Source organism: Pan paniscus, chromosome 14, assembly GCF_029289425.2.
Source record: "Pan paniscus chromosome 14, NHGRI_mPanPan1-v2.0_pri, whole genome shotgun sequence".
Taxonomy (NCBI): Eukaryota; Metazoa; Chordata; class Mammalia; order Primates; family Hominidae; genus Pan; species Pan paniscus.
In genome coordinates, this window is record NC_073263.2 from 75,136,046 (window position 1) to 75,208,134 (window position 72,089).

The window sequence follows — 72,089 nt, forward strand, 5'->3', positions numbered from 1 at the left end:
GGAAACTTAAATATAGTGAGATAAATTAGATTCAAATGTTTTAAACTAAGAAGTAAAATTCTCTGTTTGTTCATGTAAATGTAGGTATGTTTAGCAGTTGCTACCTAGGGGCCAATGTTTCCTTTCTCTGCATGGAATTAGACTCTCCTGGCATGTTTATTATTCAGCGGCCTTGAAGAGTGATTTTTTGTTTGAGGTTCTCTTCCCCATCCCCGGGAAAGTTGGAGCCATTTCAGTGAGAACTTGATGTTTACCTTATCCTGGAAGAGAAAAAAAAATATTGTGGTATGCAACCTATACAGAAAGATTGCTGTCTATTTAAGGCTAAATAAGGCAGATTTGGGAAAGTATATTAAAGTTTTTAGTGCCATATATGGGTGAGGCCATAGGACCAGACCACATCTCTGAAGATGGAAGTTGTGGTTTCCTCTGAAAGTAGAGTAATCCACTGCCCATCACCCTGGGAAGAGGTGAATCTTGGGACTGCAAGTAAAAACTCGGGATTGTGGGGTTTTGACGGTTAGGTCTGGGGGAGAGTGTGGGGAGTCTTTTCTCCTCTCTCTGAAGCCTCATGGAAACCAAATAAAGCAGATGTGCTAGAGGGCACACCTGTTGAAGAGCGGTTGCCATCCTCTTCCAGATACCAGGCTGGGAGAAAGACAGAGAAGTATCATTTAGGGACTCTGAAGAATGTTGTCCTGAACTTGGGGCTGGGAGGACTCTCCAGAGTAACTTGAGAGAACATCCACTGTAGCTTCTAATGTATTCTGCATGTGGATAGTCCCTTTTGTTTTCTATTAACTTTCAGCAAAGCCTGATTAGAACTTACCACTTGGTCTCTTCTTTGCTTGAGGGAAAGAACAGTGTCCCCTCTTAGAGGCCACGGGGCTAGTGGCATTGGTGTTCATCAGGAGAGGATAGCTGTGTCTGGTCCAGAAGACACATGATGGGGGTTCTCAGTATAAAGGCAGCAAAGTGCAGTGTGATGAGCAAATGCATGAGCAAGACTGAACAAATGTGTGAGCACCACTATTTCCTCCCAGAAAATAGCTCAAAGATGCTTGGAAGTTCCCTAATTCATGGAAAACCAGTAGGTGGGACTTGAGCTATTATTGTGGGAGCTTTACAAGGAAATATAACCTTATTTTATATTCATATATAGCTGGTGCTTGAACATTTAATTATATGCATTTGTGTAATAGGTACCAGAGACTGTTCCCTTCTGTTTTACTGAACATAGTAAATCATCATATAACAGATCATTTTCCAGAATCTCTTGAAGTTTTACATTAAATAAGGATACGGTGACTACTGGGCAGTCTTTACCAAGGGCAAGAGTATAATGGGAATCTTTTGTGACCTGACCAAAGCTAGCTCCTCACCATACCTCTTAATCAGCATAGCTGGTCACCAGAGAGGAGTCTGATAAACTCTGGACTTTCTGACTAAAGTCTGAAATTATGGACTTTTGTTCACCTCTTCAGATGGCCTGGCACAGGTAGACCAAAGTGGGCAAAAAGGATATCAATAGCTTCAAAAAGAAACATAGAAAAAAGAATGGGCTATGTGGGGTGGTGGCCCTTGGTCTATGACAGAGGAAGGCTGTTTTGGAAAACAAAAATGTGGCTGAGATTGAAAATTGCCTTAGGATCCAGCTATCCTGGCATATTGTTGTGGTTCGGGAACAAAGCTGAGCATTTGAACATGGGACACTCTTTGGTTTAGGTATGAGGGTGTCCTTGCAGGATGGACATGCTTTTGTGGCATGGTGCAAAGGTAGTTTTAACAATGATTTCCAGTGAGTGCAAAAAACAGAGCTATAGTAAAGGATTAAACTCATTTCCCTAGGGGATTGAGTAAGCCTTGAGATTCTTAAACTGAAATTAAACTGTAACAAGGGTCTGTATGTGTGTGGGAGTGGAATGCTTTCCAGGGCAGGTTTCAAAAGTGAGATACTAGACTTCCCACTAATATGTCATGTGGGTGCTCACTGGAAATATAAAGGAATATGACTGCTCTGTACCCTTGCATTAATGAATCAGTATGTGCCTATTGTGTTTGTAAAATTATAGAGAAATTACAATGTTACATTGTTTAGGGTAATCCCAAATCATAATACATACTGTGATTTTTTTTCTTTATGTTTATTAATTTAAATGAGAGGTCCAGGGAACATATCCTAAAAACCACAAAGAAGATTTGTTCTCTTCTGGGAGGTCTATGACAGTAAGTCACAGCACACAAATTTTCTTGCATAGCTGACTGCAGGCTAATTCTGAAATATCCCTTTTAAGTGATGTCAGTGGAAGTCTGAAAGCATATAATATAAACGCTGGGTAGTCTATCAACCTGTGGCTTCTCATTATATATGTTATTCACTATGTTAACTTGGTGCATTACATAACTTCGCAGTTTACAAAGCACTTTCACATATGTTATTTGTGCCTCACAATAACACCGATCAGTATGTAGAGCTATGATTATTAACCACATTTAATACTTGAGGACACTGGGCCCAAAGGTAATAAATTATATAACTATAAATAAGTACAAGAGGGTTTAAATTTAAAGAATAGATACTAATTGAAAAAAGGAAAGGAGTAACTTTGCAGTGATCAAAGTTAACAGCACCAATAAGGACACATATCAACATCATGTACCTCCTGATCTTATGCTCTAAGAAGACTACAACATCACTTCCATATGATTCTTGCCAGAAATACATAACCTGAATCATAAGAAAACATTAAACCAACCCAAATTGTGAGGCATTCTATCAAATAATTGGCCAGTACTGTCTAGGTCCATTTTGTGCTGCTATAACAGAATACTTGAGATTGGGTAATTTATAATGAACAGAAATTTATTTCTCATGATTCTGGAGGCTGGGAAGTCCAAGATTGAAGGGACAGCATCTGGTGAGGGCCTTCTTGCTACATTACCCTGTGGCAGAAGGCAGAAGGGAAAGAGAGCTCCTCAGTGAGAGAGCAAGAGGGGGCCAAATTTGCTTTTATAATTGATCCACTCCCAGAATAAAAACACTAATCCATTCATGAGGGCAGAGTCCTTGTGATCTAATCACCTCTTATTAGTCTCCCACCTCCCAACACTGTTGCATTAGGGATTAAGTTTCCACACAGGAACTTTGGAGGACACATTCAAATCATAGCAAGTACTATTAAAAAACATCAAAGCCATAAGAGACAAAGAAAGAATGAAGAACAGTTGCTGATTGTAGGAGACAAGGAACCATGATCACTAAATGCAATTTGGGAATTTGGATCCTGGACCTGAAAAAGAACATTAGTGGCACAACTGGTAAAATTTGAATAAGAATTATAAATTAGTTACTAATATTATTGTCAAGGTTAATTTCATGATTTTGTTAATTGTGCTATGGCTATGTAAGATGTTAAAACTTGAGAAAGTTATGAGAACGGTATACAGGAATTCTCTGTACTGTTTATACAACTTTTTTGTAAGTCTGAAATTATTTCAAAACAAAAGTTAAAATAAATTATAAATAAACAGGCTTTCTAGTATAGCCAGGCCAATTTTTATCTCCAATGACAATGTACATAAGCTTCAAAACTCAATGTTAATCAAAATAAATAGTCCATTAATCTAAAAACTGGACTCATGAATGTCCCTATGGGGCTCTTCTATGTTTTACCATGGAATACTATGGAATTCTGGGGAGGAATAGAACACAGTGGTAAAAACTTTAGGCCTCGGATTTGGATAGATCGGTTTTAAATACCAGTCCTGCCGTTTTGTACCTATGTGAACCTCAATTTCTCTATGTGAAAAATTGGAATGCATAGCAATATCATAAGATTGTTGAGGGATTAAAGGTGTCAATGTATGCTAAGGCCTGAACACAATGCTAGGTACAGGTCCCAGCTTTTGAACTATAATTGAATTTAAATAAAAGGGTGAGAAGAGAGTGGTAACCATGGGCCAGTTACCACTTTTTGTCAGAATGGCTACTTGGTTTGATATTTCACCAGCTTAAATGGGCACGTTTACTAAAAAGCTGCTTATGCATGCTTACTACTGATAATACAGAAGGGAAACAATGTCATTTAGACACATTTTCCAGGGATATTTTGAAAATAACTGAATTGCAGCTAAAAGCTTGCCATGGAAAAGATCTCAGCTGTCACCACTGCTGCATCTGGAGTCACTTGGGTACTGTCACCAGGAGAAAGTGGAAAAAAGGATCTCTGCTCAAAGCTTCAGTGCCCATGACAGAGAGCTAGGAAGAAACCATGATTGCTCCCAGAGTACAACAAAGCCTGCTTTGAGTGGGTGGACAAGGCTTTATAAAACTTGGAAAGGCTCTTCAAAGAACAATTAAAAACAATCTCCTGTAGTGGGAGGTGAATCTGGCTGGGAAGCTCCTGCTTTCTTTCCCCAGGGTAGAATTCCCAGGCTTCTGGATCCTGGTGGAGTGCCCTTGGCAGTGGACAGCAAAGCATGTTCTCTTTTCACTTTCCTGGGGTTCAGAGTGGTGGTTTTGAGTACACGGAGTGAAGAACATCTGGCTCTCCTGAAGCTGAAAGAGATCTGAAGTCAGCAGGTGGGGGTTGGAGGTTTATGAAAATAGTAGGGTGAAGTTCATTTTGTGGACAACTCTTGGCCCCGGCTGTTATTTATTTCAAATTTTATACTGCTGAGCTCCTGTGGGCTTATTACAGATCAATTCATAAACAAGCACACACTAAGTTGTGTCCTGGGGATAAATGATGAGTTTATGTGACTTTGGGGTTGCGTGTTAGAGGTGAGAGGGGAGCCACAGCTGAGGACTCAGTGTAATAAACTGGAATTCCAGGCTACACCCCTATGTGGGCAAAAGACATGAAGAAGAAATGTCCATGAACTATGCACAAGTTTTAAGGCACTGAACTCATATCTTTCACATTTCTAAAAGGAATTACTGTGAATTAAAGGCAAAAACGCATCCCATGGAGCAGCCAGCTCTCTTTAAGAGTACATGAATAGGTGTGATAAATATTTTTGGAGAACTGATCTGATCTATAAAATCACTTTAATATGTATTTAATATTTCTAGTAATAACAATCCAAAATCATTTATGCAATCATCTCACAAATACCTATGTGTCAGAATGACATATAAGCCAAGATTTTAAATAATTTATGCTAAATATATTTTGATGATTTTATAGTTTTTCCTTCATAAGAAAATTCTTATGATGTAATGAGCACCAAGAGACGTCTCCCTTTCCCAACTCAAAACAGATCCCTTTATGGCAGTACTCTGTGCACATAGACTGTTAATCTTTGTGCATTTGAAGTGGTGGAAACTCAGTAAATGAAAGGATGAGTAATCACGACGGTTATGTGTGGCAGCCCTGTCTGAGCAGAGCAGTAACAAGGGAGGCTTCACAGTTCCAAATTACACATGAAACAAAAGGATGTTCATTTCTCACGATGAAGTCAATTTCCATGAGATCCTGGGAAGAAAAGTCCTCATCCAAGAGAAAGAATCTTAGCAATTCCAAGAGATCATTTAGCCTAGAAGTCCAGAGTCTTTTTGCAACACAAAATGTCACAGGTAGGCAAAGATAAAATTGAAAGAGAAGAATGAGGGGAAAATGAAGGAACAATTTTATCAGAGAGGGAGAGACTCATACAGAAGAAAACAGAGATTAAAATTGAGAGAATTCCCACGGAAGGACACAGAGCTCCCCCCGCCTCAGCCTTTCTCTGAATGTGACTCAGTAGTGTTCACAGCATAAGCCGTCCTCCTTGCTTCATGCCACCCTCATCCTCAACACAGGTTCTTGCACAGGCAGAATGGCTGGAAGCTCTGGATAGAGCACAATTCCAAGATGTCCCTATCCTAAAGTCAGGGAAAGACCACTCTGTGAAACAGACTCTAAAAGAACAGCAATTGGATGCCTTTGTTGTTTGTAAAGTAACCCATGGGCAATGGATTATAACTGAGTTGCTGATGGGATCATCCTGTTTCTCAGTCCAGTCAATAGAACTCTTCATTGTATTGTGATCTACTCACTATAGGATAGTTGTGATTTTGGTAACTAATAAAAACAGTAATTGGATAGTTCAGAATGTGTTTGTGTAATTGGCTAGCATTTATTCAGCCTAGTCCATGTGAAAAGGGGCACTGTATCTGAAAAAAACACAGTATTTCAATCATTACAAGGGTGAATTTGGTACTTAGGACAAAGACTCTCTCTCACTCTCTCTCTCTCTCTATCTCTCCATCCATCCATCCATCCATCCATCCATCCATCCATCCATGCATCCATCATCTTCACATCCTATATATTAATTGTGTTCAATTTCCTCTTGCCACTACAAATTTTGGGCTCCAACATAAACTCAGTGATGCCTGGTAATCTTTTTCTTCCCCTTTCTTGTTCATCACAAATTATTACTCTCACCACCTTTGCTCTTATGCCAATCATCCTTTCTGTTTAAGAACACTTCTGGGTAGACATAGTGGCTCATGCCCGTAATCCCAGCACTTTGGGAGGCTGAGGTGGGAGGGTAGCTTGAGACTGGGAATTTAAGACCAGCCCATGCAACATAGTGAGACCTCATCTCTCAAAAAAAAAAAAAAAATTAGCAGGACATGGTTGGTTGCATGCACCTCTGGTCCCAGCTACTTGGGAGGCTGAGGGAGGGAGGACCCTAAGCCCAGGAGCCCAGGAGTTCAAGGCAGCAGTAAGCCGTGATGATGCCACTGCACTCCAGCCTGGATAACAGAGCAAGACCCTGTCTCAGAAAAAAAACAAAAACAAAAAAACAAGACAAAACAAAAAACACTAACACTCCCTCTAATTCCTTAGCTCAGAATATGAGGCCTCAGTCTTTAGTATCCATTTTGCTTGACTTCTCTGGGGTGTTTAATACTACTGTTTTTGAAACTCTCTCATTATTTGGTTTCTAGAATACCACTCTCTTTTGCTCCCTTTACCTCTCTGACTTTCCAGCTTCCTGTAGTGGGCTTCATTTCCCTACCTTCCTCTTCGGTGCTATTGTGCTAGAGTTCTGTCCTGGCCCTCTTTCCTCAGCACACACCAAGAAATCTCATTTCTTCCCCCATTTCACCCACTTGCATGCTCAGCCCTCTCAAATGCATACCACCAGATCAGTTTCTTCTCCATCACTGCAGACCAAAGTAAGTGAAATTCAACATGCCTAAAAACAAATCCTTAGTTTTCCTCCCAGACATGCTTCTACCGCCTTTCTTAGCTTGGTTAATAACATGTCAATCCACAAAGTAACCCAGTGCCAAATTCATCTTTCTTACTCATCCCTTCTTTCATCTTCCATGTTCAAAGCTTTACCTCCTTAACATTTCCCAAACCTATCTTCTCAATTCTGTCCTCATTTCTGTGTTTTAGTTCAGAACTTATTCATCTTTTTATTTTGGAGAATCTTAGTAGTTTTCTCAATGGTTTTCCTGCCTCTATTCTTGCATACCACTAACTGATTATCCACACTTCAGCCAGAGTGATTGTTTTAAAATTCAAATCTAACTAAACTACTTCTCTTCTTAAAACTCATTAGTGACTTCTCATTGCTTCATGGCCCTTGGATGCTCTTGGTGTCTAAGGCCTGATGGAACCGGCCTCTGCCTGCCATGTTCTGCCTACCACCGCAGTCTATGGTCAGCCATAGCTCAGCATAAGAGTAGTGAATGAAGAGCTTGAATCAAGATCCCCACAGGCTTTTCTCATGTCTAAAAAGATAGTCTCAAATGGTTTTAGCCTTGATATTTCCCTTGCTTCATCAGCATACACTCTGATTGTGTTGAATTTTGTGATTATTGGATGTTCCCTTGATAGCCTTCTATCTTGTGTCTACCGGCTGTTGAGGGCTCATGTGTTGATCTCACATCATATCTGATGTTTGCTCCCATTGAGTAAAGAAGCCTGCTTCATGTTCTAACAAAAAAATGGAAAGATTTAACATCACATTGCCAGAATCTGAGGATCTCTAGCAATAGCATATGTCATTAATTTCAGCGTTTGATAATTTAAAAAATATGGAAAATTCCCACTCCCTACTTTTTTGCAGGATTCACAACTCTGCCAAGTTTGTAGCTCATCAGGATGTTGACAAGCTAAATTTTGAGCTGTGAGGGAAAAAAAAATCTTCACATCTTTAGTTAGAAGCTTTATAAAGAGCAGAGCATTCAAATAAGCCAGTGTGGCGAGACGGGCAAAACACCAGATTCCATTTCCAGCTTTTCCAGGAACAAGCGGTATGATTAGGGGCAAATTCCTCAACCTTTTTGGGACTCAGTTTCCTCATTTGTTAATCAAAAGCCTTGGCTGATGACTAAAATTATTCCCAGCACTAAAACGAAACACAACAAACAAAAACTTTCACAATTTTATTTCAAATTCCTACCCAAATTGGTGACTATAGAATATTTCCTTCATGGGGAGGGGAAATAAAAATAGGCATTTACATTTTTCAAAACTAAGTGATTTTTCTTTAGAGCCATTAGCCCTTCATTTCCTACAAATCAAGTTATGACCATTTTAAAGTAGTTACTGAAAAATTACAGGAACTTTTTTTCTTCTTACCAACTGACGCTACAGGTAACACAATTTCACTAATGCTGACCGTACGATGTACAGCCTGGGAGAAAGTCTTCAGCTTGCTTAAAAAGGAAAAACATCTTTCCATTGGAGTAAGAAATATTCTAGAGCATTTACTACTCTGAAGTTAGTGTACAGAGATGAATGTTTTAAAAAGTGTAACCAGCTAGTGGCTGACTCTGATGAACAAGGAGTCAAGACCAGCATGAGAGAGGAAGGAGAGAGAGTTTGTGTCGAAGGTGATCTAAAGCAGTGATTTCTCTATGGAGGGCCTTATCATGTCACTTCCACATTCTAGATCCTCAACACCTCCCAGAAAAATGCAGGATTCTTCTGTTTCCTTCAGATATATAACAGATGTATAATGTTTAGACTATAACCAAACAGAAACCATAGTCAGCATGTCAGCCTCAACCAAATGGGAAATTATGACATGATCCGGGTGACTGTATTTTCTGATTAAAACACAAATAATAAGTTGATAATGGAAATATATCTGGGAAAAAACCCGTATTTGGAAATTGGCACATATATATATATATATGTATACACACATACACACACACACATATGTGTGTGTCTATTATACATACATATAATTATAAATTAGAAAATACTCAGAACTGAAATATTTGAAAATATGATATCAAGTATATGATATAAAAAATATATCAAAACATAATACCACATATGAACATTTGTGGGTAGCAAAGCAGTAATGTAAGTTTTCACTTTAAATGTTATTTTAGAACAGAAATTAATGAATTACATGGACAACACAAGAAAGCAGAAAAAATACAGCTGAAAAAAAAGAAAAAAAGAGAAGAGACCAAAGGCCTAAAATTACAGAGAAAATATTTAATGCCTTAGAGAGAAACACAAAATCAATAGCTTATTCTTTGAAAAGCTAATAAAATAGACAAATCTTTGGTAAGATTTCTCAAGGGAAAGAAACAACAATATTAGAAATAAAATGGGAGGGCATATCTGCAGATGTAGCCTAAATAGAAAGCAATAAGAAAATACTATCAATAATTTTGTGCTAATAAATCTACATACTTGAGGGAATGTATAATTTTCTAGAAAAAAATAACTTATCAAAACTGACTCTTGAATATAATACACCTGAATAGTAACCTCTTAACACACATTTATATACATATAAATCCCAAGCACTGCTCAGACTATTTCACAAATTCTACCAAACATTCATGAATCAGATCATTCCTATCATCTCCAACTGCTCTGGGAACACTAAAAGAGAGAAAGCTCCCTAATCCTTTGTTATATATTCATGTAAAGCTTGATCCCTAAATCAGAAAAGTATAATATGAGACAGGAAAATTATACATCCATCTCCTTTGTCCTCATAAATGTAAACTTCCTTTTAGACAGAGTAAGCAAAACCTAACAATGCATTTATTTAAATACATTTACCACATTACGGATTAAAAGAAGAAAAATCATATGATTACTCGAATGGATTCAGAAAAAAACGGGTAAAATTCAGCAACTTCTGATTTGATAAATACTCTTAGCAAACTAGGAATAAGAGTGATTTCCTTATCTTCATAATGAGTGTCTTTCAAAAAACCTATAACGAGCTACACATTACAAGAGAAATTTAAAGCAATCCCTTAAAATATGAAAATACAAGGGAAGAAGATGTCCACTACCCTGACTTAAACTGGAGTCTCACTCAGTACAAGACAAAAATAAAATAGAAAAATAAAAAGAGGAAAATCTGTCATTATTATTGATGATGATTATAAACATAGAGAATGCAAGAGAATCTGCAGAAAACTAGAAAAAATAAGGGCCCTCAGAGAGGTTGTGTGATAACTGATAATTATTCCAAAAGCAATAATTTGCCTCTACACTATCCAAAAAGAGAAAATGTAATTTTAAAAATGTAATATTAACTACAGCAAAAAATATAACATACTTGAGAATAAATCTAACAGTGCACAAGAACTTTTTAGAAAGAAATATTAAAATATTGAAAGATATTAAAGAGGCTCTGACTACATGGAAAGACATTACTGTATCCAGAGGTAAGAAGAATCAATAATAAAATGATGACAATTCTCTCATAATGCAGGCACAACATTATGCAAAGCATGACCCGTGATATGATTCATTACATTACAGTGCACCAAACACTTAGACATTGTTCTATTTTATATTTAAAATAATATAAATAATAGCCAAGTTAAGTTGTGTTTGTTTTTAGTTACCAAAAAATTGAGGGCCTTTTTTTTCTCACTAATTGATGCTGCTAGTGACATCATTTCACAAACATTGACAATATGATGTATAGCCTGAAGATAATATGCAATATTTTTAGGAAGTTTTCATTGGGGGATTTTTTTTTGAGGCAGGGAAGAGTATTATTGTTCAAATAGCATTATAAAGCATTCTTTCCTTTCACTCATTCTCCTACTCTAATCTGTTTGTTGAGTGCTCACTGTGCCTCTGCTCTCAGTGAGGCAGAAAAAACACGTTTTATTTTGCTATGTTGCATAGTCACTAAAGTTTATTCACTAAAATGAATAAAGTGAATAAAGCTTATTCACTAAAGTCACTAAAGATTATTCACTCTTCTACATGAGGCTGGATTTCTACCTGGTAAGGAGCAGAAGAGGTGCTAGCCAAGCATGGTCCATCTTAGCCTCAACTCCATTAGTCTAGAGAACTCTGTCCCATTCCCGAAGCTTCACAAAGAAAGCCATGGCTCAAGGCTAAGATGACAACAAGGCATAGGCAGGTTTCCTTGACTGCTGGAATCGAGCTTTTCTGCTTGGCACATAGACATAGCCGAGAAGCAGTACTCTTGCACAGAATTGGAACTTGTCTCCTTGTTAGATAGGCCCATAACTAGTGCTGTTAATTGGCTGTGGCAACAGCAGACTTGGGATCTTAGAATCCAACACTAGAGAGTGTTGTGAGCATTTTACTCTGTCTGTCTCATTGAAGCCTCTGTCTTCCACTTCTAAACATTTTTTGTCCTTTTCTTCCTCCGTTAACTTCCCTTTTCCCCTCATTCTCATCTGTGTAGTCTCTTTCCTGTCATTTTCACTCTATTTCATTATTTTCTTTTTTTCTCACTTCTCTCTCCTTCTTATCCTTATGTACTCTTTTTCTCTACTTCCTCGCCCACCCCATATACCCCAGTTTCTGGGTATATTCCCCTGCCTCCACCAATTTCCCTAGGTTCTCCCTCTCTCTGACTCTATTCCATAGTCTTCTAATATTCATTCTTCTAAAACTTTTCTATTGATCATCTCATGGAAACATGTAGGCCATCACTCTAACAAAAAGAAATAGCAACATTCCCAGTGCGGCAGATGCATGTTAATGGAACAGAAACATTATCCAGATGAAGAGTCTGTGCTCCATTTACCTCCAAGCCTCCTCTTCTCTTGGCAAATGTGTTTCTTTATTTTCTTTTTTTGTGTAGGCAGAAAACATTTTGGATAATACCCCAGAGATTATTTATCATGAATTAGCCCAATTCAGTTTTTACTGCTGTGTTTTTTATTGTCTTATAGTTAAATATTGGCTTAGCCATGAATCCAGAAACTCTCACTGGAGCTCTATATCCAAGTTACTTTATCAATAAGACTATTACACAAATAACTGAATATTCATATGTGCTTATGAAAATCAGAATTACTTATGTGAACCTCAAGAAATTTAAAAAATGATTAATCTATTGATTTCAGAGGGAAACAACGTCCAGGCTGATCAATTTGGAGAGTCATTATCATCTTTGTGTCCTTAGTACCTACCACGGTTCTTCGCACCTAATGGAATTTCAGTAAGTGCTTGTTAGAGTGAATATTGGTTTTCATCCAATGTATCCTCCTGGGATCCCTAAATACATAACCAAAGGGGTTTCATATGACTACATATTTTACACTTCTATAACAAGAAACAAAATTTGCATGTAAAAGATTAACATGACTGAATTATTTCTTGGTATTTGCAAGGCACTTGACAGTTTTTATGAACTGGCTATTCATCTTGAAAGCTCTACGGAAAAGGGATCTTTAGAAATTTACCGATGCAAAGCCCAAGGAAGAAAAATGTGCATCGATCCTAACAAGGAACAGTTTTCCCCGGAGTTTAAAATAGATATGGGAGTTTAAAACGTAGGGAAAATCATCCATTGCGACATAGAATACAAACCTAGCTTTTCTAAGAAAGAGTATGAACAAATGGTATGAGGAGGAAAAAAAAAAAAAGTACTGAAGTAAACTCAAGTGACCTCAAGAGGTCTTTGGGCTTCACAGTTCACTTGGCCACCCAGCTTTCTCCCAGTTTTCCTCTAGAAACCCAAAGACTTAGCAACTTAATAGCGAAGCCCAGTGCCAGATTACCCGGTGGACACTGTTAACCCATGTTGGCAGCACCGGCAAATCAGAAACACAAAAATTATTTGTTAAAAAGTGATATTTCAAAAAGAATTTTAAAATAGGCACCCCAGAAATCAAAATCCTCTTAGTCACCTTTTTCTCTTATAGTTTAGAAATTGTTTTAAATTCTGAATTGTAGATAGCAGGGTTTGAGGAAGCCTCAGTAGGTGATGATATAGGGTCTCTAAAAGACCAACCCAGGCAGGATTTAGTTATAAAGTTTGGCAATTTGCTTGATTCTTGGCTAAAGTTTTTACACCTTTTGAGTAATCATACACGTAGGCAAAAATAATAACTCTATAAAGAGAGCAATCAAAACAGCCATAAGTATTCATCTAACCCATATTGAATACCACACATAATCATTACAGCACAGTTAAAAGTATTTCGTGCTCATAATGATGCTCAGGACTATTTCTGACCCTTAGCTCTCTCCTCCCCACCCTGCCACTATCAAGCTAAGACTGGAGGTTTGTTAGCTAATGCTTATCTGAGTTTCTCACTGGACCAAGATGGTAAGGAGGAAGGGAGCAGCACAGAGTCAGGTAGAACAATGGACTTAGGTGTGAGACAGATCTCACTTTAAGTCCTGGCTCTCTTATTAGCTGTGTAATCCTAGGGAAGTTTCTTAAAGCCCCTGATCTTAAAATAGAGACAGTAATACCAACCTCATAGAATTGGTGGGAAGATTAAAGAGATAAAATATGTGAAGACCTAGAAAATATGGGAAAGCTGCCTCAGTACAATAAGTAGGTATTCAATCAATGGTAGCTGCTGCCACACAGTCATTACAGCTCAGTTTCCTAGATCAGAAATTATTCATTTATTCATTTAATACCTATTGTGCACATATCATTAGCCAAGTACTCTGTTAGGTGCTGAAATGGGTTATAGATTTTTCCTGATGTGGGGGAAAAGGTGATATGGAAACTGGAATTGAGAAAAAGATATGTAATGTAATAGGAAGTTGCTCTGAGTTCCTTGACAGAGAAGGCTAGATATTCCTGCTTCTCTAGTCTTAGCTTGATAGTGGCAGGGTGAGGAGGAGAGAACTAAGGGTCAGAAATGGTCATGAGCATATGAAAAAGATCAAAGGGTCTGTAAAGTTGATGAACCTATGACAAGGCAGAGTTAAAAGAGGTATTTCTATTTCATGCAGTTTCTCTATTTTGAACTTCTCTCACAAGGAGTTTGCTCTATTCATTTACATGCTAAAACCTGGCCTTTACTAAGGTTGTTTGGACCTCATCTCCAAACAAAATATGTTGGGGAGAGAAATCAAAGTAGTTCTCGCCTCTCCCTACAGCAGAGGAGAGTCTGCAAGTTTTATTTTTTCCCTCCTCTGTCCCCATTATGAGATAATTCTACTCAGAACAGTCCAGTTGAAATCAAGAAGTATATGCCTACCTGTAATATAGCCAGAAATATGACCCATTGAAGTTTTTTTTAACATTTGTAATCAAATGCCACAAGAAACTATAGACTGTGCCAGCTATTACAACCTTACTGTGAATGTGTTTATTTCTCTACTTTCTCCATAATTCTTAGCCAATAGTTGAGGGAATGAAAGTTTTTCCAGAGATGATAGGCTTTAATTCTCCCATGAGAAACCTGAAAGCTCTAGTTATCTCAGTGTGGAAGGTGGAATAATGGCCCTCAAATATATCCACATCCTTATCCTTGGAAACTGTGAATATGTTAGCTTACATGATAAGAGTGATTGTGCAATGTGATTAAATTAAAGATCTTGAAATGATGAGATGATCCTGGATTATGCAGGAGGGCTCAGTCTAATCACTTGAGTCTTAAAAACTGAAGAACTTTTCTTAGCTGTGATAAAAGGAAGAGATTCGACTATGGAAGGAGGGTCAAGGAGATACTAGACTGCTGGCCTTGAACATGGAGGAAGGGAGCCATGAGCCAAGGAACAGGTGGAGCCTCTAAAAGCTGGAAAAGGTGAAGAAACAGATTCTCCCCTACAGCCTCCAGAATGGCTGCAGCTATGTCAACACCTTGATTCTACCCCAGTAAGACCTGCATTGGAATTCTGGAACTGTGAAGTAATACATTTGTGTTATTTTAAGCCAATAAATTTATGGTAAATTGTTAGAGTAGCAATAGAAAACTAAGTCACAGCAGGGCAAGAAAGTGAGAACTTTAGGTAAGGAGGGAGGAAAGAAATTCAAGGCAGACCAGTGGGAAGGTGAGAGGAGACAACCTCCGTCCCTCGTCCAGAGACTGTACAGTAAAACACCATGCTGCTGCTATGGACAAAATTAGAAGCCGGGTATTAAAATATAATAAGTCGTGTTCACATGCTTGCTTACTTTGAAAAAACTTGATATTGCATTCCAGGGCATTTCTTCGCTAAAGATCTCTCTTCTTAATGTATATCACTATTTCTGTTTTATTACTTTCCTAGAACTTCTCATGAGGTATCACCATTTTAATTCTCTTCTGGATTATTTTTGATACTTTCTTTTATATTAGAATATAAACTCCCTTATTCTGCATTAGACTGTAAGGTCCAAGACTCAAAGGACTATGCGTGTCCCTTCATCACTGTATTTCTAATACGGCAGAAGGAATGGGGCAGAAGACAGACTTCACATCTGTCTTCTGAGCCTGCTGTCTGGACACTCCAGGCGGCTACTGTCCTCTTAGCCCACGCAGACTACCATGGTAGTCTAAGGAAGATGGGTGTGGACAAAAAAGGAAGTTTGTCCTTAAGTATTTCATAATCAAGAAATTGATTTAGTTACGGCAGCTAAATCATTTATTAAAGTTCATTTTGTTTTATTCTTTGGGCTAAACTTAGTTTTCAGATATGTGTACCACCAAGTGTTAACTTTTAATATGACTGTGGAACAATTTTGAGAATCAAAAAACCAAAATAGTCACCATACAAGGGTAAGACTATATCTGGTTTTATTCAGTGAATCAACTTGATATACAAAGTTCTTGAAAATTTTAAGGAAATTGATCCTAAGGGGAACACGAAGGCCAGTAGATTGGACTAGCCAAAGGTCATATATAAAAAGACTGGGTGGAGTTGGAAAACAATCTAGGACTCATGATTTTTAGTTTAGAAGTTTTTTTTTTTTTTTTTTTTTTTTTTTTGCCTTGTTTTCCTTAAGCATCTTCTTTCCCAGCAGGCCCATTTGAAAGTGGGCGTGACCCAGATAAATCCTATTTTTTCCAACCCTCTCCATCGACTCCTCCAAAAAATATATCTATATTCATGAAATCAGGTGAAAATATTTGTGCGCCTCAGTTCTTATAATCACCACTTAGTCAAGTGGAGAGGTGGGAAGAGGTCCTTCCTCATTTGCTGCCCATCCCAGCAACCTGGAGCACGTGCCAGAAGGCGCCGCTCAGTGTTGCCCAAGAGGCCCATGTTTAGTCCTTTAAAAGATGTCCAAGAGTCAGACCCACCCACAGGAACTAGGTTTATTGCCCTTTCCTTCTTCATCTCTTCTCTCCATTTCCTCCCTGTCTTCTTACTGAAATCTCATGGTAGCCCTTAGACTATGGTTGTGGTCTCACCCCTAATTCAGCTCTTGGCCTTGCTCTGTTCTAATATCCAGAAACTGATTCTGGCCTTCCTGCATTACTTCCCTTCTTGCATCCTAGACAAGGCTTGATATTCATCTCTGGCTTCCCAGCCAAGGACGAGTTTGCTCCAAGTTTTAGTCTTATTAACTCAGCATGTGACAGGCTCTGTGTGCTAGGGACATCTCTCTGTTTTCTTATTTTTCTTTGTTTTTTCACCTCCAGTGATAATTAATGGATGGGGTACTCATAATAGAATTCTCCTCTTTTTTTTTTTTTCCTTTTAAAAATGTTTTCTTCTTAGAAACCCGAAATAGAATGGAGGTGACTGAGGGCTGCAGGGAGGGTGAAAAAGGGAGTTGTTGTTTAATGAGTATGGAGTCCAGATTTGTAAGATCTGGAGAACTACAGAACTATAGTTGACCCTTGAACAACATGGAGGTTAGGGATGCCAATTTCCCCTCCCCACTCCGTGCAGTCAAAAATCCACATATGACTCTCCCAAAACTTAACTACTCTCCAAAAACTTAACTACTAATCGCCTACTGTTGACTGGAAGCCATACTGATAAACTGTCAGTTAACACATATTTTGCATGCTATATGTATTAGATACTGTATTCTTACAATAGAAAGTAGAGACAGAAAATATTATTAAGAAAATCATAAGAAAGAGAAAATATTTTTACTATTCATTAATTGGAAGTGGATCATCCTAAAGGTGTCATCCTCATCATCTTCATGTTGAGTAGGTGAAGTAGGAGGAGGAAGAGGAAGAGGAAGGGTTGGTCTTGTTGTCTCAAGAATGGCAGAGGCGGAAGAGGTGGAGGAGGTGAAAGGAGAGACAGGAGAGGTAAGCACACTTGGTGTAAACTTTTTTTTTTTTTTTTTTTTGAGACAGAGTCTCACTCTGTCACCCGGGCTGGAGTGCAGTGGCACAATCTCGACTCACTGCAACCTCTGCCTCCTGGGTTCAAGTGATTCTCCTGCCTCAGCCTCCCAAGTAGCTGGGACTACAGGCACGTATCACCATGCCCAGCTAAGTTTTCTTGTATTTTTAGTAGAGACAGGTTTTCCCCGTGTTAGCCAGGATGGTCTCAATCTCCTGACCTTGTGATCTGCCTGCCTCAGCCTCCCAAAGTACTGGGATTACAGGGGTGAGCCACCGTGCTCAGCCCACTTGGTATAACTTTTATTGAAAAAAACTCATGTATAAGTGGACCCACACAGTTCAAATCTGTGTTGTTCAAGGGTAAATTATATATTCACAACAATGTGAATATACTTAACACTACTGAACTGTACAGTTAGAAATAGTTGAATTTTATGTTGTGTGTATTTTTATCACAATTTTCTTTAAAAAGACATTTTTAAAGACGTTTTCTTCTGGAGCGCTGCTCTTTATGCTTTTGAGTGTTGAATTGGGCACCAAATTTAATTAAAAGCACCTGGATTATTTCAGAAATAAAACCTACCAAATAGACCTATCTTTGGTATTTCTGAAATCATTATTTCTCACTTTACAAACTCTCCCCAAAATATGGAAGTATACATCACATGAATAATAGTTAAGAATCAACTAAAGACTGCTAAACCCTGGCAGAAATTCAAAGATAAATTGCACACAAGCCTTACTTACAGAAGTTTATACTCTTAAAAAATAATAGCAACAATAGAGCTGCCATTTATTATGATTACTCTGTGCCAGGAACTAAACTATATGCTTTGTATACATTATTTTAAAAACTCTTTTAACAGCCAAATTAAGTAGGTAATTTTTCTCCAATTCTACAGTCTTTTAGTAGAGATGATATATACCTACTTGGAAAGCAAACACAGGACTAAGCACTATTGAAAATGAGACTAATGTATATTAATGTCTGTGTGCCAAGTAGAATGCTGAAAAATCTTACAGATGACATTTTATCTCCATTTTACAGATAAGAAAATTGAGGCTCAGCCAGGTTAAGAGAATTGCCAAAGGCCACTTAGCTAATAAGACACAGAGATGGAATATGAAACTGGCGTCTGGCTGATCCTCAAGGCTGCATGAATCTTTCTGCCCCACCATGCAGCCTTCCTGTACAGCGATAATACAAGTTAGAAAATGGTTAAGTGTGTTAGGAATTCTATATGAAATAAGGAGGAGATAAGAGAAGAAGCGATTTACCTCTAGCTGGAGTTGGTGAAGAAAGAAAAGTAATCTAAAAAAAGAAAAAATATAAGCAAAGAAGCAGAATGAGGAATGTAGAGTTTGTGTATGGTAAACAAGCAGTCGAGCTGGTTGGAATCTTCCAGGCAAGAAGCAGAGCAATAGGAGATCAGACTGAAAAGCCACACAGGCTGGGCACGGTGGCTCACGCCTGTAATCCCAGCACATTGGGAGGCCGAGGAGGGCAGATCACGAGGTCAAGAGATCGAGACCATCCTGGCCAACATGATGAAACCCATTCTCTACTAAAAATACAAAAATCAGCTGGGTGTGGTGGTGGGCGCCTGCAATCTCAGTTACTCGGGAGGCTGATGCAGGAGAATCGCTTGAACCTGGGAGGCGGAGGTTGCAGTGAGCTGAGATCATGCCACTGCACTCCAGCCTGGGCGACAAAGGGAGACTCCATCTCAAAAAAAAAAAAAAAAAAGCCACACAAAAGCCTGGGCCTGTGGGACCCTGATGTTAGTCTAAGGGGTCTGGACTTCAATACCTACATGGTGGAGAACCATTAAGATTTTGCATGCAGAGAAATTACAAGACTGACTAAACCCTGTGCTTTAGGTATATTCATCTACCAAAAGTGTCTAAAATGAACTGGGGAGGGTTTAAGAGAATGTGGGAAAAAAATAATGAACTGGAGAGGGGTTAAGAGAATGTGGAAAAAAGAATAGCTAAACTCATTCTCTCTCCTTAATTTTATCTTGTTTTAGGTTAACATTGGCCTTACATTGAAAACATGTCCTCAACAAAATCGAGGATTGAATAGCTCATTTGCCTGAAGCCATTTGTTTTTACATAAATAAATATAATTTTTTTAAACCTTTCCTCCCAAAAGTCTGTAGGTTTAAAACACAATTTGAAATTCCTTTTCCAGAGAGCAATCCAATTTGGCTTTTGTTGTTTCTAGTCACATATTATATGATTTTATTTTTTATTGAAAGCCTTTAGAATGGCTCACAGATGTTGCAGCTAAAATAGATCCTCCTGGAACTATTTGGTTTGAGAAAATCTCTGTTGCCATGGATTAAATTAACAGGAGATCTCTTGTTTAAAATTTAAGGATATTTTCATATGTAGGAAATAATATTCCCTTAAATTTATATAAGGCAGTCATGGGGGCAAGTTACATTGGGAAGGCTAATCAGGAGTCTACATCATTGCACTTAAAGTTGAGCTATGTCTGTGTTCATATTAGAGACCATCTCCCCCAAGAGAAAAGAGATCAACCAGGCTAATTTTTTTTTTTAATAGAGTCTTGCTCTGTCGCCCAGGCTGGAGTTCAGTGGCATGATCTCGGCTCACTGCACCCTCCACCTCCCGGGTTCAAGCAATTCTCCTGCCTCAGCCTCCCGAGTAGCTGGGATTACAGGCACCTGCCACCACGCCCAGCTAATTTTTGTATTTTTAGTAGAGACGGGGTTTTGTCGTGTTGGTCAGGCTGGTCTTGAACTCCTGACCTCAGGTTATCCACATGCCTCGGCCTCCCAAAGTGCTGGGATTACAGGTGTAAGCCACTGCACCTGGCCTAATATTTTAATAAATTAAGAAATTTGTGTTCCTACTTGGTCAATTATACTGGAGAAATACAGTTATTAAAAACATCTATGGCTTAAATTATACATGTGTATATGCTGAAACTTAACAGACAATTCACCATTAGAAATAACTGAACAAAATGTTATCAATTTTAAATATCAGTTAAACATCAGCCAAGCCCTGCCCAAACTGACTTTGGAAGTAGGCAACACCCAAAAAGAACTCCTTGGTCTTCCCTTTCTCTCTTCCCCTTAGTGAGCTTGCAACTAAGCTCGAGTCTTCATTGTCACCCACCTATGAGGGACTTACACATCTACCTCTCCAATTCTGGTGCATTCTTAAGACCCAAATCGACAATATTCTATTATGAATCTTCCCATGAGGCACTTGACACTCAAGATATCCAAACCAAATTTACTATTTTATCCACAGCACTGTTGCTCCATATCTTGTGCCCAAAGCAGGATCTCCACATCAACAGTTTCTGGATTGTATTCCAGAACACTATACCCCAAAAGATTAAATTATAAAAGAGATTTATGGTCAAATAAGTCTGGGAAATTCTACATATTATATAACACTTGTTTGGAGGTTTTCAATGAAAATTAAACTTCTAAAAGCTCTTAGATCTCCAGCAGTAGAAAGCATGTTTATTTTGTTTATCCCAGTATTTTATTTGATGTTTATCCCCTTTCTTGCATCACATCCATTAACATTCTGAAAAACTAGTGTTTGCAAAAGATACTTTTAGACAGCCACTGTAGATCATTTTCACTCCTTCTATCCCCTAGCCACTAATAAAATTCATCTCCTTGTGTAATTGGACATAAGAGCATGTCTCGAGTCAGGCTGCCCGAATTCATTTCCTAACTTCACCACTTACTATTCATGAGATGTGAGCAAGTTACACAATCTCTCCACTCAGTTTTTAGATCTTTGAAATGGTTCCTTCTTCTTAAAGCATAGTAAGGATTACATGAAATAATCCATGGAATGCACTTAAAACAGTGCCTGAAACATAGCACCCACTTAATAAATGTCCATTGTTATTACTATTATTGTTACCTCTAAAATGTCCCTCAAACATTTGCTATTTCCTAATGCCTTTGACACTTCCATAGTTTAGGTACTTATCACTTCTTTCCTGGACCATAAATAATAGAAATTTACACTTAGCTTTGTTCTTGATAAATTTATCAAATGTTTTCTTGTATATTATCCAATTAACCTGAAAAGTATTTAATTTATTCTAATCACAGACTCTCTACTTTGCAATTCATTCACCACACTGCCATTTAATGCTTTTAAAACACAAATCTAATGATGCCATTCCTATGCTCAAAAACCCTTAATGATCCTCCATTATGTATGCAATAAAGGAAAGTAACAACTCCACCTCATGGTAGATACACCCCTGACTTCACACTTCACCACATAGTTTTATAATCTGGCCACACTGCACCAGTCTTCAAGTTTAGAATAAACAATGAACTTTCAGATCACCTGCTTTGACTGTTTTGTTTTGCCTTGAATACACTTCTTTCCTTCTTCTACTTGTTAGAAATCCTATTTGTTCTTTAAGTTTTGCTTAAAATTTCATCTACTCTATGATATGTTTCTCAATTCTATATTGCTCATTCTTTTCTTGATTCTACTGTATATGTATATATACTGCATATATACATATAGTCATATATTTATGCTACATCTCACAGAACTAATTATCCAGAGACTCTTATCTATGTTAAAATGTGAGCTCAATGAGAGGAAATGTCTTATTTGTTCTTTTATACTTTAAAAACCAAACACAATATCCTTACAAATATTAGGTGCCCATATAAACATTTATTGACTAAATTTTCCTATGTAGAAGGCTTCTTACCATTCATTGGTGTATATCACATCTTAAGCAAATATTACACCTAAAGGAGTCATATGGTTGATAATTCTCCTGCCAAAAGTTTCCACTCTTTACAAAAGAAATAAAAATGGGATGCCTTTAACAGGGATGTGAGCCAGTATCTTTAAGTAAAAACAGTCACATGGAACTTTTGCAAAACACGCCTACAACACACACCTGTGTCCACCAACCTACCCAGGATTCTGACTTCTTGAGATATTACCATGTTTTCCTTGGGATTATCTTGGAATAAATATAAAGGCCAATTAATATACTGGTGCTATAAGCATATTATATCTTCATTTTTCCGATGAAGGCTACCTGGTTGGCTCTTGGAGAGGTGATCTAATCTATAGTCTCACTCCCTAATCTAAGTTCACTTTCAGGTCAGATGTCCCCAGTTTGTTTCTGATTCAATGATCTCATCTCCTTCAAGGGAGCTACTCATCCTTCAAAGGACTGCTATTAAAAAATCACGCTGGCGACTTACCTTACCTACTCCAGAGGAAATTTTCCAGCTCTGAAGTACAGTATTCCCTCTGTGTATTATTCTCCACAATTTCTTCCCTGGCTCTTGATTGGTCTTGGAAATACTGGCTAGGAGTAGCAGGAATAACTCTTTCCTAAACCTTCCATTTTCCTACAAGTGCATTTAATTAATCTGTTTCCCAAAGAAGTTTAAATGCTTATGCTTGAAAGCATATTTTCAATGTTTTTCTTACTTTATGACTGCCACGGGACTTACGTATCAGATTTAATTAGGAGACATCTATGGGGCATAAAAAGCTCGGGGCCAGTGTTGTCCATCACACTGTCTTTGTTTATCCTAACCTTTACCAAATCACATTTATTATGCACAATCTAATGCACTGGACTTCTTAGCCATTACTGCTTCCCATGACTTGGATAGTTGGATTCCATCTTGTCGGTTAATAATAAACTATTATCTATCCCTATTATACCTCTGCCAAGAGCTTTTCTCCAGAAATTACTTTATAGTTATTATCTAATCTTTATAAAACCATGGAGGAAGTTTTCCCATCTAACAGACGGTAAATGATTAAGGAGCAGACAGTTACAGAGCAAGGTGACATGGCAATTAAGTGATGGAATAATACTGAGTGTTCCCAGTGTTAATTTTCCATGGTTTAATCTGCAAACCTCATAATATTATCTGAGTTTAAGTTTGTGTAGAATGGCCTCACTTTCCATACAAATCATTAACTGGGATTAAAAAAAAATGAAAAGATGCATAGGAATGTATGGAAGAGAGTTAAAAAGTAGTCTTTAGAGGGCTATGTGCTGATTTCATTATTGTTGTTCACCAAGTCTGGCTAGGATTCACATATTTATTGAAACAATCACTTGATTACAAAAGCAGTTACAACCACAGGAATAATTACGTACATAAAGTTATTATGACATTATTTAGAAATTTTGTATATTACCAAAATAATTTTGAAGGACCTATTTTACCTTTTCTAAGTTAAGAAATGTTTTAACAATATTTTCCTACAATGTTTGTATTCATTTCAGTAGTATACTCTATCTTTTATTAATAATTTGTTATTGAGTAGCAATTAGATGGAAGAAGTGAGAAAAATGCTTGATCTCAGGATATTTTCAGATTTCTGATGGCTAGTAATCATATTAATACTTTTTGCATAAGTAATAAGTGCATAGATAGTAAGCACTCAAATTTTTTACGTTTTAAATAATTTTTTTCAGATTCAACATGTTGTTTTTTTCTAAAAGCTTAAAGAGCCTAAAATTACCTTGTATCTTAGAGTTTATAATAACTTATCCCTTCACATTCTACAAGTATTTTTAAACTTTGAATACTTCATTAGGTATTGGAGCATATGCCCACCAGAATGTAAGTCCCACAATAGAATGTAGCCCCTATGAACAAAGGGATTCGGTCATTGGTGATGGATACCCAGTATCTAAAAATGTGCCTAGACGATAGTAGGTGCTCAACAAATATTTGCTTTCTGGAGGGAGACAGGGTTATAAAGGTGAATATAATTATTTCTCTAGCTTCTAGGGTGCCTGAGGACTTTGGAGATGGATCTACTGTTGCTGTTCAAGAGCAAACCAATTTTCAAAATAAATTATTTCAGTTCTTTCAAACCAACAAAATTTTGGTGTATGCAGTCATCTGATAATCATGCATATGATTTTATTATGTAAACATACATGATGAAGATAGGAAAAGGTTCTGTCTTCTCAGATGCATTTTCACCCCCTGTCAGTCTTGCGGCTCTGGAGCTTTCCACTCAGCGTGGCAAACAGCCACAGTACAATAAGGTCATTCATTGCTCATCTCTGACTGTCCAAATAGATTTTTTTTTTTAAGAAAACTCACTGTGAGGAAAATAGATTTGAAAGTCAGTCATTGCCAAGAAAGATAAACTTTTCTAAACTTTCTTAGTTCCTGCATATCATAACAACGGCTAGCCTGGCTGACCTGACTACAGAGTGTGCTGTGACCTCTGCTCACCAAGAACCCTGTTGTCTTCTTTTTTCTGGATCCACAGTGAAGCTCCATTCTCAGCCTCCCTTGAGGTCAGGTGTGACCCTGTAGCCGAGTTCTAGTCAATGGACTGTAAGTTGAAGTGCTATGTGCCCCTTTCAGGCCATGTTCAAAAATATGCCGCATATGTTCCCCCCTTCTTCCACATGTCTGGATGTCTGGGATGAAGGAAACCCCCGGGATGACCTTAGAAGTTACAGGTTGAGTCCCTGAATGACTACCTGGAGCTTAATAAAAAATATGGCAGCTTATTTTCCAAAACGGCTGCCATCAGTTCCTTTCTTACCTATGGGAACATGCCATTCCCCATCAGAATATGGAGTCTACTCCTCCCCTCCCTTTAAATTTAAGCTGACCTCATTGACCTGACTGTTCAATAAATGAAGTACCATTGTGATGCTACCTTAAAACTCCCATCTAGGCTTCCTGGAACCTAGGCACTCTACTGTTTGGATCTAAGGAGCCCTGTTAAGAGGCTCCCGAAAACCAGTATCAACTTGCTCACCCCCATGGGTAAATTGTCCTGGAAGGACATCCTCCAGTCCCAGTTGAGCTTCCTCATCTGAGATCATGCAGAGCAGAGAAGAACTGTGCAATAGAGCCTTTTCTGAATACTAAATCCACAAAATTCTGAAATATCATAAAACTAAGTATTATTTTGAGCTGCTAAGTTTGGGGTAACTTATTATGTATTGGTAGAAAACTGAAACACTACCTTACCTCCATCCTAAGACCACTCTGGAATGTATATGTGTTTAAGAAATTATCTATTATTTTGAGCCTAGATATTTAGGTGTAATTGCCATTACAGAAAGAGGAGAGGTATGCATTTCTTTTCTAGTACAAGTATTGTGAGAAGAGAAAAATGGACAGAGTGAGAAGAAACAGTGAGATGCAAACTATTCCGGCCTTTCCTCTCTGGATTGAAAGTTCAAGAAGTGATGAAAAGCATTTGAAATACACTGAGGAAAACAAGAGGGCAGGAGAGCTTCTGCCAAACTTCCCATTAGGATCTGAGAGGAAATCCCCTTGTAGACTATCTATTGCAATCTTGGGGTGCAGCGTAGTATTGCCTGTAAGAAGAGGGTTTGCACACACACACCACAGCATTGAGTCATAAGTGGAATTTATAGAGCCCTGGAGTTCTCCTCTGTCCTTGGAGTAGGGTGGCACACAGTTGGCTGAGAGTTGGGATGAAGAACTTTGGCTGGAGTGGCCCTGATGGGGCAAAGAGTTGATAATGTCATGAGCTGGAGAATTGACAAGGACAAATTTGGAGTGATAACCATATCCATAAAGCAAGTAAGAGGAGCCACATCTTGATAGAGTGTGGCTAGGCCCTGTCAAGCTGAGGAACCAGCCCACAAGTTACACAAGCATCAGACCCCAACAGCAGACACCAAGACTATGCAGCGACATGAGGCCAGGACTAGTTAGGCAACATTTGTCTCCACTCCAGACATAGCCCAAAGCAATCGGGGACCCAGGCTCCCCTCCACCACCACGAAGTTGCTGGAGCCACACTTCCCTCTGTGTCCCAACACTGTCCTTAAGAGGAGCAGAAGAGAGGTCAGAAAAAAAAAGTCAATGCTCTCATCCAAATGAGATTGAGAATTTGTCTAAAGAGACTTTAAGTTATTTGATCTGAAAACACTGAATTGGGCTGTGCATTGTGGGGACTTAGGAAGGAAATCAGATCCGTTAAAGGAAAAAATAAAGAGAGCCCATTTTTCTTCCTACACATTGGAGTATAGTTCGAGTGTATTTGTGACCCCACTGAACTATTAGGTTGGTGCAAAAGGAATTGTGATTTTTGCCATTAAGAAATCGCAATTACTTTTGCACCAACCTAATATATAGTCATTTTTACTTTCTAAATAAGTAAATCAAACCGTGAACATCAGAATTATATCCATGACACAGCAGACATTAAACCTTTATTCAAGCTCAGGTCAGTGAGTTTTCTGTAGACTCTGCTGCCTCCTATCCCATATTCTATATTTATTATCATGCTTGTGACTTAGACCTCAGATGTAAACCTTGAACTTAGTTTTGAGATCTAGCTATAACTGTAATAGGGGAGGGAGACAAAGAGTAAATGGTGCTTTCAAAGGATTTACCACACACACACACACACACACACACACAGAGTCACATAAATCTGAACAGCAAATATTTTCAATGTATTTACACACACAGAGGCAAACCCTGCAGAGTACACGTGTGCGGGTGCATTAGATGTATCATTAGATGTAAAGAATTTATTTTGCATACCTGTCCTGTGAAATGATGGGTACCTGGAGATTTTTGTTAGGCCTAGGGTACTTGTTGTCCCTGTGCTTTATGGAGGAATGTCTGAAGAGGATTGTGATTTGTTTGCCAAATACTCACCTGGCGTCCACCACTTCTAGGAGGAAGTGAAGGGCTCTACACTGCTTTGCCCTTGCTGGGACACCTTTGGGGAATCTGAAAGCTCACGCTGAGCTAAAAGAGCATTTACAGGATCTATGATTTGCCTATGAGACTAACGAATGAGTGTTAAATAGCTGTTAAAAGTGTGATATCTTGCAGTATCATGTAGATTAGTTTCCCCGTCTAACTTTATAGGACTTGTTGACATTCTGTCTAAAACTTATATGGTGCTGGTGGGCTCAACAGAGTAAGAGTGATTCTGTTTATGTGGGGCTGAAACAAAGAGGGTTCCAGCAGTTCTTGGCTGTATATGAGAAAGTGATAACAGTAGCAACCCTCAGAAGATTTGGCTATAGGGAAGCACTATTGCCAACCATTAATTGAAGGAGCCCACACGGAGGGGAGCAGTGATCACAGGTGCTGTAAGGGGGCACCAGTGAAGTGACTAAAGAGAATCACAGAAAGGCAACCCCTACAGAGGATTCTTCCCTACAGTTCTCTTTCAGAGTGAGTTACTCTTAATAAAAAGAAAGTTGGGCCAGGCATGTTGGCTCACACCTGTAATCCCAACACTTTGGGAGGCTGAGGCGGGTGGATCACCTGAGGTCCAGAGTTCGAGACAAGCCTGGACAACATGGTGAAACCCTGTCTCTACTAAAAATACAAACATTACCTGGGCGTGGTGGTGGATGCCTGTAATCCCAGCTACTCAGGAGGCTGAGGCAGGAGAATCACTTGAACCTGGGAGGTGGAGGTTGCAGTGAGCGAAGATAGTGCCACTGCACTCCAGCCTGGGCGACAGAGCAAGACTCTATCTAAAAAAATAAAAAAGAAAATCAATCCACTTTTTCTACTTAACATAAGTATGGGGGGAAAGGGGAAATTTCTTATCAAAAAAAATAGTGGACATAGATGCTTAGAAACTCCAAACTGAAGTTTCTGTCAACACAGAGACTCTGCCCACAGCTTCACAGACTTAGGAGTGAACTTAAGGAAAGAGTGTTACAGAAATATAAGGGGATGAGCAGTAAATGACTGCTCTCACAATCTTATATTAAAATCAGCAGAACTTCAGTTGATAGTCCTTTTCTTCTCCATTTGAGGTACAGACTGGAAAACTGTTGAGATTGAAGGCCTTATTTTGAACAAATTGCTTGCATCTGTGAAAAGATTTTGTAACATTATCACTCCTGGGAGAAGCAGACACCCAATCTTTTAAGAAGCCCCAACAATCATGAAAAAAGAGACCAGGATATAAGGGAGGCATGTTTAGGTGATCGGTTGGGTCTTGCTGTATTTCTTAGGTTTAAAAAGGTATGAAATTCATCTGCTAGAAGTACTCTCTGTGTCTCTGATCTTTGTTCTTAGATATAACCATAACTCTTCAGTTACACTGAATTGCTGCTCTCTCATTTATTCATTTTGCTATTCTTTCCCATAAACATTTTAAATGTTAAGTCAGTCAGGCCCCCAAATTCGTCTTGTCAGATACATGTTTTTCCCATGCTAATTCACTTATAACTCTCTAAGAAGATGGCATCTCCATACTAAGCACAAATGTACTTTTGTTACTTGATATAGGCAGACAAACCACTTGGCAAATCTGTCTCAATTTTTCTTCGTATTTAATATTTTTTGATCCAGTAGATCAATTTTAGAATGACAACTTGACTTAAGAAGGGATCTAGGAACAAAAGCAAAGTTACTTTTGGAGTGTTTTAATCTCACAGTAAGCAAAGAATCAAAATCAGATCTGAAAGATTTCTTTATTTCTATTTCAGCAGCTCTTTTATCAAACAAATCCCTATCCATATTTTTTACAAAGAATAAAGAAATTGGAAACAGCAGCTCTTCTGGAGTATGATGCTGGGATTTATTGAGTGGCTGGATTCTAGGATTATATTGGTTCTTAAGCTCCAGAGGACAGTGACCTTCAGAGTTCATTGCCGAAGGCAAATGTTCTCTAGAAGGGTCCTCTAAAAAAAAGAGCAAGTAAGCAGATTCAATCATTTTTTATGCAACTTCCTTTTGACCTTTCCCTTGGCAAACACATCAGCAAATTACATGTAGAATGGAAATGTGCTTGATCTGGTCAAATGACTTCCATTGATATTTTACTCCTCAATGTTTAAGGGAGAAATTGAGAGCATTGCTTATTTATTCTGATTACATATGGTAACAAGACTGTATAATATGGTTGTACTATAGAGAAGGACAGGTTTGATAACTAACTAGAAAGGCAATTTTAGGATCCATTGAAAACAAAAAGGGGCTTTCTGGCCCAGACAGGGAAGTAGATGGAAAAATAGAGAGCAAAAATATGGAGAGTGATTGCAAAAAGACTTGTTTTCTTGCACTCTGGGAACTTTACAGACTTTGGTCTTTCATGGGACATAGACTGTGTAGGCAAGAGCAATCTATCCCTTCCTAAAAGATAAAAAATGAAGCTACCACTGGATTAAACTGACAAGACAGGAGAAAGGACCAGACCAGTGAAGAAAAGAAAGCTGACAAAACGGGAGCTTAAAGGAGATTCCCAGCCACTTCTAAGACTTAACGAATGCAGTTTGATCTTAGGAAACTAAGGTCATGTGCTTGTTTGAAAAAACAAAGTAAATATCTTCAAGAAGAGTGAATACATTTTACAGACAGATTTCTCAGGAATTCCCAGTGTCTGTATGTAAACCTGTCCGTGAGTGTGGATATATCAAAAAGAGATGGATGACTAATGAGAATACGTACATCAAAAAAGAGATTAATGACAGAAATAGTCAACAAAGCAAAATTTTAAATAAATTTATTTGCTGCAAAATTTATTGATTCCCTATTATTTGCTCATTAAAAACACTTGGGACTCAAAACAAATTTGCTCTTTCAGGTAGTTTACATTCTTATGGGGAAAGATAGACAATTGACCACAGTAAATAAAATATATAATATGTAAGTTGATGAGAAGTGCTATGGAGAAAAGCAAAGTAGTTAGAAAAGTTCTCACTGATAAAATTATATTTGAGCTCAGACTGGAAGGAGGTAAGGGAACAAAGCCTGGGGATAAAAGGAGGTAAAATATTCGAGGCAGACAAAAGAAGCAGCATAAAGGCCCTGAGGTAGGGAAAGGTTTGGCACATTCAAACATGTTCAGAGTAAAATAGATGAGATAAGATGTAGAAGAAGTGAGATTTTCAAAAGGTATCTAGGAATCATATTATGCAGGATCTTGCAGGTTATGTATGTCAGTTACCTATTTCTTCATCACAAACTACCCCCAAGCCTAGTGGCAATAACAACCATTTATTTTGCTTACAAAATCTCTGCAATTTAAGCAGGGATTGGTGGAAAGAGCTTATCTTTGCTCTACATGGCATCACATGGAGCAGCTTGACTAGGGGCTGGAGCATCTGCTTAAATGATAGCTTAGTCACATCCTGGCAAGGTAGTGCTGGCTGTAATCTGTGATCTCGGCCAAAACTATGGGTTATAGACCTCATTCCTACTCTCTATTATCTCTTTCTGGGTATCTTGGGCTTCCTCACAGATTGGTGGCTAGTTTCCAAGTGTGAGCTTCCCAAGAGAGCAAGGAAGAAATGCATGGCACCTGTGACCTAGCCTTGGAAGTCACAGAGCATCACTTTTGATATACTCTACTGATCAAGTCTGCCTAAAGGTCTGTGCAGGCTCAATGGGAAGAGACATAGACCCCATTTCTTGATGAGGAAATGACAAAGCTCTAGAAAATATATGAGGCAAAAGATATTATGTGTCTATCTTTGGAAAATACAATCTGTAAGACCACAATAACAGCTTTGAAATTTACTGAGTGAAATGGGTGCCCACTGTAGTGTTGTCAGCAGAGGAGTGACTTAAATTTTCAACAGGTTGTTCAATCTTTTTGTTGAAAATAGATTGTAGAGAGCAAGGGTTGAAACAGTTTCAACAGTAAAGAGGCTATTGTTATAATGAGGTGAGATGTGAAAGTGACTTGGACCAGAGTTGTAACAGTGGGGATGGTGAGAAGTGGGGAGACTTTGAATATATTTTGAAGGTAGAGTCAACAGGATTTGCTGAGAGATTAGGAGTGGGGTGTGTGAGAAAGAGAGGAGTCACGTATAACTCCTTGACTCCCCTTCAGAGAGGATATCCCCTCCCTGCTATAAATGACTAGTTTTTATTAGACGTTGTCACCATTAAAACAATTCAAAAATGAATAAAATACCAAAATAAAACCTGTTTGAATGCAGCAGAAAGTTCCCAATGCAGCCAGGATCTGGGGATCCAACACGTCAAAGGGAAGGGAAACATGTGAAAGCAAGCCCAACATCTCATGCTACTTTTTCCTTTGAGTCATTTGCCAGTTTATGAATAGGGCATGTCTGAGAGCTCAGAAGCTGAGCAGAAACATGAGCCTAACTGTCAGAGAAGCTGGTCAAAGTTGTCAGGAATCTCAAGGGGCTAAAGAGACAAAAACTGGAGTTCAAGGCTGTCAATGTAGTCACGAGAAGAGGGAACAAGATCCCAGACAGTAGAAAAGTGCAAAAAAAGGTACACCAAAAAAGTGAGCTAAACATTTGGTGATGCTTTTCCTTTTAGGAAGATAGTTTCCAAAAGGCCTAGAGGCTGAGAAGAAAAAAACAAAAGTGACTGAGAGGCTAAGAAGTTAAGGAGAGCTCTTAAAAGTCTCATAATATTCATGAAGTCCAGAGCTTGCTAAGGATGATAGACCTTGATAAACAACCTAGACTTGCAGTAAATACCTGGTAGGGCTACACCTAGGAGTAAGAGAAACAGACTAGGATTCCCAAAAATTACAACTCAGCATAGAATCACCTTGATACCAGACTAAATTAGGATGATCTGCTTCTATTCTAACTGCCTGCCAGAAGCAGAAATACATTCTCCACATATCATGCAGAGCCTCTACAATTTTTCATAAACAATATTTATAATGTAATCAATAGTTGTCAGGTCCAGGTATACTAAAGGACAGGAGTAAGAAAAAAACAGACAATATAAATAGACCTATAGGTGATCAAGATTAAATTGATCAAAATAGACTTAAAAACACCTGGGTTTAGTGCATTCAAGATAATTGATGATAAAGTAAAAATTTCAGCAGAGGACTGAAAGCCATTGAAAAAAAGTAGAAAATCTGGAATTAAAATACAACAGATTTAACAAAGAACTTCAAAGATACATTTAATCAAATACTAAAAAGAGCTAAACAAGAATTAGTGAACTAAAAGACAAATCAGAGAAAAATGACCAGAGAGAGAGAGAGAGAAAGAGAGAGAAGATATAGCAAAGAATGTAAGAGACATAGTGTACATGGTCAAAGGGTCTAAACTGTATGTCATTAGATTCCTAATGAGAAGAATGAGAAAAAGAGAGATTATAGCAAAAATAACGGTGTTAAGTTTTCTAAAACTGATGAAAACCCTCAAGCCACTGATTCAAGAAATACTATGAATTCAAAAGGAATATAAAGAAAACTACAGAGTCACAACATAGTAAAACTACTGAAATAAAACAAAACAACAGTAAGAAAATGTTGAAAAAATAGCCAGAGATGGCCGGGAGTGGTGGCTCACGCCTGTAATCCTAGCACTTTGGGAGGCCAAGGCAGGCAGATCACCTGAGGCCAGGAGTTCCAGACCAGCCTGACCAACATGGTGAAACCCCATCACTACTAAAAATACAAAAAAAATTTAGCTGGGCATGGTGGTGTGCACCTGTAGTCCCAGCTACTCAGGAGGCTGAGGCAGAAGAATCACTTGAACCTGGGAGACAGAGGTTGCAGTGAGCCAAGATTGTGCCACTGCACTCCAGTCTGGGCAACAGAGCGAGTCTCCATCTCAAAAAAAAGAAAAAAGCCAGAGATAAAGAAAACAATAGCTATAAATAAGTTACCTTAGACAATAAAACCATATCTGATTTTTCAATAGAAACAATGTAAGCCAGAAGACAACGGAATCACATCTTTGCTAAAACAAAATAACTGCCTACCTAGAATTCTATACTTAGGGAAACAATTCTTTACAAATAACAAAGGTGAAATAAAGATAGTTTCAGACAAACTAAAGTGATGTCATATTAGCTATTAAACCCATATTTCCCCAAATCAAAATTCCTCAGTGTTATAATAGTAATTGTAACCACTGTACAATATTTATGGGAGATTGAGAAGTAGATTATTTGTGTTGAGAATATGTCTATTTTCATTCTTTTGTTTCATAAGGTCCTGTGCCATGGAAGCCTTGAATTCCAGTCCCCGTTACTTCTTCTGCTGCCAGTGGCTCCCATTTGTGTTCTCTCCTGTGGCATCGGATTCGATGCAGAAATGGGGTAAATGGCCATGTCCAAATATTTGTTCTTTACTTTGTCACCTGAGCCTTTAAGTAGCAATGCTAGTGTCCAGACTTGGAAGAGGTTTTACAAAAATAGCTCCCTCAAAATCTAACTCTATTCTTCCTTCCAGTGGAGCTTAGGGATAGTCTAAAAGAGCCAGGATAGGGTCAGATGCCACTACTTCTACTCATTTTACTCTCTTGCTTACAGATTTTACTCTCTTGCCTACAGATACCTGTGTACTCATCAGCTCCTATTCCTCCAGCTCAACCAAAGTTCTTTCAACAGTAAAAACCAATATGCAAAGAAGAGGAGGGAGAGATGGAGCCATCAAGCCCTCTTGGGCTCAGAATATGTGTGTGTGTGCGCACATACACAGGTGCATGCAGCTTTGCAATATAAGATTAAACTGTACAATGTTCTATAATCTCCATTTTTCCATTCACTATATTATGAACATCTTCCAAATCACCATATAGTTTTGTATAACACACATTTTGATGACTGAACAGTAATGTATTCTCCACAATTTGTATTACCAAATCTTTACTGATGGACACAAGTTATTTAGAGTTTTGATCATTAAAAACATAGCTTTGATAAACATTCATATATCTTTGCACCCTTTTCTAGTTATTCCTTAGGACAGGTTTCTAGAAGGCTATTTCTGTCACAAATATGTTCATTTTATAGATTTTAAAGTAAATTTCAGAAACACAAGGACATGAACAGACATTTCTCAAAAGAATAAAAACAAGTGGCCAAGAAATACATGAAAAAATGCTCAACATTACTAATCATCAGATAAGTGCAAATTTAAACCATAGTGAGACACCATGTTACACCAGTCAGAATAACTATTATTAAAAAGTGAAAAGACAACAGGTGTTGGTGAGGATGCAGAGAAAAGGGAACACTTATACACTGTTAGTAGGAATGTAAATTAGTTCAACCTCTATGGAAAACAGCATGGAGATTTCTCAAAGAAATAAAAATAGAACTGCCATTCAACCGAGCAATCCCATTACTGGTTATCTACCCAAAGAAAAAGAAATCAAATTTAAAAAGACACCTGCACTTGTATGCTCATTGCAGCACTATTCACAACAGCGGTCATGGAACCAACCTAAATGTCCATCATCAGTTGACTGGATAAAGATAATGTGGTGTATATACACCATAGAATACTACAAAGCTATAAAAAGAATGAAATCATGTCTTTTGCAGCAAGATGGATGTAGCTTGAGGCCATTAACCTAAGTGAATCAACACAGAAACAGAAAACCAAATACTGTACATTCTCACTTATAAGTGGGAGCTAAACAATGAGTACACAAAGCCATAAAGATGAAAATAATAAACACTAGGGACTCCAAAAGGGGGAAGGGTGGGAGGAGGGTGGGGATTGAAAATTTACGTATTGGTACAATGTTCACTATTTGGGTGATGGGTACACTAGAAACCCAGTCCCCAGCAGTATGCAGTATACTCATGTAGCAAACATGCACATATACCCCCTGAATCTAAAATAAAATAAAACTTAAATATATATAGATGAAAAAAGAAATATCCACAAGTAAAATTATATTTATTTACATTTCTGTAAATGATATATGAGAGTGCTTTGTTTTGTTCTATTCGCCAGCACAGGTTATTATGATATTCTGATCTTTGCTAATTTAGATACAAAATACTATTTAATTGCCATCTCAATTTATATCTCTTTGATTACTAATATAGCCATTCTTTTCATACTATATTTGGCTACCTTACTCAAGTTTCCCTATAACTAGAAAATCTTAGATGATCCCAAAGTTTTGTGGATTACCCACTGATTATTACTGGCGCAAAAGGAAGCTCTTCGCCGGGCGCGGTGGCTCACGCCTGTAGTCCCAGCACTTCGGAAGTCCGAGGCGGGCGGATCACGAGGTCAGGAGATCCAGACCATCCTGACTAATATGGTGAAGCCCTATCTCTACTAAAAATACAAAAAATTAGCCGGGCATGGTGGCGGGCGCCTGTAGTCCCAGCTACTTGGGCGGCTGAGGCAGGGGAATCGCTTGAACCCGGGAGGTGGAGATTGCAGTGAGCCGAGATCGCACCACTGCACTCCAGCCTGGGCGACAGAGTGAGACTCGTCTTAAAAAAAAAAAAAAAAAAAAAAAAAAAAAAAGGAAGTTCTTCATTGTGTCATTGTCTTTATTTTGTATCTGACCTCTTTTCTGAGCTCAGTTATTAGATCTAGTTATTGTCGGTTGACTCTCTTGGGTTTTCCAGGTAGTGAATTTTACCCTCTGCAAGTAATGATAGTTTAGTATCACTAAGAGATATACCTTTTATTTCTTTTGCTTACTTTTTTTCATTGGGTGTTCCTCCAGAAAAATATTGAAAAATGATAAGCAGGATTATATTGCAAGTTTCTGTATTTTTTAACATTCAAATAATAATGTTGGCTTTGATTTGTGATAAAAATGCTTTGTCAGATAATATAAACATCTTTCTATCTCTAGTTTACTGAAAGATTTATAATAAAGTGTTTAATTTTTATCAAAGGCACTTTTAACATTTATTATAATAAAATATGTTTTATTATTTTGTTTCTTTTGTTCTATCAATGTGGTAAATTACATACTAGATTTCCTAGTGTTAAGCTATCACTGCAATTCTAAACTAAATGGTGTTTTTCCAAAACCTAATATTCTTTTCAATGCTTTGGTGGACTTGCTAATTTTTCTTATGATTTTGTATCCTAGAATCTTATTTCTTCTTGTTACCTTTGTCAAGTTCTAGTAACATGTTATGCTAGCCACAAGTAATAAATATACTTTAATGTCCAGTTTTATATGCTATATAATAGCTTCATTAGCATAAACATAGTTTATTATAAAAAGATTTTCTAAAAAATTATCATAAGACCTATGAGGGGATGCACAAAAAGGGAGTAATACTTTGACAACTTCGTTTATTTCTTTTGTGACTATTTGTTCCTTCATTGTTGTTCTAACTTCTTCCTTTTTCTCTATTTTTAAAATGTATATATTTCCTAGAAAAATTATATCTTTCATCAAGTTTTTCCAAGTAGATTGGCAAAGAATTATGAATAATATTCTCTGATAATTTTTAATTTCTTATTGGCCTATAGTTATAACATTTAAATTTTTACTATGTTTTTCTCGACTAAAACAGCCAGATTTTGTCTGTACTTTTCACTGAAACTGATCTTAGATTATTTATAAATCCTATTTATTTCTATTTTTTCATTTATTATTTTCTACTTTGACATTTATGAATTCTCCCTGCTTTCTTTGGTTTATTTTGTTGCTACTTTTCTAGCTTCTTGAGTTAAGATTTTAATTTACTTGATTTTATTCTTTCTTGTTTATCAAATAAGGTCTTTAAATTTCTGGATGTGTATGTCTTGGCTGTGCCCTCTAAGCATCCATCTTTTATACAGGAATTTATAGACACACAAGCACAAGTTCTAGTTTCAGTTTTTGGGAAATGTATCTAAAAGCCCATATTCAAAAGAGATAAATGTGCAAGTGTGAGAAATTTGAGAAGTATGGTGAAATGTCCATTAGCTATAACTAACTGGAATCATTTGGTTGGATTTGTGTGCATTTTTTTCCCTTTTAAAAGCAAATTGTATGGGAAAGAAACCCTCACATAGCTTATGCATTACAATTTTGGAATCTTCAAGGGGATTACTTGGGTCAATGCATACTGATTCTAAACTTCCATGCTTTTTTCAATTTTTTATAATGATCAGTCATGTTCAGAAGGATATTCTGAGGCACTGCAAGATGATCTTCAGAAGTTACATTACTACACTAGTGTTAGGAAATATTACACTATTTACTACACTAGTGTTAGGAAATATTATAAATATATTCATATAAGGATTGGATGAATATGTACAAGGATTTTGACAATGAGAAGTTTCTATTCAATTCTTGACAAAATACTTCATTCTCTGACATTTAAATTAAACCTAGTTATGTAGTGATTATTATATATCACTAATAATAATGCTTACATTTACTGCATACTTACAATGAGTCAGTTAGTATTCTACCACTTTTTGTGTATTTTCTTATTCTTTAAGGCAACCTCATGAAAAAGGCAGTGATGAAGAGATGAGGCACAGTGATTAGGTCACATGGCCACTCGGGGACTCAGACCCAAACTGCCCCAAGAGCCCATGTTCTTAATTGTTTTCTTTTTCTTTTTTTTTTTTTTTTAAGTTGGAGTCTCACCCTGTCGCCCAAGCTGGCGCAGTGGCATGATCTCGGCTCACTGCAACCTCTGCCTCCTGGTTCAAGCAATTCTCCTGCCTCAGCCTCCTGAGTAGCTGGGACTACAGGCATGCGCCACCAGGCCCAGCTAATTTTTCTTTTTTTTTTTTTGCATTTTTAGTAGAGATGGGGTTTCACCATGTTGGTCAGGCTGGTCTCGAACTCCTGACCTCAAATGATCCGCCCGCCTTGGCCTCCCAAAGTACTGATATTATAGGCATGAGCCACTGTGCCTGGCCTCTTAATTCTTTATGACACTACCTAGTAATGGGTTGAAAAATGTGAGGCCACAAAACCACAAGAGAAATGCCCTGTGTGAATTTACCTTTGGCAGGGATGAGGCAGGATAATGTGACCCAGCAATGTGGCAACATAACTCTTTGTAAAGCTAACCCACCAATGTGGGTGACACAATGACTCCCCAGCTCAGAGACACAATCCCTTAAAGAAGATCTGTGACAGCCCCTGCCATCGCAGGAAGGGATGATGTCCGTTCTAGCATTCACATGAACACCTGGACTGTTTCTAGATTATCTTCCAAATCATGTATAACTTTTCCATCAATGGAATCTAATTTAAAGGAGGTACAATGCCCCAGTATGATGCCACACCCAAAAGGAGTATGTGGTTTTGTTTGTGACATCAGTGTTGGGAACCAGGTGCAACGTCCCTCGCAGATCACAAGACGTGCCCTCAAAATAGGCCACCCTGAAAGTATGTTTTCTTTTACTTCCATACATTCTTTCCGATTTGGCATGGGATGGGAACTTTGGGTTTGCTTCTGGGGCGTCCTTTGTTTTTAAAAAAGCTAATATTCATTTCCTCATTTTCCTTGGCAAAAAATAAAACAACAATAATAGTAATAACACTTGGCACTAACAATGAGAACCCCGGGAAAGATTAAAAGGGGCAACTACAGTAACGAAGCTACTCCACTGGGTAGCTTCATTCAAGGGAACACTCAGAAAATTCACTTAAAAACACCAATATGTCTATGTATCACATTTTCTTTATTCATTCATCTTGTGGGGGAGGTGGGCAGGTGGGAATGGCTAATAGTTAAAAAAATAGAAAGAATGAACAAGACCTCATATTTGATAACATAACAGGGTAACTATAGTCAGTATCTTAATTGCACATTTTAAAACAACTAGCAAAGGATAAATTCTTGAGGAGGTGGATACCCCATTCTCCATGATGTGATTATTAATACCTAGTATTTGATAACATAACAGGGTGACTACAGTCAAAATAATTTAATTATACATTTAAAAATAACTAAAAGAGTGTAATCAGATTGTAACACAAAGGATAAATACTTGAGGGGTTGGATACCCCCCATTTCCCATGCTGTGATTATTACGCATTGCATGCCTGCTTCAAAACATGCCATGTACCCCATAAATATACACACCTACTATATGCCCACAAAAATGTTTAAAAATTTAACCAAAACCAAAACCAAACACCAATATGTATATAACCTTAAATTTTCTATTGTCATACATTTATTAAGAGTTTGCCATACCTTGGTAAAAATTAGACAAAAGATGGTAACCTTATTTTGACTCTTATTCTGGATGAGCTGTTAGGTATTTCACAGCACAGGCCTTTCTTTGCAGGAACCAGTGTCTGTCACTTTTAGTGCACTTTGAACCTTCTCTGCCAAGTGCTTATGAGTTTCTCTTAGTTCTTGTACTTGCACAGTCACGCAATGTCTTCTTTAAAAAGGAAAAATAAAAGACCTTGAATAAAACAAACAGTTGATATTGATCTAAGCTAACTACAAAGGAAAGTAATTAAAGGACGGATCATTATTTCTCTGATGCAATTTTTAATCGCCCCCGCAATATATTCTCCACCCTGATTAAACCGCTACATTCAGAGATTTCAACTATTGTGTTCGAGGTTTCACGCAGTATAGTCCACTTGAATCACCTCATGAAAGTGAGCAAGGCAGGCTCATTGGGTTGTCATGAGCCTTTTTGTTTTTTTTAAGTCCCTGGCAAATAACTTCAATAACAAGAAAGAGTTTACAGACATGTAGTTGTATCAACAAGAAATGAGTTTCCATTGACTGTTGGTCCAATTGTGTCTTATATTTACTTCATTGAATTCAAATGAGAGGAAACAAAGTCTTCAAATTTAAACTGTATCTTTATAGAAGCTTTCCTACATTCTCTTTTCTTTTTCTTTTTCTTTCTTTCTTTTTTTTTTTTTTTTTTATTGAGACAGAGTCTTGCTCTGTCACCCAGGCTGGAGTGCAGTGGTACGATCTAGGCTCACTGCAAGCTCTGCTTCCCAGGTTCACACCATTCTCCTGCCTCAGCCTCCCGAGTAGCTGGGACTACAGGCACCCACCACCACGCCTGGCTAATTTTTTTGTATTTTTTAGTAGAGATGGGGTTTCACTGTGTTAGCCAGGACGGTCTCGATCTCCTGACCTCATGATCCACCCGCCTTGGCCTCCCAAAGTTCTGGGATTACAGGCATGAGCCACCATGCCCAGCCACATTCTCTCTCTCTCTATAAAACACCTGGTATATCGAACATGCTACATATGAACAAAACAGAATAATTTGAGTTCTTGTGGAAAGGAAGTTAATTTTGTTCCAGCATGGTCAGTCTTCAGAACATATTCCTCATTTAAGAAAAGCAGAATAAAATATATATAAATTACTGTTTTTGTTACATTAATTTGCTATTTATTGCTTTTTCCTCTAAATATTGAGCTACTCATAATTTTATAACAACACTAGATGTTGTAATAGAGCATCTTGTCTTTAGCATGATTTCACCTCTCTTTCATGTGAAATTCTTTTCTATTTTTATTACCAAATTATTTCATTCCGATTCTATTCTCTGTACTATTTATTGTTTTTTTGTATATGTTATGCCTCCCACTTAGATTGCAATCTCCTTGCAAAAAGGGGAATATATCTTTCCTTCTTTGTATTTTTACCATCTGACTCAGTCCTGTAAATGCAGTAGATAAAGAAGAAATGTTTCTTGATTATGATTTGGAGTTTGTTTAATGAAAGTTATTTTTTAAGTGAGAAAATATTAATGTGATACATGTAAAATAGTAGTAAAACCAAGAGGATCAATAATATTTATGAAGCATGTATGACATACCACCCACTATATATACTTTACATAATATAACCCTTGAGGTAGTTATTTATTATTTCCACTTTTCAAATATGGAAATGAAGACTCAGTGAGGTGAGGTTCAGGAACTTGACCAGTGCCAAACAGTTTAAGAGCTGCAGAGCCAGGTGTTAGGTCTGGCTGACTCTAAAGCATGACCTCCCTCCATTATGCTGTAATGCCTTTCATGAAAACATTAAAACACCACCTTTAATTAAAAACAGATCTTGGCTGGGCACAGTGGCTCACACCACTGTGGGAGGCCAAGGCACTTTGGGAGGCCAAGGCAGGAGGACAGTTTAAGCCCAGGAGTTTGAGGCCAGCCCTGGCAACATAGTGAGACCCTGTCTCTACAAAAAATAAAAAAAAGTAGCCAAGTGTGGTGGTGTGCACCTGTAGTCCCAACTACTTGGGAGGCTAAGGTGGAAGGGTCGCTTGAGGCTGGGAGGTCGAGGCTGCAGTGAGCCATGATTACACCACTGCATTCCAGCCTGGATGACTGAGCAAGACCCTGTCTCAAAAACAAACAACAACAACAAACAGATCTTACATTCGGTCTGTAAAATGTTGCTTGCTGCCAAAGGTGGTGATTTCTTCTCTTCTTCCATTGATGATCACAGGGGAAAGGAACCCATCATCATATTGTGCAAAGTTAAGTGTACAAAATGGACTGTTAAAGAATAGATTTTAAAACCCGAGAGAAAATAAATGTCTGAACCCAAATCAGAGAATGTAAATGAGTGACAACTCAATGAGGAGAGGAAATTCCCAGCAAAGAGATTGTGACAGCATGAGAAAAAAAAAGATGAGGGTAAGTAAAGGAACCGATAGGATGTCACTATGTGGGTAAAAAGGTAGGGAGAGGAGAAAAGATATATATGGATATGCATAAAATATTTCTGGAAGCATCCATAAGAAATATTGTTTGCTCCCAAATAGTGACATTGAGTTGAGGGAGATTGAGAAATAGGAAGGAGATTTTTCACTACATGCTCTTTTTTGTGTGTTGAATTTTATAAAATCTAAGTTAAAAATAAAATTAAAATGCTGGGCCAGCTATGGTTGCTCACACCTATAATCCCAGCACTTTGGAAGGCTGAGTTGGGAGGATTGCATAAGGCCAGGAATTCAAGACCGGTCTGGTCAACCAAGTGAGACCCCATCTCAAAAAAAATAATAAAATGCAAATGAAGAGACTAACGTGGCTCTATAAGTATCCCCTGAACACAGAACTAAAAGATATAACAGTAATAGTAATAACGAAGTTTTGTATATGTCTGAAATACATAATTTATAAGGTGTTCTTGCATGTATTATGTAATTTAATCATAATTTCATAATGGTGTTCCTTATAAGATGGGATATGATTTAGCTTTATTTGACAAAGAAGCTTAGGTTAAGCAACTTGACCCAGGTCGTATGGGTAATAGATGGCACTCGAATGCTTTGACTCCAACCAAGTTCAATACTTCCATCATACAAAAGAGGGCAGGAGAGAAAAATCATCCAGAAACACATGAAGAGCACCCTCAACCTGTTAGAATAGGGTAGACAGAGTAAAGCCCAGATTAAGATAAAGCTAACAAAAATGCAAAACACTGCAAATTTAAATATAGTCAGAACAAGAACAAGAATTTCCTAAAGCCCACTTCCTGTGAAAGATGACAGAGAGAAGATGAACTTGGCCACATTCTAATTTGCTTTTATCATCTCTGTTGACATGATTGGCTGGAAAGAAGGAAGACACTTGAGAAAAACAACTGAAGTCTGAGATTAGTTAAGGGATAAAAAGAGAGTACATAATTACTCTAATGAGCTTGAATCTCATTACCCATTGAGATTACACTCTGGATACAAAATGAGCTTGTGTTAGTGATCTGTGGAGGACAAGAGAGGTGCTGAAAGGCTGAATATATGTACATCTCCAATTTTTAAAGGGATGAAGAAAACAGATCTTGCAAACCACATGCCATAAACTGGGTTTACTATTGACTCTAGAGACAATTCTAGATAGGATTAACAAAGAAATCACTTAGAAACCCTTTAAAATGCCCTAGTCACAGAATGGAATCAATGTTTTAATTAGATTATATATTAGTTTGCTTGGGCTGCCAAAATAAAATACCACACATTTGGTGATTTAAGCCACAAAAACTTATTTTGTTGTAATTCTGGAGTCTAGAAGTTTGAAACCAAGGTGTTAGCAGGGTTGGCTTTTTCTGAGGCCTCTCTCTTGGCCTACAGATGGCTGTCTTTTCCCCATGTCTTCACATGGCCTTCCCTTTGTACCTGTGTTTAAATTTCCTCTTGTTGTTAGGACACCCATTATATTGGATTAACCTACCTTGATGACCTCATTTTAACTTAATTACCTCTTTAAACACTATCTCCAAGGTCAGTTACATTCTGAGCCACTGGGGAGCTAGGACTCTAATATAGGAATTTTGGAAGGCTACAATTCAGCCCATAACAGATTTCTTTTTATTTTTAATGATGATATAGCTGAAAACAGAAAAACAAAATACATTTTTTTTTTAACTAAGATGGATGGTTGGTGTGTTAGAATCAAATGGAGTATTCTTCCAAATTATATTCCCTGCTCCTACGCCACACATAGAGATTCTGGTTATTCAGTATTCTCCTCCAAAATTCTTGATACAAACATATATGATCACCTTTGATCACATAGTAAAGGAGAGGTGAGGATATGATTTCTTGATCCTCAAACTTCAGGGCAGGGATAGTGGTGGCAGAGACCAAATGTCTGAGATGTACCTGCAGGCAAGAAAGGAAGGTCCCTGAACCATCTAGGGCTGGGAAGAGGCCACAGGACATAATAACAGAAAGTCCTGAAAGGGCCTCTAATGACTGGAGCTGTACAGTAAATGGACAGGAGTCTTCTTAAGATAATGAGTTCACTACAGAGGATGGATAGAGTTGTAGGTGGGATTTGTATTGAGGATAAAGTGTTGATTTAGATTCTACTACCAATCTATTGATTCTATCATTTATGATGCTCTTATCATTGAGATAAGAAAATTAAATATAGAGAGATTAGTTATCTTAAAGGATAGGTCCAAGTTCAGAGGCTACACCTGAGATTGTACATTGATAGAAGCCTATTTTATACAGTCACATACTGAAGAAGGATGTTTTAGTTAAAAATGGACTGCACATATTAATACAATGGTGATCCCATAAGATTATAATAGAGCTGAAAAATTCCTATTGCCTAGTGGCATCATAGCAGTTAAATCATTGCACAATTATTTTTTGTAGATTTAGTGTAGCCTAAGTGTACAGTGTTTATAAAGTCTGCAGTAGTGGACAGTAATGTCCTAAGCCTTCACATTCACTCACCACTTACTCACTGACTCACCCAGAGCAACTCCCAGTCTCACAAGCTCCATTCATGGTAAGGGCCCTATATGGGTGTACCACTTTTTATCTTTAATACTATTTTTTTGCTATACCTTTTCTATGTTTAGAAACAAAAACACTCCACACTGCACCACAGTTTTCTACAGTATTCAGTATAGTTATATACTATGCAAGTTTGTAGCCTAGGGGCCATAGGCTATGTCACATAACCTAGGTATGTAGTATGCTATATCATCTAGGTTTTTGTAAGAACACTCTCCAATGTTTGCACAATGACAAAATCTCCTGACGACACATTTCTCAGAAGGTATCTCCATCATTGAGTGACTCATGGCTGTATTTGCATGACTCTTTACTGTATCCAAAGTGCTTCACAAACCGTATATCCACTATTAACATTATCTCCTTTAGTTATTCACTGGTCAGATCATTCCAATCTAGTTTCCCTTTCCACTACTCTACTGAACTGTTTTTTAAAAGTAACCCTCTATTTTTTACATAAAATAATGATTTTCATTTTTATCTCACCAGACTCAAACTCTTTCCATTCCTGTCTTCCACAACAGCACACATTTCTAGTGATATTCCCATTTCTCTGACCATTCCTTTTGATTTCCTGTTGCCATTGCAGGATTTTGAGCCTTAAAAAGTTGAGGCTTCTTGGGGTTTTGTCCTTTTTCCTGTTCAATTCTTAAGCTCCATATTCTCTTTGAACAATCACATCTAAATCCACAGCCTCAACCAACAACTGCTTACCAACATTTCCCAAATATCTCCAGCCAAGTCATTGCTTTTGACCTCCAAACCAGTTTTTCCAACTGTATGTGGAATGTCTTTCACTTGGACATCCCAGAGGATTTTTGCATCTGCATGGACAAAATGGAGTAAATCTAGCCTCCTAGTTTCCCTTTTGCTCCTCTTGGTGTTCATAGTGTTGTTGGATTACAACGTTGTTTTCAAACTGCCAAGCCATTCACATGGAGATTATTCCGGATTTTCTCTATTTCACACTCATAGTCAGTCATCAAGTCCTGTCATTTCCTAATCATCTCTTGAACCTGTTCCCTTTTGCTACTTCCTCTGTTATTTCCCTATCTCCAGTATTTATCATCTTTCGCCGGACTAGCGCAATAACCCAATGCAGTCATAGATTTCATCAGTCCAACCTCCACATCACAGCCCAAGGTGTCTTTCAGAAACACAAACCTTATGGCGCCACTACCCTGGAACTATTGCTCATCATTTTCTTTGGGATTAACAAAGAAGCTTTACACTGGCATGGAGTATATTCTGGCACATTTCTACCTTGCTAGCTTTATCACTCACCCCTTCTACCTCGACACCACATTTTATCTAGCAAGTCAGCCTATGCTCTGGATAGCTCTGGTCTTACATCATACTCTACCACATCTCTGGGCACTTACTGCCCCTTCTCTTGACCATTTTTCTCATTTTCTCTTCTACTCAGCTCAGACAACACTTCTTTTCTGACATCTTTACTAGCTGTTTTTCCCACCTGAAAAATTAGGAATCTCTTCCATACTTCATGAAGCTCCCACAGATTTCTGTATTTGTCCTTTCATTCTGTATTTTAATAGTCCCTGTATTTATTCCTTTCAAAGGTATAGGCTCCTTAGGGAGGTACCACATACCAATCCTCTTTATAACTCAGAAACTTAAACAATGCCTGAGTTATGGTGGATTGCAAATATTTGTTGAATGATTAAAATATGTTCTGCATAGAAAAACATACTATCCACAATTTTTTTTTTTTTTTCGAGATGGAGTCTCGCTCTTGTTGCCCAGGCTGGAGTGCAACGGCGTAGTCTCGACTCACCACAACCTTGGCCTCCTGGGTTCAAGCAATTCTTCTGCCTCAGCCTCTCGAGTAGCTGGGATTACAGGCATGCACCACCATGACTGGCTAATTTTTTGTATTTTTAGTAGAGATGGGGTTTCTCCATGTTGGTCAGGCTGGTCTTGAACTCCCGACCTCAGGTGATCTGCCCTTCTTGGCCTCCCAGAACTGGCCCACAGTTTTTTTTTTTTTTTTTTTAACTGTACTCTCGCTCTGTCGCACAGACTGGAGTGCAGTGGCTCAATTTCTGCTCACCGCAACCTTCGCCTTCCGAGTTAAAGCAATTTTCCTGCCTCAGCCTCCCAATTAGCTGGGATCATAGGCACATGCCACCACACTGACCTAATTTTTGTATTGTTAGTAGAGATGTGGTTTCACCATGTCAGCCAGGCTGGTCTCAAACTCCTGACCTCAAGTGATTCACCCATCTCAGCCTCCCAAAGTGCTGGGATGTATAAAAACTGATTGATTCCCATTCAAGAGTGTGAATGCAGCTCATATATCTTTGACAGGCATGCCTGGATTTCCTGAGATGAGTGGCCTCTTAACATTCTGGTATTGCTCTTGCCCGCTACTACCATGGCTTTAGTAGCAAAAAAAACAGGCAAGGCTTTGGGAGGCACCCTGATGTTTAATCATCACCTGGGTTATACTCAATGCCTGACTACATAGATACCCCAAACTCCACTCTCACTGACTTTCACAAGAGATAATGAAGAGGATTTTTTTTAAAGGGGGTATGGTGGGTGGGGAACAAATTTATAAAAGGAGGTAGAGAGATCTCTGTGGAGAGGTTCAAGATCAGCAAACAGGCAGCAGAAGTTCAGCTGTCTAGAGAAGAAGGGAAGCATCACACACCATGCCTCCCAGCTGCAAGGGGAGCTCAAAAAACATCTCACAAAACCCCTGTCACAAATCCAGAAATGTACCAGAAGGGAGACACTGCACCTCAACCTAGCTGGGCAAGAAATTCAGACAGACTGTGGCACATCTCACCCAAAAGTGGGTTATTTGTGACATTAAAGGATATTGCCAAACAGGTAACCCAAGGCAGGCTGAATGCCTGCAGGAAAGCAGCAGGAACAAGTTCATGCTGCAGCAGAGTCGGGTGCATGGGCACTCTGAACACCACGATGGTTGGCAGTCCAAAATCATGGCTGGCAAACTAAGGCCTGTGGGACAAATATAGCCCAAGGCCTATTGCTGAATAGCCTGGGAGTGAAAATGATTTTTGTCTTAAAAATATTATATGTATTTAAACGATGAGCATGGAATAGAGACCATATGACTGCAAAGCCACATTTGCTATCTGGCCTTTTACAGAAAATCTTTGCCAACCCCTGTACAGACTCTCTCTGTACAGCTAAGTCTTATATCATACCCAGATCCAGAATAGTTTACAGAAATGCACTCACTGGGATGAGATAGTTTTTTAAAATGTTGAAATTATTATGGCCAACTTGGAGTTCTCCATATGAAAGATTAAAGAGTAGACTTTATTATCTTGCTTCTAAGGATACTCTTGCTCTGAAGCGAGTTTCTAGTGTGGAGAAAGCATAGGACAAGAAATCAGGAGATCTGGCTTCCAGTGACAACATCAAGATTGGTTGAGGATCTTAGGCAGCTCACTTAACATCACTGTATTCTAATTTCCTAATCTACCAAACAGGGATAATGTCTACCTTACTCTCCTCACATGGTGGTTGTGAGGATACCATGAGATGACAGATACAGTATGCTTTGCAAAGTTGAAAGGGAAATACAAATAGACGTATTATGAATAATGACATCATCAACCCTTAATTATGGCTACTTTGGGGGAAGATGAAAGACATGGATAAATTAAGTCATTAGTTATTAGTAGAACTTTCTACTTATTTTTTATCTCTTTCCTCATTAAATCTTTAATAACACAAGTGTCAGGATGGATTGAGTTTAAAGTTTTCATCCTTTAATTTGATAAGTGTATGTTTTGTTGATTGTGTATTTTGTGCTCAGTACCTATGGGAGGAGTGAAAATTAACAATGAATGGCTCCAATACAGTAATTAAACTTAGAGGAGGGAGGAAGTGAGAAGCCTAGAAAATTTAAAAGAAAAAACTAAACAAAACCCCAAAAAGCCCACTTTATTATCAATCTCACTATCAAAACCTATTTCTTTAAAGTTGGTTAAAACAGTTTCTATTTAGAATTGAAATCAAAGTTAACCTCCTTGGCAGCACCACAAACTCAGATATACTTACTTTTTTCTATATCAGAGGCAACACTGTTTTTCTCTGTTTCTTTCCCTTTCCTTTTTCTGAGCATACAGAAAGACTGCATTTCCCAGTGTTCCTTACAGTTAGGTAGGGACATGTGACTAAGCCTGGATAATGAGCTTAAACCTGAGGGACCTGAGTCACTTCCGGGCCAGAGGATAAAAGAAAGATGTAAGTTTTTTTCTCTCGCCCTGCTCTGCTTATCATAGAAGCTCCATATCAAGATGACAGAGCTCAGCCTGGTACTGGTACAAAAACAGACTCATAGACCAATGGAACAGAATAGAGAACCCAGAAATAAGGTTACGCACCTACAAGTATCTGATCTTCAATGAGTCTGACAAAAACAGGTGATGGGGAAAATACTCCCTTTTCAATAAATGGTGCTGGGAGAACGGGCTAGCCACATGCAGAAGATTGAAACTGGACCCCTTCCTTACACCATATATAAAAATTAACTCAAGATGGATTAAAGACAGTAAAATTCAAAATTATTAAAACCCTGGAAGACAATCTAGGCAATACTATTCAAGACATTTTCAAGGAGGCACATTTATCTAAACAAAAGATAAGAAAAGTGGAATGAAAGGACATATGTTTAAATATAATCAAAAGTTGCTATCAATAGAGAGGAAAAATAATGGGAAGGGGATGAAGGGAGAAAATAATAATAAATAATAAAATGATAAAATAAAATAAAACTGCTGAGTTTTTATGTCCTTACAAAATGCACGTCCTTCCTGGAACCTCAGAATGTGACATCATCGCCATACCTCAGTATCCAGGGGGGATTGGTTCCAGGACTCCCTTGGATACCAAAATCCATGGATGCTCAAGTCCCTTATCTAAAATAATGCATCATTTGCATATAACCTGCACACATCCTCCCACATACTTTAAATCAACTCTAGATTACTTATAATACAAAATACCATGTAAATGCTATGTAAGTAGTTGTTATACTACATTTTTACTTGTAGTATTTTTTATTAAATTGTTATTTTTTGCTGATTTTGTTTTTTTCAAATACAGTATTTCAGCCTGCAGTTGGTTGAACTTGCAGATGCAGAACCCCCAGATATGGAGCCTGACTGTATTTGGACATAGTGTTATTACAGATGTAGTTAGTTAAGATGAGGCCATCCTGGAGTAGGGAGGGCCCTTAACCCAGTATGCCCAGTGTTCTTATAAGAAAAAGAGAGGGGATGTAGAGACAGCCACACGCAGGGAGGATGATAAAGATGCAGGGAGAACAACACGTGACAACATGGAATGGTCTTGTAGAGTGACCACTCCATTTGTGTCAAGCAATGAGTTAGGTACTATGGATCAAATAACAACATCCTATTCATTCCCTCAAAGAGTTTATAATATAGTGGTGGAAAAGGACAAACAGCTAGGCAGTTACATTGTAGTGTGATATATAAAAGCTCTAGTTTAATAATCCTGGACAAGACAAGGAATGCCCAGGATTGCTAGCAACTGCCAGAAACTAGGAGAAGGCAGAGAAAAAACTTCACCTAGAGTCTTCAGAGAGAGTTTTGCCCTGCCGACACCTTACTATCCAGTTTCCAGCCTCTGGAATATATTCATTATATATTTTTTCATTATTTAAGCCACTCAATTTGTGGTATTTGTTATGGCAGCCCTGGAAGACTCATCCTAAACCAAAAAGATCTTGTTTAAATTCATGGTCATGAGCTGATGAATATGTGCCTTAGTTCCTAGAATAAATGAAGAAAGGGTAATGGAATTCTTTTTTATTTTGAAAACGGGAGATGTCTTAGTTCAGGCTGCTCTAACAATGTACCATTGACTAGGTGGCTTAAGCCACAACCATTTATTTCTCACAGTTCTGGAGGCTGGGAGTTGAAGATAAGGATACCAGCTGGGTACGATTCATGCCCAGTTTTCCATGCAGACTGTTGACTTTCTTATATATCCTCGCACTGTGAAAAGAAGGTGAGCTAGCTCATTGGCCTTTTCTTATGAGGGCACTAATCCCATTCGGGAGGGCTCCATCCTCATGACCTAATTACCCTCCAAAAACCCCTCCTTCAAAAACCGTCACACTGGGCATTAGATTTCAATATATGAATTTGGGGGGACTAACACAGTCAGTCCATAACAAGGGATGATCTTCACACCCATAGGAGAAGCCTTGTAAGACTTGTACTGTATAGCATTGTTCTTTGCAAATTACATTATGCAGGCTATGGCTTGATTTATGCTACCTCTGTGGTTGTGTTGGGGCAGCTGTCATAGAAGAGGACTCCTCCTGTATTTATGCTGAACTTGCTCAGATTATGAGTAGAAAAAATATTTAGACAAGCTTGTGTCAATCATTTCTACAAAAGGTTCTTAGGTCCTTATCAATAACATATAGCAAGAATGGATATTTTAAATTAGGATGTGGAACAAAAACACTGCAACTGGTCCCAAAACATCAGTTAACTGTTGGCACCTAAGGAAAGGTAAGTGAACATCTCAGATTATTCCCTTACATCTGATTTATTCCTAAAAAGAACGGGAACAAATGGCCCCAGGGCAGATGGTCTGAGCATCTTCTTTAAAGTGAGTATTAATTTGAATTAGGAAGCAGAGGGTGCCACTCCATGGCTGAGTTGCCTGTACCTGTTAATACCTGCAGCGGCCCTCTCTGACCTGCTTACAACCCCTCGCACAGCCTTTCAGATCCAAGGCCTTAGCCACATTAGAAAGAACCTTAAGACACTCTCTAGAATAGCTGTTCTCAACTTAGATGCTCCTAAGACTCACCTGGGTGACGGCTAAACTGCTGATTCCCCAGGCTCATCTCCTACCCTCACCCCCAGAGATTCTCATTCAGGAGCTAAGTTGGGGCCCAAAATATTTGTAATTTTTAAATTAAAATCAGGTGATTCTCATGTAGGTTCTCTAACAATACTTCAAGAAAGAGTTATCCAGACACTGCAACTCTACAGTACCTACAATTCATGCCCAGTGTCTTGTTAAAATGCAGGTTTTGATTCTCTGTAGGTCTAGGGTGGGACTTGAGTTCTAGCATGTCTAAGGGGTTCCCAGGTGATGCGGACGCCCGTGGTCCACTCACAACACTTCAGGTGGGAAGCTTTTAAAATCCAGGTGCCCCCATGGCACTGCAGACCAGTTGATTCAGAAACCATGGGAGTGGCACCCAGCATCAGTATTAGTGTAAACTTCCACAAGTGACTCTAATCCATACCTCGGCATGAGGCCTCCAGCGCCAGTGGCCACTTTCAGGTGGTGATGGTAACTTCTAACTCACGGACTCCCTCTAGGCACAGATAAGCAGTAACTAATATCTCAAAAGAAGAGATGACTGACTTCAAAGAAGTGAAATTTAAGGAAAATAAAGCCTTGGTATGACTATGATATTTTCAGTTTAACAAAATCATTGTTGCAATTGTTTACTTTTATCTGCCTCCAAGGACACTTAAATTACCCTTAAATGTATTATTTCCCACTAATTAAAAACTATTGTGGGTAGGCCTTATTATGTTTTTGTCATTGTGAATCAGAATTTATTCTGATATATTTTTCCTTTGAGTCTGGATTTACTCTTGGTTTCTACACTGCTGGGTAGTGGTTCAGTGACATAGCTGGACAGTCCTCTGTGTCCTGTAGGTTAATGATGATTAGAGTGTGAAGAACATTCACCTGGACACTCGCACACGCAGCACAATTACCCTCCAATTTCCTTCAAATTTCTCCAACCGAGTGCTGCTGTATGGTCAGGAATGACCTCACATATTCTGAGTATTTGCTCTGTCCCAACCTGAAATCCAGGTTCCAAATCTTTTTGGAATCCTTTTACCAAATGCTTGATTAACAAGGAAATAATTTATGTTATTAAATCCTGATTTCTATAGCCCTCACCTGCTTTTGTGGCAGCTTCAAAGAAGGATTCTTCTGAGACATTTGCTTACAGGAACCAAACTTCTTCTATTCCTGATTATTAAAGGGGATAAAATATATGAACAGTACTTTGGAAACTGTATTGTGCTTGGTTCTCTTACTGTTGACAGTAGTAGTATTTAGAAGTCTTCTGAGATAATCAGGAGTAGCATTTGGTCAGATAAACAAAACACTTAACTGAAACAAGGAATCATTTTAAAATGATGAAAACTATCAAAATTTTATACTTTAATGTAAAATAGTTGTAGGCAGAGCTGACATTTGGCCAGCATGCACTGACATGGCTATATAATTACTTAAATTTGAGCATCTTTTCTGATGGGGCAGACATTTGTTCTGCTTGGTCAATGTCAAAACCTTACCAGTTAATAGAGTATTTGGATATAATCCCACTATATTCATCAATCTCTTGACATAGGATCAAGGTCCTTTTTTTTCAGAATGGATCTTCTGGTAGCAATTCTGAATCTTTCTTCTGTAAACCATAGCCGTAATATATTATCCTTAATTTCCAGTGTCAGTTTTTTTATTGCTCAGTGAGAATTAAAAATAACTTACTATACATAATGAAGACTTCCACACGTTTATGATTCCCCCATTATATATATATATCTAAATTTTTTTTTTCTTTTGAGACAAAGTCTCGCTCTGTCACCCAGACTGGAGTACACTGGAGCCATCTCAGCTCACTGCAACCTCTGCCTCCTTGGTTCAAGTAATTCTTGGGCCTCAGCCTCCTGAGCAGCTGAGATTACAGGCGCCCGCCACTACATCCGGCTAATTTTTTGTGTTTTTAGCAGAGACGGGGTTTCACCATGTTGGCCAGGCTGGTCTCGAACCCTGACCTCAGGTGATCCACTCACCTCAGCCTCCCAAAGTGCTAAGATTACAGGCATGAGCCACCGTGCCCATCCCCACTTAACCTTTTAGAGTATTTCACCTACACCTCATTTAATGGCAATTTTTAAATCTCACCGAAATGAGTCTTGATAAGCATTCAATCTAATTGTGATAGAATCAACAACAGCATACTCATATTTACATTCTATGGGCTTATGTAATATCTAATTAAATTATGTAATTATAAGAACTAGCACAACTGTCATGAAATATATGGAAACAAACACAACTGATCCTGATAAGCATAATTCAAGTGGTGGGAGCGGAAGTTTGCTGGCATTTATACTAGAATTTAACCTGCTAGCCCTAAGGGCTTAATCTACCTGGGACACTTTTTTATCAAGTAGAAATACATGAAAATGCCGGTTATTCTAGCATTTCTTGACCCACAAAACCAGCAATCTAATATGATTCAACCAGTATGTTTTACAGGGTGATGACAAGCTGGTCTGGTGAGTTAGTTCAGTGCAGGTCAGCTAAGGCTGCTCCTATTATAATATTTGAAGAACAGAGCTGTTTTTCAACATTGGGCTTCCTCTTTAAGTGTTTTGAACTGCACTTATTAATGGTGCTTATTCTTCTGCCAAGCATTTCACAAAAAATTTTCCTGTAACCTCAAAAAAAAAGTCCCCTCAACCCCACCAAAAATGCTATGGTTGAATAAGTTTGGGAAACACTAGATACCATAGCCATCTAGGAGATTCATAATGATCATTAGCATGTTAAAGGCTCTGAGAAGTCCTGTAGCAAAGGCCTTTGTTTAACTTTGTTTACCTTAGGGTTTCATAATTTATTTCACAAAAGTAGGCCGTTTCATGTAACATCTAATCCTGAAGAGCTAATGTTTAATGAAACAACCACACTTTGGTAAACACTACTCAACCAGCATTAAGGAAAGTATTATTCAGACTTTGTAGTAGATTAAACAAATATCATCTTAATATCTGTTAGAAACAGCACAATTTGTGCAGGTGTCCCAAAGCACTATACAAATTTCATTTAGTGGTAATGTTCCCCCCTTGTACAAATAGAAAAACAAAGGTATAAAGAGGCATTAGGTTGCTTGCCAGAATACACACAAGACTGAGACAAACTGGAACCAAGGCCCACATGTCCTAACAACGATTTCTAATCTGTGTTTACAAACAGAACCAAATTGCAAATTGTAGCCGCTGGCCACTTCTAACTATTGAAGAGCTAAGGTAAAAAGTATACTCCTTGAGCCAGAAATAGCGAATAAGATTGGGGAACTCTAGGAGAAGGTAACATTGACCTATCTATTTGATTGCTGGTGACTTTCATCAATTATTGAGAGCAGGGACTCTGTAAAATTTCCAACAGCTACAGGGATTCAAGGATCAACTGTCTTAGCTCAAAAGCTTCTTGCAAAAAAAAACACGACATGAATATATGGCTCTCTGTTGGAGAGATTCCGACCTTGAGAGAATGAATCTCAGTCATTTATAAGGTTAAATAGATTTATGTGTTCTGAAGCTTGTTAGAGTAATGGGTGTTTCCCAGCATTTTAGAATTGCATGCTACGTGACATGCTAATAACTTTTAGAGCATGCCTGCCCATTCTCTCTGCCGGGGTGGGGGGTGTGGAGCGGTGATGTGAGACTTAAGAATCAGATTTATAGACATCTTTGCTCCATAAGTGTTATCTTTGAATACGCTCCCACACCACAGGGCCTCATTGCCTGTGTCACAAACAGTATCTGTTATTTCAGAACACTGCAATGCTTACCTCAAGGCCAAGCGAGAGTTGTCAAATAAAGATGAAGAGCCTTTTGGCAAAAAAAAAAAAAAAAAAAAAAAAAGTGCTCTTAAAATGTTTACCTTCTCATACCTAATGGTTTTAGATCATATCTTATTAGCCTAGGAGACCATTACATAAAGTACAATTAAGATCTCCTTGACATTTTCTAGGAGTTCCAATTCAGCTTTGCTAATAGCTATAACTTCATTACTTTCTTTTTTTAAAATTTTAATGCCACACATTGTTGGAAATACAGTTTACAATAATGTGGACTACCCAGGGTGTACTTGCAATAATTACACAGAATGTCAACAGCCTCTCAAGCTGGGTCCTGCGTTGATTGCTTTTGTGACATTCTCATTTGGGCAACTTGCTGGAATTACTCTTCTACCTGCAGACTCCTTCTTCTCCAAGGCTGTGCAGAAAGTGTTCTCAAAACTTTTGGTTTGATCCCTTCTATTGAGTTTTATAGTACCCAGATTATAGGAAGAAATTTGAGCTAGGCATAAGAATAGAATAATTGTTCCCATAGCTAGTATCCCACCCAGTCAGCAAGTTTTATTTTTTGTTTTGGTTTGTTTTTTTTTTTTGAGACAGAGGCTCACTCCATCACCCAGGCTGGAGTGCAGCTTCGTGATCCTGGTTTACTGCAACCTCCGCCTTCCCAGTTCAAACTATTCTCGTGCCTCAGTCTCCCAAGTAGCTGGAATTACAGGCACATGCCACCATGACTGGCTAATTTTTTGTATTTGTAGTAGAGATGGGGTTTCACCATGTTGACCAGGCTGGTCTCGAACTTCTGACCTCAAGTGATCCACCTGCCTTGGCCTCCCAAAGTGCTGGGATTACAGGCGGCAACTTTCGTTCAAGAAACATCCATTGAGCGTCTGTTATATTCAGACCTGTTCCAGGCACTAAAGACACCAAGCCGAATAAGGCTCTCTCTTGCTGTCGTTTGCATGTGTTGAAGTAGGAGGATTCAGAAACATCTTTCCACACGTGGAAGGATTTCTGCATAGAAAAGACGTCCCATAAGAGTTAAAACTTGAACCATAAAGTTCTATGCCACACCCTTTTTCCTTCACATCTTTTCCTCTGTGGCCTCATGCTATCCAGACCTCCCATTGTCAATAGGCTCAATGTGGTTCACTATTTGGCAAATAAGCAATAGCTAATATTTATGGAGTTTCCTCTCTCTACCAGCTCTGTTATAGCATTTTATATGCCAATTCATTTGATCCTCATGATAAATCTATATGGCAGATATTATTATTATCTCCATTTTTAGATGTGAGGAAACTGAGGCACAGAGAGATTAAATGTCACGCACCTAATGAGTAGAGAATCTGAAGTCTGAACCTTGATTATTTGCAGTCAAAGACCCTGCCACTGCTCTGCCATTAGGAGAGAAGTCCCGATAAGGAATCGTGATGGTAAATTAAACAACATAGTCCCCAGAATGCGATTAATGCATGTCATAAAACCAGGATAGCTGAAAATAAACAGGGTCTGGACAGAAATAGAATAAAGACTTTTCTCTAAGCTACGCCTGCTTGAGTACTTACGGCACCAGTTCCTCTGAATTGAGGAATAGGGGCTAAAACAAGAACAGCCCTGTTTGTGATCTGCAAATTGTTTTAAACATACTAACGCTTAGGTTAGCTGCTTAGTGTAGCTATGTTGATACCATAGGAATGGGGCATTCAGTTGAACTAACTGATTTTGTTCTATTTATAAAGTCCTGAAATAAAGGGATGTTTTTCCAGTATTACGAAAGTAGAAGCCTGAGCAGGTAAGGTGTGCCCCACCTAACATCTGCTGCCAGGGCTCTGCTGTGTGAAGTGGGCAGATGAGGAAAGTCACACGTCTTACAGAATCCAATTAAATGAGACTCCTCCATTTTATATGTATGACATATTATTTTGATAATAAATTAAAAGCAGGAAGCCAAAAGAGGGTTCAAATTACATTATGCTCCCAGCATACTAAGGGAGGATCCACCTTTGGGAATGCCTCAAGCAGTTATTTCTGAGACACTCATTATATTTCCGGCAATTTGGAATCTGGAAAGAAGGAGTCAATAAGCAAACAGGTTAACTGCTAGATCTAGGTTAGCACTAGATCTCAAAAAGTGCTAAACCAGACATGGGGAAGTGTTATACCATTGATCACAGAGATGCCCTTCCTGTTACTCAAGAAGCACAGTCATTCTCAAAGCCAGGATTGCTGGGGTGAGGTTTTCCTCTTTACAGTATCGATCATATTTTTCACTTGCTTGACTGGTTAAAGAACAGGCTTGGTCCTGTCACTAGATGTCTTCAGGGTTAAATGGAAAAGAATTGTAAAACGGTTGTGCTTATTTGAACGGGTTTCTATTTCATTTGCATTGTCTGTGAATAAAATTTATCGTATGACATTTATGTTCCTTTCAAGCTACTTAATTATCTTTTTTTTTTTTTTTCTGACTGCAAGTCCATTTGAGACTGGCTGAAATAAGCTCTGACTTTTATTTCTGATTTTCTTGACCACTGAATTAGTTTTGGTCCTGCTTTCAATATTGTCATGCTGCAAGTTATTGGTTATAAAACTTTTGCATATTGCTATAATTGTGTTGACTAAACAGCTTAGGAATGCTCTATTAATACATTTGAAAGAGTATGGTATACAGAGAGCAGATGAAATACATTTGAGATGTTTATTTTTTGCCATATATTTATATAAGAGGCTTTTTTCTATGTTTCATTATACTACCTATAGCTGGCTCTACAATCTTAAAGCTATGCTGAACACTGAGCTTATAAAGTTTTAGTGCAACCTCCTAAACTTTCTGTAAATTAATAGTATGTGGATATATTTGTGGTATTAAAAAGAATGAAAATGTGGGGTCTTATGGATGAAAAAAAATACTGTCCTCAAGTATTCATTCAGATGAGAGGGATTAACTTAGACTAAGTTGTTACCTTTTACCCTTGAGTAAACTATAGAGTATGAAGGACAAATAAACAGACAAAATAATGATAAGAAAATATGTCACAGCATAAATAAGATGTGCTATAATAGTGTTCATGGTGAGAGTATGACAAAAAATAGGTACAAGTTTCTCAAAAGAAACAGATTGTATGTCAAAAGTTAGACATTTGTTGTTTGTCAAAACTTGTTGACCTGTACAATTAAGAGCTGTGCATTTTACTATATGCCAAGTATTTTTCAAAAAATGTATGCATGATTTAGAAACTTGTGAAGTGGTGGCTAGAAGCACATTGGTGAGCATTTTAGTGACACTTTAAAATTTTTATTTATTTAAAGTAATATCTAGTAAAATGGACTATTGGATGCACAGTTGTTTGACTCTTAACACATGGTCAGATGTATCACTCCCCTAAAACTTCCTCATGCTATCCATCCCTTGTCACACTTCCCCCATACCTTTAATCCTTGTAAATCATAAATCTCTTCTCTGTTTACATAGTTTTGTCTTTTGGAAAATATTATATAAATGAAATCACACCATACGTAACCTTTTGAGACTCATTTCTTTCACCCAGCGTAAGATTAATGCATGCTTCTCTGTGTTTCTATAATTTATTCCTTTTCTAAACTTTTAAGTTCAGGGGTACAAGTGTACTTTTGTTACATGGGTAAACTTGTGTCATGGGGGTTTGTTGTATAGATTATTTAATCACCCAGGTATTGAGTCTAGTACCTGTTAGTAGTTTTTCTTCCTCTCCCTTTTCCCACCCTCTACCCATCAAAAGGCCCCCCTCCCCCGGTGTGTTTTATTCCCCTCTATGTGCCCATGTGTTCTCATTGTTTAGCTCCCACTTATAAGTAAGAACATGCAATATTTGGTTTTCTCTTCCTGTGTTAGTTTGCTAAGGATAATGGCCTCCGGCTCCATCTATGTCCCTGCAAAGGACACGATCTCATTCTTTTTTATGGCTGCATAGTGTTCCATGGTGTATATGTACCACATTTTCTGTATCCAGTCTATCAGTGATGGGCATTTAGGTTGATTCCATGCCTCTGCTGTTGTGAATAGTGCATGTTCCTTTATATTGCCATGTAGTAGACCATTGTATAGATGTACAATTCATTTATCTATTCAGTCATTTAAGGACATTTCAATTTTTTATAGTTTGGGGCAAGTGTGAACAGAGAAACTACTCTCATTAGTTTACAGATATTTGTGTGACCATGAGATCTTTATTTCTTTAGGTTAAATACCTGGGAGTGAGATTGCTGTGTCATATGTAAGTGCATGTTTAACTTTATAAGAAACTTCAAACTGTTTTCCAGAGTGGCTGTGCCATTTTGCATTCCCACTAGTTCAGTTGCTCTTTATCCTTGCCAGCATTTGATATTATCAGGGTTTTTTAAAAAGTTATTTTAGTCATTCTAATAGATATGTAGAGGTAGCTCATGATGCTTCAATTAGTGTTTCTCTAATGATAATGATGTTGAACATTATAAAGAATTCTGAAGGTTAGCATTCTCACATGGTAACAAGTTAGCCTAGCACAGTTTCATAAATGCTGACAAAAGATATGAGACTCCTGGGTCAGAGATGAAGGAAGGTGATTATGCACAATAGTACCGGTAGCTAGAATCACCGCATTTGTCTCGGTTCTCTAAGCCTCATTTCTACAGGGTGCCATGAAGAGGGCCAGGTGACACCTGTGTATGCAGTTGATTGAATTATAAAAGAGGAACACTGAACTTAGAGAACTCAAATATTTATAATGAGCAATAAGCCTGCTTACCACTATTCTGAAGGGGGACACCATATCTGTCTTCCAAGGCTGTTTGCTACACAAACATCCTGAGAAAATTGAAACAAAGGCTACCAGTGCCTCTGGTTCAATGCTGGGGGATAGCAGAGAACAAGATTTTTTTTTTTTTTTTTTTTTTTTTTTGAGACAGTCTCGCTCTGTCACCCAGGCTGGAGTTCATGGTGCCATCTCAGCTCACTGCAAGCTCCGCCTCCCGGGTTCACGCCATTCTCCTGCCTCAGCCTCCCGAGTAGCTGGGGCTACAGGCACCCGCCACCACGCCCGGCTAATTTTTTTGTATTTTTAGTAGGGACAGGGTTTCACTGCATTAGCCAGGATGGTCTCGATCTCCTGACCTCGTGATCCGCCCTCCTTGGCCTCCCAAAGTGCTGGGATTACAGGCATGAGCCACTGCGCCTGGCCAAGATTCTTGTTCTCATGGGAAAAGATTATAATGTAAAAGAAGAACTGGGGAGGAGAGGTCCTGGAGACAGTTTGCCAATAGGATGTTGTTAAAACAACCAAGTGTGAAGTGATGCAGAGTGGCCAGGGTTAGGGCAGTCAAGACGGCAAAGACCAGATGTGTGTGACATGGAGGCATTGAAACAGAGAAACAGGATTCACGACATTAACTAAAGAGGAGAGAAAAGAAAGCACCATTCCCAAGCTGCAAGTTTGTTTTAAATACAGTTTTATTTATAAAGTTATTTTAAATTTTATTTTTTAATTAAGTTTTTTTCATTTGATTTTTTTTTTTTTTTGAGACTGAGTTTTACTTTTGTCGCCCAGGCTGGAGTGGAGTGGCGTGATCTCCGCTCACTGCAAACTCTGCCTCCCAAGTTCAAGTGATTCTCGTGCCTCAGCCTCCCTAGCAGCTGGGATTACAGGCATGAGCCACTATATCCAACTAATTTTTGTATTTTAGTAGAGATGGGGTTTCACCATGTTAGCCAGGCTTGTCTCAAACTCCTGACTTTAGGTGATCCACTTGCCTGGGTCTTCCAAATTGCTGGGATTATAGGTGTGAGCCACCACACCTGGCCTAAGTTTTTATTTTTAAATAAAATAATTTTTACAAAATAAAGGTTTTCAGTCATGCTATGCATTCCAAATTGGTACTAAATAAAGTCATAAAAATTTGATATTAGCTGTGTATTCAAACCAAAGGTATTTTGCAGTTCTATCTCAAATGTTAAACTGTTCAATCTGTGACTTTGAAGAAATCACTTCTTTTTTTCAGTTGTATTTCCACATGCAAAATTGAGGCAAAAATGTGTGTTTCTATTCCTTTCACAGGACGACTGTAGTTCATTCAGGTAAGGGCAGCGAACTTTTAGTGCTAAGTGAAAGTTTCTCTTTTGGCATTATGAGAATCTTTAAAATGAGAAGTATTTTCTTTTTGTAAAAATGTAAATGTTTCCAGCTGGAATTAATTCTCAAAAGTACAGCACATGGTGCTGGGGCATTGGCTCCAAAAATCTGGTGGAAAAAGGAGTGAGTTTATGAAGGATGGGAAGAAACCTTCTGCTCTTTAAAAACAGTGGTAATGACAATGCTTTTTCCCTTGAAAAATAAAAACATTGTTTTACATGATTCTCAAAGCAATATTCTGCTTAGCTACGGGTTTTTGTTCATCTCATTTTAGGAAATTGAGTCTCAAAAGGCTAAGGGCTGCCCAAGGTTACACAGACTGGCAACCTACGGAGCTAGATTTTTAACTAAGTTTTCCTTTCAAAAGGCTTTCTTTCTTTTATTTTTATTTTTATTTATTTATTATTTTTTTGAGACGGAGTCTCATTCTATCACCCAGGCTGGAGTGCAATGGCGCGATCTCGGCTCACTGCAGCCTCTGCAGCCCCTGCAGCCCGAGTTCAAGCAATTCTCCTGCCTCAGCCTCCCGAGTAGCTGGGACTACAGGCACACGCCGCCACGCCTGGCTAATTTTTTTGTATTTTAGTAGAGACGGGGTTTCACTGTGTTGCCCAGACCAGTCGTGAACTTCTGAACTCAGGCAATCCGCCCTCCTTGGCCTCCCAAAGTGCTGGGATTACAGGCATGAGCCACTGCGCCTGGTCCAAAAGCCTTTCTAGGCCACCATAAATGCCTCCCTTCACGCAAAAGGGGCCACGTTGTCCCTTGTAGAGCTTAAAGGAGAGCCGAGGTGTCTGCCTCCTGAAGTGTACACGTTACTGTTCCGTCGTATTTTGTAGTCTCTGTTCTGCTCTTTGGAACACCTCTTCGGTGTTCCTGTGGGATCTCTCTACTGCATTCTACTTTATGTAATAATCTGTTCAATAAATAATTTTTAAAAGGAGACAACAACGCCGCAGGTGATCTGGAGGCTCCTGGAGGACCTCAGCGACTCAGGTCCAGTCCAAGGAGGGCCGCAGATCAGGCTGAAGAAGGATGGATCCACATGCTTAGAGGAGATCAAGAAATGCAGGTTCGTTTGGGCCCATCTTACCCTTCTGTTCCAATGAGTTTAAAGAACCAGGATCCCTGAGAAATCTTGTCCGCTTGGCTAACCTCTATTTGAGAATAATTTTCCAGGGAAGGGATCATCACACTGCTTCTTTGCATAGAATGTCACGCTAGAAAACAATTCTTCTCATGACTGCAAGTCTGTTTAAATTCTTACTTTGGGCCAGGTACTTTGCATTGTTTGTTACCTTATTTCACCCTCCCAAACACTCAGCAAGACAGATATTATTTTTCTCCTTCTGTAGAGGAGAAAATGGAGACTCAGAGAGGTAAAGCATTCTTGCCAAGCTGCTAAGTGTTCTTGCCAAAATATGAGCATGGATCCACCTGGTTCCAGAGCCTACATTCCTTCCGCCATACCATATTGTCTCACTTCAGCTGTTACAGGATGGGCCTTCCAGGTTAGCAGCGTCAAGATAAAGGATAATTCTCTCTTTTGCTCATGACATTTCCAGCATGAGCTTCCTGGCTTCCCTGTTCTTAAGTGCCCAACTTATTCTCCTGGGCTCTAGAAGAACCTGATCCTGAAAGGCATGAACATCTTAGACAAGTCTCAGCAAGCCGGCACCCCAGGATGCTCTGCGGGTGAACAACCCTGCTCACTGGACAGGAATAGGACCCTGGGACTGTGCTAAAATGGAATCTGATTTTCACTGGTGGATGCTCGGGGTTTCAAAGGCTTGTCCAAACTCTGGTGAAATGCCTTTTCTAGAGTTCATTGTAGCAATAAGTACAGAAAATTCTGAATCCCCACAGTGGTTTCCCCTGTGCTCAGTCAGTTGTTCCTCTATTTTGCTACCTGATAACCATTATTTCCTTCTTTCATGCTTTGGGTCCCTGCAGAAACAGCCATTGACCACATCAGTTACGTTGCCAATGCCTCCAGAAGACTCCCTCACCGCTGCCTGATGATTATGCCCACACCGCAGCTGCTGCTGCCCAAAATGACTGTCCAAAAGCTACTAATGTACAGGGCACTAATTTGTCTGGAAGGCTGGCTCCATGTTGCAGAGCTCCCAGCAAAGTCTTTCACCCTTGCCAATGCTGCTAGAACAGAGCTGCCACTTTGCACTCTTAATATCCAGGCAAATTTTAGTGAATTTCCCCCACTTTCTTTCTTTTTTTTTTCTACTGTTATTTATATTCCGACACCATGCCTTTTGGGCAAGGACTTCTTAGGAGCTAAGCCAAATATCCAAGTGGCAGACATGGTGTGGTTCTCACAATCCCTTCTCCCTCTCCAACCCTGGACCTGTGTCCTCAAGTCATACTCTGGCACTTAGGATGAGTCTTTTCATAGGATTCCCCTTGATCCTTCACTCAACCTTAAAGGACTCACCTCTGTTATCCTGCAGACATGTCCAGATCAGCTGATTCCTAAGTGCACACAACATCTCTGGATATATACATATATATGTATATCCTCACAAAGTTAATTACATTTCATATTTCTGTTAGACAGTCAATAACATTCTCAATAGGCTTGTTTCCAATATCTTTGAATAATAATAGTTAATATGTATTTATCTCCTCCTATATACCAGGCACCGTATTGTTTTACGACATCATCTCATTCAATACTGTCAATATTCCCAGGTGGGAGGTGCTTCTGTTGTCTTCATTTTACAGATGAAGAAACAGATGCCTCAAGACACTAAATACCTACCCAAGATCACACACCGAGCATTATAGAGCTGTTTCTAACTCCAGCTGTCTGTCTCCAAAGCCTATAGGGTGCAGCACGTTCCTCTTTCATGACACTGGAAAGATGCCTATTATTATGGCTATGCATCAAGTCTGCAAGAGGATCTTCTAGATTGTTTAATTTTTTTTAATATTGCTTTTAAATGGGCATCATTGTGTCTAATTACGTTTTTTTCTAGGTTCAGCTTAGTCTGTCTTGACTTAATGTTCTTTTTCTGAACAACATTTTGTTAAAGAAAATATTTCATAAGGAAACTCACACAGTAACATTCTAAAAGATGTGGTCTTTCCAGGCTTTTCTATCCAACTTGCCCCCATTTTGATTAAATATGCTGGAAAAACTTCTTTGGACTAAAATTGCCCTTTTAAAAATCACAGACAAATCTGGGCAAATAGTAAAGCACTATTTCTCTTTCGATTGCAGTAGAAACCCCGAGACAACTAGAACTGATTTGCTCAGGAGCCCTGTGGGGGACATTCATTGTGGGATTCAAAGGGGACTGCTGCCCCTCTTTAACCTGAGCAGGGAACAGGAAGTGCCGCCGCAGCTCCACTGCCCAGTTCTGCAAATCTTCTGGCTTGTTGTTTGGCGCTGGGTGTGTGTTAATCATTCACCTCAAGGATTTCTTAAAGAGTATTTATTCCCAAAATAGAGATGTGGAAGTCAGCCTATACCACTGGGCAATAATTCCATCTCCTGTAACTTTCCCATAGGAGTAAATCTAATCAATGTCACTGTTGTTGAAATTATAAAAGTGAACCAACTACAGAGTGGAATTTCCCCCCAACCGCTCCCTCCCTCTTGTTTTCGTGTACTTTGTAACCTGAGGAGAAGTTTCCATGAGGAAGCAGAGTTTATGTTGAAGTTACTGAGTGATGTATGGGAGATCTCAAACACAGAAACTGCCTTTAGACGTTAAAAAAGAATAAAACTCTGTTGTGCCCACGATGGACTTGTGCAAGTAGAATGCTCAATGTTTTCCTTTGCAGAAACATTGATCCCCTTACAGGAGGATCTTACAAGATACCCACTGTGCTCCATTCTCATGTCCCCATGGCCGTAGAGCTGCCTAAATAACATTCCCAGGAGAGATTTTTATCCCTTGGCAATGATGCTCATTCATGATTGTGTGGGCAGCACACTTAGCTTTACTTGGGAAAAGATTTCCTAATGTAGTGATGCCTGGCTAAATATAAGCTGTCTTTGCACACATGAAACTAAGTGGAGAATTGACTTAATGATCTAGTAACTCTGGTTAGTGCTTCAATTTAGAAAGAAAAGTGAGTGGGCTTTTCTTTAGTTTTTCAACAGTAATTTCTTAAAAGCCAAGAAACTTCACATTTGTAGTTATGCCTAGGATGAAAGTTGTTGAAGCTTCTATTCTTGATTCCACCTTTGTTCATGATTGCTTATTTTTAATCTTTTCCATCTAAACTGTATTCTGAAAATTAGTATAATCGTGTGAACATTTCTGAACCACAACATTTAATAGAATTGAATCAAGAACAAAAAAGTTTCACCTAGCAGTTTTTTGACACTTGACAGATGATGTTTACATTTATTTACTGTCTGACAAAATTATCTGAAACCTAACTCAAGGTTTAATTTTCACTGGGGGCTTCACAATGAAGGGGTTGACAGCAGTGTCCTCATTCAATCCTCAGGCTCAGCCCTTTCCTCTCAGTGGACCTCAGTGGCACTGAATCAGGTTAATCAGAATCCTTGAGGCAGAACATAGCGCCTCTTTGGTCATTCATTCATTTATGTAGGTATCTTTTTTTATTTTTATTTTTTTTGAGACAGAGTTTCGCTCTTGTTGCCCAGGCTGAAGTTCAGTGGCGGATCTTGGCTCACTGCAACCTCCGCCTCCCAGGATCAAGCGATTCTCCTGCCTCAGCCTCCCAAGTAACTGGGATTACAGGCATGTGCCACCACCCCAGGCTAATTTTGTATTTTTAGTAGAGACGGAGTTTCTCCATGTTGATCAGGCTGGTCTCGAACTCCTGACCTCAGGTGATCCACCCACCTCAGCCTTCCAAAGTGCCGGGATTACAGACATGAGCTACTGCACCTGGCCATAGGTATCTACTTTTCAAAATTCAGTAAGCCCCTGTAAATTCACCATCCAACCTGAAGGCTAGGACTTTGACAATTTCCATCTAGCTACATGGCTGTTCCCCTTCTAATCTTTCTGTTTCCCCATCCAAAGCAGCCACTATCCTGATTCACAGGTCTCTGGTTCCCTTACTTCCTTTGAATATAGTTAGCTCATCTATATGTATTCCTCAAAGTAAATATTTTTAGTTTAGATGCTTTTACTTAGGAACACCTATTATTTTACCAAAAGAGTACCCATAATAAAAAGGGCCTGTGCTATATGAATATTCTGAGTCTTTTCTTCCTCCATTTAATAAAACTTTTAAAGATTAATCTTTTTTAAAAAAAGATTTAATTTTGAGGGTCTTGCTTCGGGTACTGGCTCTGAAACTTGCAGGGTGCATTGAATTCCACTTAATCTTTATCTTTGGAGCCAAATTGGTTACAAATTGAGAAGAAATTTTGATCATAAACACAGTCTACTTCTCTAGAGATCCCCACATCCATTACACCTGGGACATTTTCTTTCTCTTATGTACAAGGTAGATTTGCGTAAAGGGGATTGGGGGCCTGCTAAGGTGGGATATTGAGTCCCTTGTTTGTCTTGAGTAGGCATCATATGCTGGGTTCAGTCTCTGACACAGGAAAATAAAGATTGCCTGAACAAATAGGTAAAGGCTAAAATCATCTAGAGCAATAATGACTAATTTGTTTAATTTGTTAGATTTTGCCTACTGGCATTTTTATTCTCAGGTGAATGGTTGTGTTATTAAGCGGTGGCTGTTGTTCCCTTTGGGAGCTATTAATTTTGTGGCAGTGCTAGAAATACTGCTAGCTAACAGTTACGGGTGCTCCAATGTTTCTGGCCTGGTGCTATGTGCTGTATGTGTAATCGCTCATTGCATCCTTCCCACAACCATACAAAGCTGAAGTAAGTGCTATGGTTACCCTCATTTACAGATGAGGAGTTTGAGTCACAGAGAGGCACTGAAAGTTTTGAACGCATGCTGAATTTGGTCAATGGAGAGGGTGGAACAGAAGAAAACGGAAATTAACATGTATTCAGGTCCTAGAACATGCTTGGCACATTATATAGTGTTTAAACCAAAAGAATACCTAGAGGAAGGAACTCTAACTCTAGACAGGACCAATAGGGTCCTGAGAAATCAAATTATGTGCTAAATATACTGAGCTAAAAAATGAAAGTAACAGAGAGAAATCCAGGATTCCTCAGAATCCGTCCATCTGAGATCAATGAGGGACCCAATTAACAGCCCCCCAGTACCCTGTGTGTAATTTCACCTTAACCATAAAGAGAAGAATGAAGTATCTGGTGTAATGGATTTCATCTTCATCCAAAATTGCTCTTTTTTTATCTTTTCCATTTCCATTGTATTATGAAAATTAGTATAATCATGTGAACATTTCTGAACCACATCATTCAATAGAATTGAATCAAGAAAAATATTTCACCTAGCAGTTTTTGACATTTGACAGACGATGTTTACATTTATTAACTTTCTGAGAGAATTAACTGAAATAAATAAATCTAACTTAAGATGTAATTTTGAGGGTCTTGCTTTGGGTTTGCGGGGGTGGGCGTCCAGGAGTTGTTCTTGATTTTTACAGCAGACAATGCCTATAATTGTAAATTTCTCTTCTGTTTGAACCAAATTGTCTATAAAGTTTAACTAAGATTCATATTCGTTTCCTAGGCTGCTGTAATAAAGTACCACAAGCTAGATGGCTTGAACGACAGAAGTTTACAATCTCACAATTCTGGAGTCTGGAAGTCCAAAATCAAGGTGTCAAGAGTTAGTTTCCCTGTGAGGGAAAGATCTCTTAAAGGCCTTTCCCTTGGCTTGTAGATGGCCATCTTCTCCTTATTGTTTCTCCCGATGCATGTCTATTTCTGTGTCCAAGTTTCCCCTTTTTATAAGAACACCAGTTATATTGGACCAGAGCTCATCCTAATGGCCTCATTTTAACTTGATTCCATCTATAAAAACCCTATCTGTAAATAAAGTCACATTTCCAGGTACTGGGTGTTAAGACTCCAACATGTCTTTTTGGGGGCAGGGTCACAATTCAACCCATAACAGAATTTAATCTCAGACTCCTCAGAAATGAGATGTCGTGGGGCCCGTCGTGGGGCCATAAAGTATTTTGCTTGGCATTTAGTCTTGATCATCGTGCTTGGTTGAGAACCAACCTTGGGTTGATGAATGAAAACAAGAAAAATCAGCACAGAATGAGGCTGACTCTAGATAGTGTAGCTTGTAATACTGACTGTTTCTTCTAGCTGAGAGATACGCTGTATCCCTCCTACACGTGAGACCCCAGGAAGGACAGCTTGCCAGGTGTCCCCCTCCCGAGTTTCTAGCCCCATTGACTGTGGGCGACATCCCTGCACACTCTGGAGCAGTGCTGAAGTGAGTTTGTATTGTAATCGAAGGAGTTCTGCTGGTCTGCTGCTTAAGTAGGAAGGTCTGAATTGGTTTCTCTCCTTCTATTCCTCAGATCCCACACTGTAACTACTAGTTTCCAAACTGCTTATGTTTATCTTTTGAACAGGATATGCTGCACTTCCTCTTTTCTTAGAATGTTTTGCCTTCACATTTTACCTAGTTGGCATGTAAGAGAAAAGTAATTTTTAAATATTGTTTCTAATTTCTAAACAACTGCAAAAAAATTACAATGAATATTTTTACATATGTCTAGTGCATACATGTGAAACTTTAGAAGTGTGAGGTGTGTGCACGTGTGGGATCATTGGGTGGGAGATTATGTGCATATTCAGTAATACATGTGTCAAAAAGCTCTTCAAAGTAACTTGTGCCAATTTAAACTTCCCAAAGAACTATCTGAGAGTACCACTGTTCTACATCTTCAATAATACTTAATAATTTTTAAATGTTACCAAATGTTAAATGTTTAAATTCACGTGAGTATTAATTATGTATCTTAATATGTATTTCCTTAAGTATTCATAAAGTTGAGAACGTTTTCATGCTATTAGCCTGTGGTTTTCGTCTTTTTTAAAGTGTTTATTCATACTCTTCACTCATATACACATGGTATTGTTTGCTTTTTGGTGTTATTCTATAGATGTTATTTGTAAGTTCTGAATACTAATTCTATAGCTATTAAATATCTAACATATATATTTTTACAGTGTAGTTTGTACACTCTGTTGTGATTTCTATTATATTGTGTTAATAAAATAGAGAAAAATAATTTTGATATTCATCTGATCTGCTGATGTGGGACATGAAGACAGAGGCAGACTCTAGGAGACACCTTTAGTACAGAGATATTCAGGTGCAGATTTATCTGAAATTATTTTCAGTGTTCAAGGACATGTGTTTTGTGTAATAAGATTCTGAAAGCTCACAAGGAAAAAGATAAGTAAGAAAGATCTTTGACGCCAAGGTGGTGGTAAATGTTGCATTGTTATCTCAGCTGATAACACTCTTGATGCTTATTATGGGATGTAGGCTATAATGGCAACGGAGTGAGTGAGCAACTGAGTAAATCAGAAAATGCTAAAATGATTTGGAGATTATTTTTTGCACACATACGTATGCCCACTTGTGCTTTTAGCAAGGAGAGAGGAGGAGACCAGGACAGTGACAGTGATAACAGAAACCCTTTAAACGTATTTCCAGGAGATTCATGGCCTGCTGTTAGAATGCACAAAGGTATAATTAAGTCAAAAAAATCTGCTGAGAATCTGCAACCCGGAAGGATCTCTGTTTATTTTTCCTCCAGGACCCAAGGAGCCATAGTTTTTTGTTTGTAAAACCACAGGATTCAATTGATCAGGTGTTAGTGTCCCTATTACTCTCATTCTTTCATCTTCCAACCATCCATGGCTGTCAGTCGTTACCCGAAGATACAACCCAGTAAATCCCGACTGGCCAAGAACCAGCCCATGCTTCTTTTTTCTCTCCAGACCTTTCCACTTTTATTAAGGCGGCTCATTTTAGAGTCTAGCTTTTCAGAATTGTCTTACAGAAGGCAATGTGCAGGTTTTAGTCTTCCAGTTGTTTGTTTTAATGCAATTAGCTAAAATAAGTACTTCTTTTTCATATAAAATACATATCAACACATAGTCTCCTGTTCAAAAAATGGTTTCTGTATCTATATAGGTATAGTTATAATTATTATTGCTTTCTAATAATAATGTAACCATCCTATAAAATATTTGAAAACACTCTGTAGAGTGTGAACTGATTCAGAAAGAGGCATATTGTTCTACTTTCTTTATCAACAAGGTAAAAATGTTTTGCTATTTACCCAATTTTCCAGCTTTTGATAGCTTTTTCTATCTTCCTATCTATCGAATTTCCCCAGAATCTCTGATAAGGCATAAGAGTATATAAAAGAGCCATGAGGTATAGAAAAAAATGCAGCGATGAGAAATAGTGATGTGTAACTAGCAGTATGCTAAATCGTGAGGATTTTTGTGATGTATTTCTGTAACTGTAATATGTTTATCCATCTTGTTTCCTTACACACATTCTAAGGAAGTTAAGAACTGTAATTTATTATGCATTAAGAAAATTGCCCATTGTGGGTACAAAAAGAATGTACATGCATTTTCTTGTGTACGTTTTTATCTAACCAATAGAAAAGAACCTAATTTTGAAGGGGATTATATAATTTACAAATAAACTGTATATTAGATTTCCCTAAGGGGTACTTTTGAAAGCAAACTCTGCTCCACTACAGATCCAGACACATAGCCCTGAAGATGCATTTAAAAAAATTCAGTCTTAGCATAATTTGTGATGAGCTATAAATATTGAATAAAAGTAAAATTTCCAAATATACTAAACGTAGGAAAAGCGTCACTAAATTCATAGAAGGAAAATACGTAAGGAGTTAGGAAAAGAATTAATATGCTCTTTTGAATGTCTTTGAATCAGGGATTGAAGTGGATTATGAGTAATCCAGAATATTTACCTAGTAAAGGCAAAAAAAGTTTTAGACCCACAGATTTCCTTGTATTTGGGATCAAATAATGCCCTGCTGATTATACAATGATACCCAGTGCATCTCGTTGCTCAAAGGATCAACGCAAGGTTCAAAGAAGTCATATCAAGTGTATGTTTTTAGAAATTGTGAAATCTAATAAAGCCTGAATTCATTACATAACAGCCTGAATTAGTTACATAATAAAAGTGAGAACAAATTTATAAAACAATTTATGTCTGTTTATATTCTAGATGTAATTCACACTTATATATTCACAACCAATACAGTGATAGGATCTTAAGGTTGTAGATGCATACTGTGAAGCCCGTCTCCCCTGACCCCTGCACATGATTCCTAAATCAGGTTACAATAAAATTGATTTGTAAACTATTTCCATAGTCCACTAACGGCAAATCTGGCATCGTTTGCTTTTTAGTGCTGTCTTTAAAGATACATAGGAGCAAGACACCTCTATGAAATGAGGTGCTACAAGAAGGAAATTTGGAGCTTGAAGAAAAGAAAGGTCTCCAGAAACTATAGCACGGACAAGACCGAAATTGTTTTAAAAATAGCTAATTCTTAAAAACTGAATCTAAACTCTGCTTGTGAAATGCTCCTTGGAGCAGTATAACAAGTAAAAGTCCAGTAAGACCACAAAGCTTCCAACGAACACCACCAGGAAACTCCAGTGATAACCCCAAGCTTGTTGAACCTTGGCAGCTCCTGTGAAGGAGATCCCAGTCTACAGGAAGCTCTGCACATAGAATGAGACGGGCTTCACTGCATCTCTTACTCTTCTTGGGGTCCACTGTGGCTTCTAAACTAAAGGTGCACCTGAAGTAAGTTCTATGTGTATTTTGATAGGGATTAATTTAAAATAAACTCCAGAAGCATTAAAACAACCAGCACAGACAGTTTGTCAATATCCCCGTTAATATCTGATTTTAAAGATTCAATTTCTTTTCTATGTTTACAGGCCAATTTTTAAATCTCTCTTTTTTTTTTTTTTT

At 38.3% G+C, this 72,089-nt stretch overlaps 1 protein-coding gene across 1 annotated transcript; it reads left to right on the plus strand.

Annotated features, from left to right (window-relative positions):
• The first annotated feature begins 12,364 nt into the window (after positions 1 to 12,364).
• Positions 12,365 to 33,989, plus strand: LOC130540741 (uncharacterized). Its single transcript, XM_057299637.2, has 3 exons — positions 12,365 to 12,423; positions 33,401 to 33,507; positions 33,742 to 33,989. The coding sequence occupies exons 1-3, from the start codon at positions 12,413 to 12,415 to the stop codon at positions 33,987 to 33,989; spliced, it is 366 nt and encodes a 121-aa protein (XP_057155620.2). The 5' UTR covers positions 12,365 to 12,412.
• Positions 33,990 to 72,089: the final 38,100 nt, after the last annotated feature.

Bases quoted from the DNA above. Each gene is read 5' to 3' on its own strand.
- LOC130540741 (XM_057299637.2), top strand. The intron at 33,508-33,741 runs GTAAATGGCCAT...TCTTGCCTACAG, and splicing joins GGATTCGATGCAGAAATGGG to ATACCTGTGTACTCATCAGC.